General features: G+C 36.3%; 3 protein-coding genes across 4 annotated transcripts in view; 1 reads left to right on the forward strand and 2 right to left on the reverse strand.

Annotated features, from left to right (window-relative positions):
• Positions 1 to 4,842: 4,842 nt before the first annotated feature.
• med24 (mediator complex subunit 24) lies at positions 4,843 to 39,908 on the reverse strand. Its single transcript, XM_084433541.1, has 26 exons — positions 39,803 to 39,908; positions 39,458 to 39,607; positions 38,689 to 38,771; positions 37,020 to 37,058; positions 36,853 to 36,926; positions 36,522 to 36,745; positions 33,705 to 33,816; positions 29,983 to 30,133; positions 29,783 to 29,896; positions 27,521 to 27,574; positions 27,263 to 27,345; positions 26,802 to 26,888; positions 26,572 to 26,683; positions 24,628 to 24,770; positions 24,449 to 24,486; positions 24,074 to 24,156; positions 23,707 to 23,885; positions 19,114 to 19,213; positions 18,796 to 18,971; positions 18,049 to 18,313; positions 17,778 to 17,959; positions 9,343 to 9,436; positions 7,880 to 7,979; positions 6,945 to 7,025; positions 6,645 to 6,793; positions 4,843 to 5,388 (listed from the first exon to the last, which is right to left on the reverse strand). Exons 2-26 carry the CDS (start codon positions 39,588 to 39,590, stop codon positions 5,272 to 5,274), a joined length of 2,973 nt encoding a protein of 990 aa, XP_084289667.1. The 5' UTR covers positions 39,591 to 39,607; positions 39,803 to 39,908; the 3' UTR covers positions 4,843 to 5,271.
• A 2,568-nt stretch (positions 39,909 to 42,476) lies between these two features.
• samd14 (sterile alpha motif domain containing 14) lies at positions 42,477 to 60,492 on the reverse strand. 2 transcript variants are annotated; one of them, XM_084434171.1, is made up of 10 exons: positions 60,351 to 60,492; positions 60,227 to 60,269; positions 57,841 to 57,890; positions 51,593 to 51,750; positions 50,679 to 51,036; positions 48,260 to 48,347; positions 47,772 to 47,840; positions 47,527 to 47,662; positions 46,854 to 46,967; positions 42,477 to 42,976 (listed from the first exon to the last, which is right to left on the reverse strand). In XM_084434171.1, exons 3-10 carry the CDS (start codon positions 57,881 to 57,883, stop codon positions 42,815 to 42,817), a joined length of 1,128 nt encoding a protein of 375 aa, XP_084290297.1. In that variant the 5' UTR covers positions 57,884 to 57,890; positions 60,227 to 60,269; positions 60,351 to 60,492; the 3' UTR covers positions 42,477 to 42,814. The 2 variants fall into 2 exon arrangements, with proteins under 2 accessions (XP_084290297.1, XP_084290296.1); XM_084434170.1 differs by lacking the exon at positions 60,227 to 60,269 and having other exon boundaries at positions 60,351 to 60,462.
• A 1,217-nt stretch (positions 60,493 to 61,709) lies between these two features.
• The window catches only part of top2a (DNA topoisomerase II alpha), a 45,285-nt gene continuing 34,905 nt past the window's right edge, over positions 61,710 to 72,089 (forward strand). The window contains exons 1-7 of the mRNA XM_084435081.1: positions 61,710 to 61,919; positions 63,833 to 63,979; positions 68,159 to 68,249; positions 68,743 to 68,806; positions 68,885 to 69,030; positions 69,111 to 69,208; positions 71,821 to 72,033. Coding sequence (XP_084291207.1) covers positions 61,893 to 61,919; positions 63,833 to 63,979; positions 68,159 to 68,249; positions 68,743 to 68,806; positions 68,885 to 69,030; positions 69,111 to 69,208; positions 71,821 to 72,033 — 786 coding nt within the window. The 5' untranslated portion in view covers positions 61,710 to 61,892. The remainder of the gene's footprint in view (positions 61,920 to 63,832; positions 63,980 to 68,158; positions 68,250 to 68,742; positions 68,807 to 68,884; positions 69,031 to 69,110; positions 69,209 to 71,820; positions 72,034 to 72,089) is intronic.

Below are 72,089 nucleotides of genomic sequence, written 5' to 3' on the forward strand. Positions count from 1 at the left end.
TGGCCCATATTGATAGGATAGCATCTTGCAGTTGATGGAGATTTGTGGGATGCACATCCAGGGCACGAAGCTCCCGTTCCACCACATCCCAAAGATGCTCTATTGGGTTGAGATCTGGTGACTGTGGGGGCCATTTTAGTACAGTGAACTCATTGTCATGTTCAAGAAACCAATTTGAAATGATTCGAGCTTTGTGACATGGTGCATTATCCTGCTGGAAGTAGACATCAGAGGATGGGTACATGGTGGTCATAAAGGGATTGACATGGTCAGAAACAATGCTCAGGTAGGCCGTGGCATTTAAACGATGCCCATTTGGCACTAAGGGGCCTAAAGTGTGCCAAGAAAACATCCCCCACACCATTACACCACCACCACCAGCCTGCACAGTGGTAACAAGGCATGATGGATCCATGTTCTCATTCTGTTTACGCCAAATTCTGACTCTACCATCTGAATGTCTCAACAGAAATCGAGACTCATCAGACCAGGCAACATTTTTCCAGTCTTCAACTGTTCAATTTTGGTGAGCTTGTGCAAATTGTAGCCTCTTTTTCCTATTTGTAGTGGAGATGAGTGGTACCCGGTGGGGTCTTCTGCTGTTGTAGCCTATCCGCCTCAAGGTTGTGCGTGTTGTGGCTTCACAAATGCTTTGCTGCATACCTCGGTTGTAACCAGTGGTTATTTCAGTCAAAGTTGCTCTTCTATCAGCTTGAATCAGTCGGCCCATTCTCCTCTGACCTCTAGCATCAACAAGGCATTTTCGTCCACAGGACTGCCTTATACTGGATGTTTTTCCCTTTTCACACCATTCTTTGTAAACCCTAGAAATGGTTGTGCGTGAAAATCCCAGTAACTGAGCAGATTGTGAAATACTCAGACCGGCCCGTCTGGCACCAATAACCATGCCACGCTCAAAATTGCTTAAATCACCTTTCTTTCCCATTCTGACATTCAGTTTGGAGTTCAGGAGATTGTCTTGACCAGGACCACACCCCTAAATGCATTGAAGCAACTGCCATGTGATTGGTTGATTAGATAATTGCATTAATGAGAAATTGAACAGGTGTTCCTAATAATCCTTTAGGTGAGTGTATATATTCACTATATTGAATAACACACTACAGTTACAATTATAATCAAGTTAACACTTCAATGTCAGTGTGCTTCTTTAAAGCGACGTTGAGAAAATCATCAACCGTGTGGTGCTGGAGCAATTTATCGCTCATCTACCTAAGAAGACGGCAGAGTGGGTCCAGTGTCACCGACCTCTCCTCCTTTTTCCCCGCTCTCTCTACGCCAATTCCTTGGCCCACGTCTGGGCCGGCCTGCTGGCGTGACCCGGATCATTTTTATTGATAATGATGGACATAGGGACAATGATCCAGGTCCCAGACGTCCAGCAGGCAGCCCACGATCAGGCTGGCCGGTACCAAATACCTGTGAATACCTATCAGGCTCTATTGGATTCAGGCTGTAACCAAACCTTGGGTTTTGGGTAAGGTGTGTGCACAGGGATGTGGTGAATTATCCGTTAATGTAAGCCATGATTCAATTTAGGGGTCAAAAGCATAGTATAGAGGTGGCAGTTAACCAGCACCTCCGACATCAGCTGATTCTGGGATCAAATTGGCCAGCTTTTAATGAATTATTGAGAGGGTTATGTGCGGATGTCTCTTGTATTAAGAAAGAGCATGGTAAGGGGGCAGACGTACGGATGGGAGAGGCTGAGCTGGGACCTCAGAGACTGGATTTAGGGGAACCGAGCGATATCCGAGGCAGTGGCACTCCGCAACATTTTGGCTAAGAGTGTCACGGACACACTGTTTCGCTTAATCTCCCAGGTGGGGATCTCGAAAGAGATTCTCACTGATCAGGGCACGGCATTCATGTCACGTACATTACGCAAACTTTACGAGTTATTGGGCAGCGTCTATCACCCACAAACGGACGGACTGGTCAAACGGTTTAATCGCACGTTAAAGACCATGATTCGCTATTCGTTCACGAGGACGCCAAAAATTGGGTTGGAACCCCTGTTGTTTGCTGTGTGTGAGCTCCCGCAAGCCTCCACGGGGTTTTCCCCCTTCAAGCTCCTTTATGGACATCAGCCCCGCAGCGCGCTAGAAAGTTACATCTGAAAAGGTATTCAAGCTTTTTTAAATATGCATAATAGGTATTTTTTCTCAAAAGAAGGCATATCATTCAGCTGAAATAGGTTTCCAAACTATTTGACCAGGGACCACTAAATATGATGATCTCCTTATAAAGGAGTCCAAAGGCCTACTGTGTGAGATTTCTTTTTTTTTTTTACAAATCTAAAATAAGAGTCCAATCAAATAAACAGAATAACTGATTTTACTGAGAAAAATAAATAAAGGGTATCCTCTGACAGACACTGTTCTGACGCTGTGGGCACTGGGCATTCCTTGACGTCGAAAGGGCATTATTGACATACAGGATATTATGTAACAAGTTCTGTTTTTATCCAGTTCTTTTTTGAGTATTCTTTTCCATTTGATTATACACTGGTATTTCCAAGTCATACAAGTCCTCTGGTTTCGGTCTTTTTTTTTTTTTTGCTGACTAGCAACAAATTGAGTTTACTCACTTTAACCACTATGAGTCATGCCCACTACAGTTAATTTTCTTCTTAATTAGTGGATTATTATTTAAGATCCATTAGTGGTTATATCACACATCACTGTTCTCTAATTAAAAATTTGGTTTAACTTTATTTTGATGGTGCCTTTAACACCTTCTGTTGACATTAAGGTATTTTTTAAGACAAAAGCCATGACATAATATTCATCAGCCCTAATTTTCACAAACCTCAAGAGTGTCTCTTAAATACATTAATCTTTCTTTGTTTTAAGGGATCTTTTGGTTTGTCTGAACTGCCTGGGTCAGTTTGCATCAGCTGGATTTGGTACTGTTGGGTTGGTCTTTGTGCTTTGCCTTGCTCTCAAATGTTGAGCAACAACATTTTATGATGGCAAGTGTCAAGATTAAAACATTTTTTAAAAAGCCTGACATGAAATAATAATAAAAAAAAAATCCTGAAAAAAAATAAATAGTTTATTTAACCTTTAGACAATAATTGATGTTTGCATATGTGTTTTTGTTTAAAAAACAAACAAAAAAAAAAACATTTATTTAGTTTCATACTAACAAACTGAAAATAGAATAAACAAGGCATATACATGTACAAAAAATACATTATACACACCCTCATTCCCTCACTCGCTCAACCCAAAAACGACATACGCACACCCACCCACATACACACACAAACAATACAAACCAAACTAACACAATTCTACATTTATCGAATCCCCCCTACTGAGTGATCTACCATTGTCTCCCTCCCCCTCCCCCTCCCGGCAAGAGATTTAGTAACTTGAAGAGTTTCCGACCAAGATCTTATGGTCTTTTCCTTAGCACCGTGAGTCCGTGCCACCAAGAGCTCTAAAGTAAGAATATCTAACAGCAAGTTCCACCAATGATGTAGTGAAAGAGTATGTGGTGGTTTCCACCGTATAACCAGGATTTTCTTTGCAGTAGTTAGGCCAGAAAGCCAAATTCTTTTTTCATGCACAGACATCGGAACCCAAGAGTTATAATATTTTTATTTTTTTAGGCTATTATGGTTCATAAAGTATGATATAGGAAATATGGAGTTCATACGTTAGGAAGAACAGAGTAAAACTAAATAATTTGGTGCTGTTAAAAAGTAAAATTCTGATTTTAAAATGCTTAAATCAGTGTAAATTAAATGTAAATCAGTTAGATCTTTATAACAATATAGCAGACTAGTTGCATAAAATGCATTTTAATATCAGTTGTCACATCTCCCAATGGTATCTCTCAGTAAGATGATATATAATCAAATCGCTGTAGTTTTTATTGTGGGGGTGGGGGTCACATAATGCAATGTTGTACAATGATGATCGAGAGATAAACATTCCTTAAAAGTCTGATGTATCATATTTGATACATTTTAACTTAATGATTTTTTTTTTAGAACAAAAACAAGTAAATCTAAGTTGATTAGTGCGGTAAATGTTCTTTTTGCAATATTACTAAAAATATAAAAAGTTATTCTAACGTTTACTTTATAAAAATTTGTAAACATTTCACAGCAAAAAGACACGTACTATGTACAGTTTTAGAATATGATATATGGAATTAAAAGGTTAAAAAAAGGGTAAAATATCAGTCAGATGACAGAAGGCATGTAGTAGATTGTGTACAAGATCTTGACCAGAAATTGATGCATATATCGATGGAAATAACGTCACTCCATTTATTTCCATCAAGAGGAGCATTCATTTTTGGTCAAGATCTTGTTTTGCCAAGCACTCTGTAAAGTCTACTCCAGCACATCCCAAAGACGTTCAATGAATTTAAGGTCTGGACTCAGAAGTGCCAATTCATGTATGAAAATGATTTTATACACCCTCAACCGTTCTTTCACAATTTGAAATTTCAGACTCGTTTGTCTGTTTAAATCCAAACAGCGACTTTCTTTTTGGCTGGGCAGTGTAACGTTATATTTATAGATGTAAAGAAAATTTGAAACAATGAAAAATACATTTTGTAAATCTTATTTTAATCAAAGAATTAAATTCGGGCAGATTGAGAAAAGGTGGCCAACGGTACATATTATCCACAGACAGATATTTCTTAGTGTGAAACCAGAGATGATTCTGAAAGTTCAGTGGAAATCGAGTAAGTAACCGCTGCTGAACAAACACTTTTGCTCATGTTTGTTGACAGGCCTAGTGTGCAACATAAAGACACATTTTTAAAAAGACACTTCAAAGAGAAGCAACATCTCTAACAATTTTACCATTTTATTGGAATTTTTGTAAAAATATACAATTTTAGAGTTCCAAATCACAGTCATTGTTTATAAAAACACAAAAAAGTTGTCAACAGGCAACAATGCATGAACTGTTAAACCATATATAAAAACAAACATTATACCACAAAGTTACTTTATGTTTCCACTTCTGAGTGATGGAAATAAATGTCAAATTAATGTGAACAGTCAGCTGCCAGCTACTCTCTGTGTGTCAAATCAGAACTAACACTGAGCTGTCCTCAAGACGACAGACGTAAAGGCAACATCCCACCTGGTGGGTTACTGGAAGCCTATGTAGATGATGAGAAATTACTCTTTTGGGAAGGGAGGTCATAGCAGTTTCCTCACTCTTGCACACCCATCAAAACCACATATTCCTATAGGCGTGCTGGAGTGAATGTCCTCTATAGAGCAGCGATGGCTTTAGCTGCCATCCTCCGGCCCAGGGGAAGGCTCAAGTCTGTGATGGACAGCACAGTTTTGGGTTTTGCAAGTGCCTGAAGCTTCACCAGTTCTGAAATCTGTGAAGACATATTCAAAAAGTAAAGGTTTTCCATACTAAAATTTAGAGCTGAACGATAATTTTAAATGATAATAATAAATTATGCCAAAAAATGTTTTTCAGTGTCCTTAGTACTACTTACTGTAGTAATAATAACAGTTAATTATGCACAATTACATGCAACTAACTCTATAGTAAGTACATGTTGTTAATTAATATTACTCAGTACTTAAATGAATAATTACACTGTAACAATGACACCTTAAAACAAAGTGTAACCGATTTTGATTATTGATCAAAACTTCTCATTTGAGAATTTTCTTTGGTTACACTTTATTTTACGTTGTCCTTGTTACAGTGTAATTATTCATTTAAGTACTAAGTAATATCAATTAACAACATGTACTTAATATTGGGTTTCGCTTTAGTTTAGAGGTAATTGCATGCAAAAATGCACAATTTAATGTAAATAAAGTGTTACCATTTCTTTTTACATTTCATTAGAATTTTTGCACATTCATATAAGCACAAATCAAGAGAACGCCAACTCATACGCAGAGTTTATTTTATCTCATCTAGTTTCCTGAATTATTATGTATTATTTACATCAACACACTCTCAACATTATGAAAAATGGTAAAACCTTAATTCTTAATATTATTCCAGATATTCCAAATTGTAAATTTTTTCCTATTAAAACAACAAAACTTTGTATTGTAGCACAGAGGTTGCACAAGTGCATCCACAATCGCAAACAGTCAAGTTTTTGTTTGGATTTATTACAGTCAGTCACTGAGAATGTTTGATCCCAGATTTAGTCATAGCAAATAGCACAAGCGGCCCCATGAATGAACACAGTTTGGCTGTATTAAGCTTTCTTTTGAGCAGAATAATCGCAATGAAGATCGCTAAACTCCAACAAACATGTTTGTCAGCGTTTTCAGATCATCAGCGCTTTATGCAGTGCAGAAAGAGCATGTGCACATGGTTGCCAGGTTGGGAAGATTAAGTAGAACACTAGGCAGAAATGAATCCACAGAAAAGCTCTGATTGGGGGGGGGGGGTTAAACTCTTGACATCTGGTGACCAAAGCAATGCAAGATATCAGAAATGTCAAATTATAAATATCAAGCAGACGATTATACCAATTTAAGTGAGAGAAGCAGAAATTTTAATCATGATTCAAATACGATTAATTGTGCAGCTTTACCAGAATGCTGAATGTATATCAGTGTGTGTGTTGTGCATGTATAGTACTGTAGATGATTCCCTCACCATGGTAAAGGGCAAAAATTGCAAGATACTGCCCCGGCTGCCCTGTTCTGAGCACTCCACACACTCCTCGATAAAGCTCTGAACAAACTGTGTGTGAGGGCCTGCTGTCTTAGACCCCAAAAGAGAGGAAATCAACAGGAACAGATTTGCTAGAAAGAAAAAAAAGAGAGACAAGAATCTGCTTGTAAGCACGGCTTGTAAGAGGTAGTGCAGTGGTGGTACTACAGTACAGAGATGGTAATACCATGTTATTTAATCTATATAGTGGGACTAAATGTTTATCAGATATGCAGCACAAACCTAGCACTCTGTTGAGAGGGTCTCTCATATTGACGGTGTGAAGCTGAGAAGCAGACAGTGAAGTGCTCATGGAACGGTCACCTAGAAAGATAACATCAGTTTATTTAGTGTCAGTTTTAACAGACCAAAATGTTGTAACATATATAGAAACCGTAAAAAAATTGTACTATGTCACAGTGGCCATCAAAGCGGATTTCACTATACTTCCCTTTCTCGGTTTACTGCATGAATAAAATCAACACTTTCATTTTCATCTCTTCCTCCTTTTTTAGTGAAAGTGACAAAACAGTCAATGCTTCCAGAAACTTCTTATAACAATACAGTTTTCTCGATATTCTCACTTTCTATTTTCTATCTATCCATTTACGTTTATTCATTGAGCAGATGCTTTTATCCAAAGTGGCTTACAAATGAGGAATGCAACAAGCTGTTCACCCTAAAAAGACAATAATGTGAGAAGTGCTACCAATTCAAAGTTTCAATCGTTGTCCAGATTAGTACAAGATTAGAACAGGGAGGAAAAAAAAAAAAATTCTATATTTTTAATGAAGTAACAGTTATCTTAAAGGCATTTAAAAATATTTGTATGAATTAAGCAAATAATCTTAATCTAAATGAAGGAAATGAACAAAAATGTTTTTTTGGTTTGTCTTTGAAAAATTATTTTTGGAAAATTAGTTTCATCCATTGTGTCATGGACATATTGAGTGATACTGCCACAGGAAGCTCAAAACTATCGCAAGCTATGTTGCATTTTTGTGGGGATTTTTCTGCACAATTCACATCTTACTATTATTGCAGCATAGGCAGATTTGGTTAACACGTTTCTAGATTGACTGACAGATAAAAATCGCACATTAATCCTCAGATGGACGTGATTATAATGCAGTTGTTTTTTGTGCAGCTTGTGTTAAGTGGGGCAGGCAGGAAATGACCTGGACTGGATAGCATGACAGTCTCGTCCTCATTGGAGCTAAGCAGACGCATCAGTTTAGATGGCTGTGTGTCATCCAAAGGGAACAGGCTGGTGTAGTCCTACAAACAAAGAGAGAACAATGAGTGAGACTTAAATCTTAGTTTAAGTTTTAAGAAGTATGTGCTAAAGGGGTAAGACATACATGTGTTAATTATGCAAATGTCTGTAGAATAGAATAGAATGAGGCATTTATATAGCGCTTTCATATGTACTACTGTACACCCAAAGCGCTTTACAATCATATCAGGGAATCTCTCCTCAACCCCCACCAGTGTGTAGCATCCACTTGGATGATGCGACGGCAGCCACAGTACAACGGCGCCAGTGCGCTCACCACACACCAGCTATAGGTGGAGAGGAGAGAGAGTGATATAGCCAATTCAATGGAAGAGGATTATTAGGAGGCCATGATTGGTAAGGGCCAATGGGTGGAATATGGCCAGGACACCGGGGTTACACCCCTACTCTTTACGAGAAGTGCCATGGGATTTTTAATGACCACAGAGAGTCAGGACCTCGGTTTAACGTCTCATCCGAAGGACGGATCTTACGGTCTGTAAGCATACACAGCATGACTGAGTTCAGTTAAAGTGACCCAATATGCTTTTTCAGACATTACCTTTCATGTAGTGTGTAATACAGATGTTTGTGAATGTAAAGGTCTGAAAAGTTCTAAAGATCAAAGTAAACAATAAATGGAGTTATTATCGGTCTCCCAAAGAAAAAAAAAGATTGATTTTGAACTGCCTGAAACGAGTCATCAGTAATTCCAGTCTTACTTCCTGCCCAGACCTACGTAGGTTTGTAACAAATTTGTATAATGCCAGCCTACGGTCTTCATAGGCTGCCCGCGAACAACGTCTACTTTGACCCGTCCTCAAACACCAGTTGTAGCCGAGGACTGGAAGAGATTAGTTTCTTGTTGTCGACATGTCGAGAAGACGCAGTTTTCTGCGCTGTGAAAGCAAATCCACTTAGCAAGCAATTATCAAGGATGAGCACCCAGGCTCAAATTGATACGGTAAAATTGTAACTGTTCATATCACTGAGGCTCAACTGCTAAAGAAGCCTCTGGAGCAGAAATTTAGATACAGTCATTCAAATAGGCATTTCCTTACTGACACACGCTGTAAGCGGTAGACCAATCACAACAGACTGGGCATTCTGACCAATCAGAGCAGAGTAGGCTCTCTGAAAGGAGAGGTTTAGAGAGACCAAATTCTTTATCGAACCTTTTCAGACACTGTGAAAAAAGGAGGTGATGCTGCAATATATATATATATATATATATCTCATGCAAAAGTGTAGGTGTTTTTTGACCTTGTATGCATTTAAACCTATTAGGAGACATCCAAAACAAAATTAGGAATCTTTACAAAAGCATAATAGAGGCAATATAAAATATAAATGTAAGAAACCAACCTCTATATCCTCACGTTGTCTCTTGCGCTGTCGTGCCGATGCTTGACCCTTATGATGAGACGAGTAAGAACTGAGAGCACACCACACTGACAACCTATAACACACAGCCGCACACATTATCATTTTTTCATAAAGACTTTATGAAATCAAAATAGGATTTCTGTGGCTTTTAGTTAGTTTTGAAGTTAACATCTGGGTCAATGACGTGGCGTGTCAGTTCTGGTGTCCAAAGCACATGCGTAATATTTTTAAAATACTATAAAAAAATTATACATTTTTAAATGCACTTCATTAAATGACTCAACTTACCCCTCTTTAATTACTCATGTGAGAATTCATTATAAATAATTAATCCTTAAGGAACCATTGAACTTAAAAGTCCCAAAATGTCATTCCGAGTAACTGTCCCGGCTTAAAATCTGAATACAAAAATATGACAAAAATGTAAAAAATATAAATAAAAGCATTTAAAATCTACTTGGGCATAATTCCATTGATGTTTTCAATGATACCTACAAATACAGTGATAATACTAAGCTTACTTACATTTTTATGACAGAAAAACTAATGAAAGGTCATTATGACATCAATGACCATTTTGGACCATAATGCATTTTGGTATGTCATGTGACATAATATTGTATCAAAAAGAAGACCATGAAGGAGCTCCAGAACATGTGCAAAGGTCAGTAAGCGTCACTAAAGTGACATAAAATGTTGATATTTTGACCTTTTCGGTCACTGGTGCACTTTGTAGCAATATCATGTGTCCTTTTGGATAACACTAATAAAACATTTATAATGTTTTTCTATTAAAAAAACTAGGTTACATAATTAAATAGGTTATATAATTATACATTTAAGTACTGAGTAATATTAATTAACTACATGTACTTTAGGGTTAGGGTAGGATTAGGATTTGGTTGAGGGTTAGTTGCATGTAATTGTGCATAATTTACTGTTATTACTACGGTAAGTACATGTAACATACATAACAAGGACACTGTAAAATAAAGTGTTACCAAAAACTATCTATTTGATCTAAAAGATTACCTTAAAGTGATGATAGCTAAGATGTAGTTTTCCATAGGTGGTTAAGTTAGTGCCTGATTATAAAGAAAAATATTTGTTTTGTCATTCCTGGATAACATATCATTCTAGGATAACAAAAAATCTCTGTTAGCCAGGACATGCCATCCGTTATCCAGAATGACATATGCATAACAATCTAGTTTTTAATTAACACTTGTAAACTTTTAGGCATAGTTATTATAGTTCTATTATTAACATGATTTACATAATTGTATGTTTTTTGCCATATTTTTCCTGTCGTTCATCTTGATTTCATATGATTCAATGAGTCACATGGGTCATTATCATTGAATTGAATTTTGTTATGTTAATGGTCAAATCGTTAATAATGTAATCATATTTATTAATACATCAACATTTTATTAAAGCTTTAGTATAGCTTCTGGTGTTTTAAGGTAAATTCTGTCCTTCCAGATGCCTCTGTCTAATAAAGAGAGGCAGAGACGGTTCAGAGGCAGGATAAACGCAGATGCAGAAGCTAGGGCTGAGTATCTTGGAAGGAAGAGAGCAAGGTATTATAGTGATGACTCAGTGGAATGATAATGTGTCAGTAACAAGCAAACTTAAAGCTGCAGTCCGTAGCTTTTTTGGGTTAAAAATGATCCAAAATAAATTGAGCAAGTACATAACCAGCCAGTGTTCAAAACTATCTGCTTGCCTTAGCTCGATTCAAAACGGTAAGCTTGTAATAATGTTTTTAATTCCAGTGGTACTGGTGGATTTCCGCGGGAAATTCGAGCACGCGTTATTACGTGTGAGGATGTTGCAGGTGGAGATTTATAGCCTTTTCTTGCAGCACTTGATATAATTAAACTTATCAATTTGATGGCGGATCCAGAAAGGTTCAAACGACAATCACCAGTGACAACTAGAGATTCACCCGAACAAACGCAAAAGACTTCGGACTTCAGAAAAAAAAAAAAAAAAAAAAAAAAAGAGACTGCAACCGGGCCCATGCGAAAACAAGGATACATATCGGAAGGGCATTAAATGTAGTCACGCAATGCTGATGTTGTAAACATTAACAATTTGAGGACAAAGTATAATTTGCACAGTTTGACGTGATATAAGCAATCGTTAGATTTAATCGGCGCGATTTACTGCAATGCTTTTTTCCCTTAGTTGGTCAGACTCAGAACAAAAGTGGATGTAACTTACTGGTTCAGACGACATTTCCCGGTGAAAATTCTAATGTTGGTCATACTTCCAAAAAGTAGAATCTCTCATTTGCAATAAGCCTAAATGTTTTAGCTGTATAATGTGTTGGACTATACCCTTGGCCATTGTTTATGAAGCATTATAGTTTTACAGATTTACTGTAATATTTTGAAAATATGATTGTAATGAAATTGATGTAATTACAACCTGCATCTAATACTCTAATAATTATTATTGTGTGTAGCTACTACAAATCAAGGTAAATTCCCAAAAAGCCTGTACAGCAGATGATCCCTTCTGCTGCAAGAACAAAAGGGAGCAGTGGAGGGTAAAACAGAGGAATTGGAGGGAAAGATTAAAGCAGATCAATGAATTAAGGAATGACACTCCAGTCTCAATGAATGAGTCTAATCTTGAAGAACCCCAACCCAGAGAGCCAGATAACCCCTCAAGAGAATGTCCAGCCACTTGCTTCGTCTACTCCAGAAAGAAATGATGGCAACGTGCGAACAAAAAACGCAAACAAAAATAAACTAAAGAATGAAATAGTCAAACTTCAAAGACAACTTGCTCTGTCAAAAAAAAAAAAAAAAGAAAAAAAAAGAGAAACTAAGAAAATGTTTAACAAAACAATAGTACAGCACGTCAATGAAAAACGCAAGTCACAGGGAGCCAAGAGGCTTGCTGCAGTAAAGAAGGCAGAGGTTACTCACTTCCTGTGTAGGGATGAAAATAGTAGACTTCTACCAGAAAAAAAAAAAAAGAGACAGTTCAAAGAAGAGTCCTACAAAAGTCAATGAAAGAGTTACATTTACAATACAATAAAGAAACACAAAAAGGAACTCACACTTGTCATACAGACAGTTTGTGTGCTTGCGCCCCTTTTACATAACGGAACCTAAAACAAGTGATCGCAACACATGCGCCTGCATTGACCACGAAAACGTTCAGATGCTTGTGGAGAAACTATTTCAAAGTGGCTTTGTAAAAGTGGCAAGGATTTCAGAGTTGTTGGCATCCATTGTGTGTGATCCTCTAAGAAAGGATTGTATGTATCGTGTCTGTGTTAAGTGCTGTTGCAAAAAAGTGTAAATAGCCCCTCAAGAACAGAACACCACCACCACATGGCTACAGTGGGAAAGGGTCAAGACCGTTCAAAGGTCAAGAATTCACAAACTTTGTGGGGAAAAAAAACGAATGTGGAACGTGGCAGGACCTACAATATGAATGAAATGAATATTACTGAATGAAAAACTTGATCTGCTTGCCAAACACCACTACAACTGGATACACCAGGTTGAGCAGTGCAGACAAGTGAAGGAAACCATCAGTGACACAGAGGTAGTGGTCCACATGGATTTCTCTGAGAACTATGCTTGCAAGCTCCACACCGAGAAGTCGTAAACAGGCCACAATTCACACCAGTGTGGTCTACACATCAGATAGGAGTCAATCATATGCCACAATTTCAGACAGCCCACGTCATAATGAAAGAGCTGTGTGGGCACACATTGAGCCAATTTTAAAGAAGTTGAAGGAGCAGAATCCCACTCTTACAACCATCCATTTCATGAGTGACGGGCCTGTTACCCAATATAGAAATAAGCGCAACTTTTGACCACACTGCCGTTTATTTTGGGCTTCAAGGAGGAGACCTGGAATTTCTCGGAGAAAGCCCATGGTAAGGGAGCACCAGATGGCGTGGGTGGTGCTGTAAAGCGCACGGCTGATCAGAGGGTGAAAATGGGAGAAGATATTCAGACACCAAAAGAGCTCTATGAAGCTTTACAGAGCACAGCCTCTTCAATCAAGTACTTTTGGGTGTCAGAAGAGGACATCCTAAGACAAGATGAAGCTGTACCGGAGAAGCTGCCTGTTGTGAAGGGCACAATGAAAATTCACCAGATTGTGTCTCTTACCCCTGGACGGTTTAGGCACAGAGAGCTGTCCTGCTTCTGCAGCCGAGGGAAGGGTAACTACTGTGACTGCTTTAGTCCCAATGAAGTGGACATGAATTGCATAGATGTGTGTGAATTACCCACCAATGCTCCAGCAACAACACCACATCTTACTATGACACCAGATATTGTTGGAAGGTTTGTGATTGTTAAATATGATGCCCAGCCATTTGTAGGCCAAGTCCTGAATCTGGTGGGTGATGATGAACTTGAAGTGAGCTGCATGCGACAGACAATGGGCAGAAACGCCTTTGTGTGGCCAACCACCCCAGATGTAAAATTTTATTACATATCTGACATGCAAGCCATCCTATCGGAGCCTGAGCCATTAACAAACCGCTCGTCACAACTATGTATCCCAGACTGGGAGAAATTCCAAAACATGTGGTAGTCACATCACATGCCCACACTCATTGGGTGTCAAAGGTTCCAATCTTCAGTGTCACAGAACAGAAATGTCTGAAATTCATTTGGAAATGTTCAAAAGTTCCAATCTTCCCTTCATTAACAGTGCTGTGAATTTGATGATTAAATACGTTTGTTACACAAATGGTTACGTGAATGTATGAAATATATGAAATGCTGTTGCATTTAAGTGTTGGCTGAACGAATTTACATAAAAAACATGTTGATTAAACTTTTTTATATCATTAAAAACGTGTCAGTGTCTCTTACTTTGTTTCAAAGTAAGTGTTCATTTTGGAAAGAAAAATGATACCTAGGATGGTTTTTATGGTAATCCTGAAAAATATTGCAGAATGTCCTTCCGTCTAACGGTATGTCATTCTGACTAACAATGACAGGAAATTAATGTAACCCATATTTGTGTGTTAGATTACACAATGCTGTTTTTCGTTGAGTTAAGGATAAAACAATTATTATTTACTTTATTGGAAAACATTTTGAATTTTGAGTTATCAGCAGCCAAAAATTAGCCCATGTCTATATAAAATTGATTATATTAATTGTGATTAAAATGTAGTTTTTCCGAGCACTAATTGTTTGTTGAGCTCCAATTATGGATATCAGTACATTTGTATATGCCAACAATGGTAGAAATGTAATGTAATTTAAAAATTCATTACGTTACCCAGGAATTACCTTTTCATGGGGAAAAAGATCTGATTCACCAAAATGGTTAATTACATTCTTGAAATGTGTACATGCCATTGCATTACATACACAACACTATACCGTATAGAAAGTCCTAAAATGTGAAATTTTTGCCTGTTTTTTTTTGTTTGTTTTTTCACATTTTATATTCTTATCTGTCATTCACCCATCTACATGCTAGTTTACTTTGAAAGGTTGACAGAAAAGACATTTAAAATGTAGTCTCTCCTCTGCGTTAAAGCAGGTGTTCCCCCACGCAAATTCTGTCAGATGAAAGGTTTACATCTAGTAAGGGTGATTGACCTCATATAAATGTTCATTTAACTAACTGTAAATTAAAAAAAGAGAAACCAAGGAAAAAGCCTGACAACTTCATATTCATCACAACGGATGTCCGTTTTGAATCTCAGACTGACAAAAAGAGGAAGCAGATGAAAGAAAGCAAGTCAAAAGAGGAAAGAGTTCATTCATACATAAATTCGTAATTCATTTATGAATAGGGTTGGGAATCTTAAGAAATCTTTCGGTTCCGCTTCCCGATAAAAAATAAAATAAAATAGTAGTGAGAGGAAAATGCACAATCCTTTGTCTGTTATGTCTTATTATACTTGTCAAATGAGTTTAACAGACTGATAATGTCAACAAATTCAACATATTTAGCAATTTTTCCAAAAATGTATTTTTCTGAAGGAAAATAAACATTTCTGCATTCTCTAGGATAATTTGGGGCCTCTCCTATAGGGGAATTATCACCCTACATCACACGGCGTCACGCAGGTTCTACTGCGCATGTCGGGACCAAAAGACAACATCCGGAAAAATTTCGTGTTGTGCAGTCGGTTGCCAGAATCGCAAATCTGTATAAAAAATGTTTGTTAATCGAACTATTAGTATTATTCTTATCCGTATCCGTGTAATGATCAGCTGTTAAACAGGTCTTTCTGCAACCACGATGCGCGCGCATCCCGGATGTTTACAAACCTATAATTGGTCTATAGCTTATTGTATCTCCAGCAGTGGAGAATACCCTCTCAGAAGGGGTAGAATATACTTGAACACACATGTAAGATCCAGACAGGTGAAACATAATATTCATAAAGACTTCACTTGTTTCATTACTGGATGAATCAGCGCTCTAGCAGTTAATAAAAAGAACTGCATGTGTCTTCCGGGAGAACATTGTAGACGGAGCTACTTCTCAATGTTTGTGTCTATGACGTGGGTGAGTGACGCGAGTGAGTCACGCAGGCACTGGGCTACTCCACAGCGGTGCGGTGCCGACCCGACCGGTGTAAAGTAGTCCGAGTCTAAACGCTTATTACAGGCTTACCGTAGTGATTCAGGTTAAGACAAAAACACGGTTTGAAAAAAGGCATTCATGATGTACTCGCTCATTATATACATTTTATAAATTCTGAACATAAAAAAAAAAAAAGAGTTACAGACTGCAGCTTTAACAGTCATTCAGATGTAATCGATACACTTATTATTTGAAGCGACTTTCAAAAGGTGATTTACTCTGTTCTGGTTGCTACCGTAGACATTGGTGTTTATACTCGAACTATAAACTTTTATCTCAGTATTTCTATAATCATTTGAATATTTGTAACACAGAAATATCGATACTGTGTGGTTGAAAAGACTGAAAGTGAAGCTGTATCATATATATTGACAACTGCTATCTCTGGGTCAGCGACAGTGCAAACAGATTTGAATGTGCTGGTGTGAAGTTTTTGTCATTTAGGAATAAGATCGCATGGGTGTCTGAATCGAGATCTAGATCGTTTAAAGATTAATCGTGCAGCTATACTGTCTTTATACTCTCTCTGCGTTGATATCTGACACAATACATATATGAGTAGCACGAGGGCCAGTACATTCATTACTATTTTAATATTCATGAGGTGAGACGGCGCTATTAAAGGATAAGTTTCCAGCACTTCGCCCACACGTCGCACCAGAACCGTTTTCGGAACCGAAACTTAGGAATTTTTCACGGATCCGGCATTTTTCAAAAACACTAATGGTTCTGGATAATAACCGATTTTCGGTTCCCAACCCTATTTATGAATCATGTTCAAATCAACAACAACAACAAAAAAAGCACAAAAATAAATAAATAAAATTAAGTTAGATAATCTTAATATAATACATTTAAAATCAATATAAATTGTATTTATAATAAGATATTAAATAAAATAATTTTAAGCCACCATGTGTCTCTTTTGGAATTGTTCATTTAAAAAAAAAAAAAAAAATTGTTAATGGGGGGAAAAAATATATAGATTTTTTTTTTTTTTTTAAGTTTACATTTTAATTGTATGGTTTTTTTTGTATTTCAATTAAGTTAATGTTAATATATTAATAGTAATATTTATATAAATTGTATTCAGAATAATAAATTAATTTAAATAATTTGGATCCTGCTGCCCCCTTGGAAGGGTGTTCTGAGTGCCTGTTTTGATTAGTCCACCAGTTATATTTATGCTTTCAGTATAAAAAGTAGTATCATATTAATACTGTATATTAAAAAAAAGGGCTGTACACAAATAATAAAACAAAATTATACCCAACTTAGGATTTCGTTTATAATTTAGTTACATTCAATCTGCCTGCGCAAATATTTACACTCGAATACAACATATAAAAATAACAATATTGCAAATTGTGATTCTGTTCCATTTTTTAGCATTATAGGGATCCCTTTCTTTCTCCTGCTGAACACAAATGAAGATAGTATTTTTTTTTTTCTCCATACTATGGAAGTCAATGGAGCCCATCAACTGTTTGGTTACCCATATTCTTCAAAATATTTTCATTTGTGTTCAGCAGGAGAAAGAAATTCATACAGGTTTGTAACAACTTGAGGGCGAGTAAATGATCACAGAATTTTAATTTAAGGGTATCCCTTTAAGGCCTAGGATGAATCCTATATAATTTAAATATCCTTAGTCATACAGATTTGGAATGACAAGAGGGTGAGTAAACCTTATTGCTTTAAGTGTACCTTAAGTGTAAGTGTAGCCTACTTTAAGTGCTTTAAAGTGTGCAATGTATTCACCACAATTTTAACACAAAATGCTATTTAAAAAAGAAGAGAAAAAAAGGCCATACTTTGCCAGGGCTCTTCCAGGCGGATCTACCAGGCTGTGCCAATGGGCAGGGTCAGTGAGGAGACGTGGCAGAATGTGTCCCAGCAGGGTGAGGGTGATCTGCTGTGTGTCCAGGCAGAAAATACTGTACAGCAACTCCACCACACGAGACGCCCACTCTTTACGGGTCTCCTTCAGGAGCTCCTACAACACAAACACATGCACAAAAGTCAGATTACAGGTACAATTCATTCACCCTCAATCTTTAATAGTGCAATCCCAAACACATTTACCTTAACCAGGTTGTTAGTAAACCAGAAAACCCCTCCCATATGTAGTAGGTTCTCAAAGAGATGAAATGCATGGGAGTCCACCCAGCCCTTCTCCAGAACCTCCCTAAATTGGGTTTGCAGAGCCTGGTGGATGGGCTGGCGTGCTGGGAGAAGGTTACGGTAGGGAATAACCTCCTGACCTTCGACCGCTGGCCGCAGGGACAGTCCAGTCTGCTGAAATACATCAGCACACATGTGCTCCAAGATAGAACTCATGATCACCACACTGGAGAAGGTGTGAGAGAAAGAGGGAGACAAATACCAGTCTTTCAGGGCTATTCAATTCTGTACCTGGAGGACCACGATCAGCAGTGTTTAGTTCCAACCCTAATCAAACACACCTGTCAGAAATCTTGAAGACCTGGAACTAAACACGGCAGTACATGGCACACAACTTTCATAAATTATTTTATGTGCTGTCAAAATTAGTGCGTTAACGTATGCGATTCATTTTTTCAGTTCAAACCGTTAAAAATATTTAACGCAATTAACTCAGCATCCGTTTTTTTTCTGTACGATTTTTTTTAATCAAATGACAGCACTAATATATATATAAATATATATATATATAATTTCAGTTTGCATCTTAATTGCATGTTTTTTTTAGCATTTCAATTCATTTAGATAATCTTAATATAAACATATTTCAGATCTCATGACCTGTAGTTTACTTCATAAGATTTAGTGTGGTTATGTAGTGTTCCCTACCGCTCATGGTAGAACTGCAAAGTGTTTTCTCCTGACATAGGAGTCATGAGCTGACGAATCATAGTCTGAGGTTTATCTCTCTCATCCAATCCTAGCATCCGAACATGAGCCACCAGCCACGCCACTGCACAGATGGCCATACTGCACACCTTCCCTTTGATGTTATCAGTGATCTTCTACACTCACAGAAAGAGAAAGAGATTTCTTCAGTTACAGCCATAAAGATGAAACAAATGTATTCTGACAATATGGCACAACTCATGACTCTTATTGCTTTAGAATCTTTGAGCCTGGTTAGGGCCCCATTAATGTCCTCACCTGAACAGCCTCTACTGATAAAACTCCATTCTCCCAGGCATTGAGAACCTCCAGTATAGCTGCTGGAGTACTGAGGCATATTTCATGCCATTTCATCGAACTGGAGAGAGATAGAAAATGTTTTACTAATAGATCCTTAAGACAGAAAAAAAGCAGCACAAAACCAAACAACCACAACCAAAAACTTCCTCCATTTATTGAAACCAAACTGCTAAATATTAATTTAGAAGCCATAGCTCATTAACATATGAACCTTGATTCAACAATTCAAAAATAGTTTCCTGAAGTTTTTATAAACAAGATTGTCCTGTTCCACGAATAAGCAAATTCTTAATCAAATGCAGTATATACACTGAAAATATGTGATTTTGGATGCAAAAATATACTAATTCCAGCTTTGTTAACATTTTATTCAAAGAAACTCTTTCATTTTACCATACTATTTGGTATTTAGTAAATTATGTTTTAACAAAGGTCATTTTAAAGGTGCACTATGCAGGACTTTCTAAAAAAAAGAAATAGACTCGTGCAAAAATAATGCCTCTAAATTATTAAGTTGGCTTGAGAAAGCCAACTTACTGAAATCCTATTTAAACTTATTATTATTCTTCTGACCCTAAATTTTAAACTCTAACTCCTCCTAGAGCTTTAACTCTACATACTCCAAACTCAGATCAGACCTTCAGACTGTTCTGACTTAGTGTGCTATATCTTTCTATCTAACTATCTTTCTTTCTAACTAACTTATCTATCTTTCTTTCTAATCTATCTATCTTTCTAACTAACTTACCTATCTTTCTTTCTAATCTATCTATCTTTCTAACTAACTTATCTATCTTTCTTTCTAATCTATCTATCTTTCTAACTAACTTATCTATCTTTCTTTCTTTCTAACTAAACTATCTATCTTTCTAACTAGCTTATCTATCTTTCTTTCTAACTAACTTATCTATCTTTCTTTCTTTCTAACTAATCTATCCATCTTTCTTACTAACTTATCCATCTTTCTATCTAACTTATCTTTCTAACTAATCTATCTTTCTAACTAACTTATTTGTCTTTCTTTCTTACTAATCTATCTATCTTTCTAACTAACTAATCTATCTTTAGTTAGATTCTTTCTTTCTTACTTATCTATCTATCTATCTTTCTAACTAATCTATCTATCTTTCTAACTAACTTATCTATCTTTATTTCTAACTAACTCATCTATCTTTCTTTCTAACTAATCTATCTTTCTTTCTGTCTAACTAATCTCTTTTTAACTAAGTTTTCTATCTATCTATCTATCTTTCTTTCTAACTAATCTTTCTATCTTTCTAACTAATCTATCTTTCTAACTAACTTTATCTATCTTTCTAACTAACTTATCTATCTTTCTAACTAACTTATCTATCTTTCTCTCTTTCTTTCTAACTAATCTATCTTTCTTTCTAACTAACTTATCTATCTTTCTTTATAACTAACTTATCTATCTTTCTTTCTTTCTAACTAATCTATCTCTTTCTAACTAACTTATCTATCTTTCTAACTAACTTATCTATCTATCTTTCTTTCTAACTAACTTATCTATCTTTCTCTTTCTTTCTAACTAATCTATCTATCTTTCTAACTAACTTATCTATCTTCCTTTCTTTCCTTCTAATCTATCTATCTATCTATCTTTCTAACTAACAAATCTATCTTTCTTTCTGTCTAACTAATCTATCTATCTTTTTAACTAACTTTTCTATCTATCTTTCTTTCCAATTAATCTTTCTATCTTTCTAACTAATCTATCTTTCTAACTAACTTTATCTATCTTTCTAACTAACTTATCTATCTTTCTAACTAACTAATCTATCTATCTTTCTAACTAATCTATATTTCTTTCTAACTAACTTATATATCTTTCTTTCTAATCTATGTATCTTTCTAACTAACTTATCTATCTTTCTTACTAATCTATCTATCTTTCTAACTAACTTATCTATCTTTCTTTCTTTCTTTCTTTCTCTCTCTTTCTTTCTAACTAATCTATCTCTCTTTATAACTAACTTATCTATCTTTCTTTATAACTAATCTATCTATCTTTATAACTAATCTATCTTTCTTTCTAATCTATGTATCTTTCTAACTAACTTATCTATCTTTCTTACTAACTTATCTATCTTATCTATCTTTCTTTCTAAATAATCTATCTATCTTTCTAACTAACTTATCTATCTTTCTTTCTTTCTTTCTTTTTCTTTCTAACTAATCTATCTCTCTTTATAACTAACTTATCTATCTTTCTTTATAACTAATCTATCTATCTTTATAACTAATCTATCTTTCTAATTAACTTATATATCTTTCTAACTAATCTATATTTCTTTCTAACTAACTTATCTATCTTTCTTTCTAATCTATGTATCTTTCTAACTAACTTATCTATCTTTCTTACTAACTTATCTACCTTATCTATCTTTCTTTCTAACTAATCTATCTATCTTTCTAACTAACTTATCTATCTTTCTTTCTTTCTTTTTCTTTCTAACTAATCTATCTCTCTTTATAACTAACTTATCTATCTTTCTTTATAACTAATCTATCTATCTTTATAACTAATCTATCTATCTTTCTAATTAACTTATATATATCTTTCTAACTAATCTATATTTCTTTCTAACTAACTTATCTATCTTTCTTTCTAATCTATGTATCTTTCTAACTAACTTATCTATCTTTCTTACTAATCTATCTATCTTTCTAACTAACTTATCTATCTTATCTATCTTTCTTTCTAACTAATCTATCTATCTTTCTAACTAACTTATCTTTCTTTCTTTCTTTCTCTTTCTTTCTAACTAATCTATCTCTCTTTATAACTAACTTATCTATCTCTCTTTATAACTAACTTATCTATCTTTCTTTCTAACTAATCTATCTTTATAACTAACTTATCTATCTTTCTTTCTTTCTAACTAATCTATCTATCTTTCTAACTAACTAATCTATCTTTCTTTCTTTCTAACTAATCTTTATTTCTTTCATTCTTTCTTTTTAATTAATCTTTCTTTCTAACTAATCTATCTTTCTTTCTAACTAATCCATTTTTTTCTTTCTTTATTAGTATTCTTTCTTTCTAACTAATCTATCAAACTTTAAACTACGTTAAATTCTACAAACTCTCTGGTCCGGCTTTCTCAAGCCAACTTAAAGTTTGTCTCAACAAACTTTTTTTTCTAGTTATGTATGGTCCGCTAGAAGTGTGTGGTGGTGTTTGTGTCTACAGAGACACTGCACTGTGCCTGATTAAAAACGTAAATACATGTAATATGTGCCATTTATACTAAGCAAGTCATAAAAAATTAAATACACATTCTTCAACATAAAATTGCATATGTGCTTATATTAGAATTTCTTTTCATTGAAGTGGCATGAAAAACCTGTGGCTTGAACTGCTCAATGGCTTTTGATTTTTGAGAGGTTGAAGAACTATAAATGCCCACAACCATCTTTTCTAGAAACAGCAGCAGTCAGCACACAGAAATTCATCAACATTTTCATAATAACAAAATTAGCTGGAACCGTGAGAATCTGCCTCTCTCATCACAGATGCATCACACAAAATGAGTCAGCCTTAACTGATATTACACTAGAATTACTTACCTCATGTAAATGGAGATATAAAACATTGGTAACACTTCATAATAAGGTTTCATTAATTAACATTATTTAACTACTTTAGTTAACATGAATTAAGAAAGAATGAATAATACTTCTACAGCATTTATTAATCTAAATTAATGTTCATTTCAACATTTACTAATAAACTATTAAAATCAAAAGTTGTGTTAGTTAACAATAATTAATGCACTGTGAACTAACATGAACAACTGTATTTCTATTAAATACTGTAACAACTGTTTTGTTCATTGTTAGTTCATGTCGTCATAATAGAATAACGTCATTAAAGAACAGAATAATTTTTTTTTTATATCCAATCAGAGGAACCATCATTTTAAACAGCCGGTGTAGACATGAATATTCAAAATGTTAAAATGTAAGAAGTAAAATACAGTAAAAACAAACAAACAAACAAACAAACAAACAAACAAACAAACATTAAATGAAGACGTTTTCCACATATTATCGACCAGCTCTATACATAACGTTGGATTTATAACTATATTCAACTTTATTTGCATACATACAGTACCCTCATGTAAAGCGATATATACTATAGCACATCTCAAATGATTGATTGTCTATATTGTCAAAAAATGTAAACAATATTATCGCACAGCTCTATATAAAGTTGGATATATAAGTACATGATGAATATTATCTATACAGTAAAGATAAGCATTTCATCATTTTCATTTATAAGCACTAAATAATATATATATATATATATATATATATATATATATAGTCAAAAATGGCATGCAGGGAATTTTTTGAGGCGAAAATGTTTGAGAAATGACAAATAAATTGTTGAAGCAATTCACAAACAGTTTGAACCGATTCATAGAAATAAATTAAACTGAACTCTAACACAGCTACTGAAGTGGACGTTTTATGAAGATGTTAATGTGACAAGAGTGATTGATGTGAAGAAGCACTTACACAAGCTTCATCTCAGAGGAAGAATTGAGCAGGGCCACCAGACTCTCCACCTTCCCAGACTCAGGTCTGAAGCAGGGGTGGTCTGGATTCAGGGTTTTCCCTTCCTCTGGCATGCAAGTCTGCAACCAAGTCTCAAAAAAGGGTGTCTCGCTCGATGGGCTGGGGTCCGAAAGAATCACCTGGACAGACAAGAAAAAGGATTTCAATGACTCAGGTATAGGAGAACGCCTAAAAAAGAAGTGTTCTGTGATGACAGGATGTGGTTACGAATTATGTAATGATGTTACACAACTTCATCAGACTGTAACACCCTTTTGCTCTATAGCTCAAACACTTAATCTGTAGAATAAATATGTGTGAAACTGACCTCTGACCCATAGGTCTGCACGACATGACACAACATAAGGAAGGAAATGTCAAACAGCAGAGCTCGTACTGACGCAGACTTCGCTGGAAAGTATATTCACAGGTGTCATGTTAAAAGTGTGAATATAAACCACACACTAAAGCTAAAAATTATCAAAGCAAGTTCACACGGCATATGCGGCCCGTATTACTCTAGTAACACTCAAGGACAGAGTGTCCTTCACTTTCCGTTATAATTTAGAAAAATACATGAAGATGACAATTTTAAAAGTGTCCCGAGATTTTATCTTGCATGAACATATTAGCCTAATGCCCATCTGAATAATAACTGATTAACAGGTTATTAATTGTAGCAAAATAAAGCACATGGACTTACATCCTTCTCCACTGATGTGTTTTGGAAACTCATTAAGCCTGAAAGATAACAGCAAATATAAATATAAATATATATATATATATATATATATAAATATAGACACTTTGTTCATGTATTTATCTGAGGAAATATAAGATGATCCTGATGCAATGTATCCAGTTTATGTCATATTGTCATACTTGATAAATTTGCGAGCGAAAGATTTGAGCTTTCCAGTCGCTGCGGCAGCGGCCAGTAGCAAATCAAGACTTTTCCCTGAGAGCATGTGACCCAAAACTCCCAGCAGCCCCTCAGGAGACTTAGAATGATCTGCATCCACAGTCTAGACAACCAGAAAGAGAAGAAAATTGGTCAGCTAACAGGTTACAATAAGGTTCCATTTGTTAATATTAGTTAACATATAATTCAAAAGCATGTATTAATCTTAATTTCAACATTTACTAATACATTATTACAATAAAAAGTTGTACCTGTTAATATTATTTAATGAACCTGAGCTATGAACTAACAATGAGCAGTTGTATTTTTATTAAATAAGGGGTAACTCTTTATTTTACAGTGTCCTTGTTATTATGTAACGTACTTACCACAGTAATAACCGTAAATTATGCATAATAACATGCAACTAACCCTCAACCAAACTCTAATCCTACCCTAACCCTATAGTAAGTAATTGTAATTAATTCATATTACTCCGTATTAAACATATAATTGTTGTAACTATGACACCTTAAAAATAAAGTGTAACCAAATAAGAGTTAAAGAGTAATAAATACTGTATTGTGCATTGTTAGTTAATCTGTATTAACTAACATTAACTAATGAGACTTATTGAGATTTTGTTTTACTCAAGTAAATATCATTGAGAGCATGAAACCATTAACCAACTCATTTGGAAGAGACAGACAACATATTCAAAATCATATTTCACTCTAATAGAAAAAAGATATATATACATTTTACATAATGAAAATAAAGCCTATTTCCAGGACCATTACTTTTTTTATTTTGACATTATTTTTTTTAAATAACAATTAAGCACATTTTCCCTCCAAATTCTGATGACAAATTTTTTTTTTGCTCTAAAACACTGTACATATAATACTATAAAGTATAAAATACTGTAAGGTAAACTGTCATGAAAATGAATTAATGTTTCATCAAAACACCATAACTGGATCAGCCGGTGCAGTCTTGAGTTCATCTGTCTCCACTTTTGAGTGCCACGCTCACATCTCAAAAACTGATGCACAGAAATACAGTGAGGAAAATAAGTATTTGAACACCCTGCTATTTTGCAAGTTCTCCCACTTGGAAATCATGGAGGGGTCTGAAATTGTCATCGTAGGTGCATGTCCACTGTGAGAGACATAATCTAAAAAAAAAAATCCAGAAATCACAATGTATGATTTTTTAACTATTTATTTGTATGATACAGCTGCAAATAAGTATTTGAACACCTGTCTATCAGCTAGAATTCTGACCCTCAAAGACCTGTTAGTCTGCCTTTAAAATGTCCACCTCCACTCCATTTATTATCCTAAATTAGATGCACCTGTTTGAGGTCGTTAGCTGCATAAAGACACCTGTCCACCCCATACAATCAGTAAGAATCCAACTACTAACATTTTAACAATTTGACATTTTAAAGGCAGACTAACAGGTCTTTGAGGGTCAGAATTCTAGCTGATAGACAGGTGTTCAAATACTTATTTGCAGCTGTATCATACAAATAAATAGTTAAAAATTCATATATTGTGATTTCTGGATTTATTTATTTTTTAGATTATGTCTCTCACAGTGGACATGCACCTACGATGACAATTTCAGACCCCTCCATGATTTCTAAGTGGGAGAACTTGCAAAATAGCAGGGTGTTCAAATACTTATTTTCCTCACTGTAAATCGCCTACATTTTTTTTTTCCGATAATTCGTAACACACGGATGAACATCACAATGCAGAATAGAAAATCTGTCACTACTTCGGTTTCATCGCGACTATAAACAGGCTAATTTCTTTCTTTTTTGATATTGGGGTAAAATATAACTTGCACAAGTTTTTAACAGACTTTGTGAGATTCCAAGACAATCAATATAAAATGATATAAAATCAGCTGATGACCTTAAGGATGTTGGTGACTGTTGGTTCGGCTCTCAGAATGAGGCCTGGGTTGGGCTGAATATTGGCATTCTCTGCTGTCTTCAGTCTGGGCGCATGTTCTCTGTCCTCAGTCCTGAGGAAAAAAAACATGGCACAGAGATAGAAATCAACAAGGAACATAAATAAAGAATGGGCATGTTGCCACATTTTAATGATATAATACAAATAAGAATAAAATGTTCTGACCATACCGTTTTGCAGTAAGATTGGCAGTGTTGGGATCAGACAACAGACCCAGTTTATTACACTCCTGCAGTAACAGACTCAAGCAGTCACAGCTACACACACACACACACACACACACACACACACACACACACACACACGCACGCACACCACAGTGAACAACAGCCTTATAACTGAACAAAAACAATATTGTGAAGTCTACAGCACACGTGGAGATTCAATGGTATTCTTGAAGACCCATATTCACATCATGGTACATGATTATGGTAACAGATCAGTGTGTATATATTTACGTAAGTTCCAAGCTCTACCAGTTGATCTAACACCATGGTATTAATAAATACCTTGAATGTACTGCCAGTCATTTTGAATAAAAGCAACATAAGGTTCCGGCCATACAAATCATCATTCCAGCTTCCTATGTTTCAGCACATAACTAACACAGGTGTTGGTAGTGGCGACATACTTGCATCTCTGGTCGGCTTTATCCAGCAGTGGAGTGAGATTCAGAAGATATTCAAATGCCACGTTCACATCCTCCGTAAAATCCTGACAAACACACACACGGACAGGTCAGATAAAGTGATTAACATTATGTGGACTGACATATTTTGCTGACAAACATATGAGGTTTCAGGTGTCATGAGAGATACAAATTAGAACTAGAAACAAAATAGTTAAAATCCTACATGTACAGGTGAAGTAAACAGTCAAATAATTGTACCTGTGTCTTCTCTCCTTGTGGGTACTTCTTCAGCCTTAGTAAAACCTGAGGAATCTGGAAATGTCATGTGAAAAAGCTCAATTTTACTCTATAAACAACAGCTTGACTGAACTCCAAATAGATAATAATTGTCTGAAACAAAGTCAAGTAACAGATAAAGAGTTTTGTTCTTCAAATAAGTTTACCAAAAATGTAAATTTTCTGTCTTAATTTAATCACGATATTCATTTATCTAACATTAATGGGGAAGGAAATGCTTTCCACATATATGTCAGACCTTAAAGGGATGGTTCGGACTCTGAGTAAAATCAACCTAGGGTCCTTTGCACCATGACATCGAGCCAAACACCCCCCAGAAGCCTTTTTTCCCTTGGTCTAACATTATTAAAGTTAGAGCTTATTTAGAGAAATCAGCCGGATGGCTTAGTGCAGGCGCTAATGGCTCCAAATTTGTATCTTGTAAATTACCTCACTAATAATGCCCAGAATGGTACCAAACTTCTACAGTACTACAAATAGTAGGGATGTCCCGATCCGATCCACGGCATCGGTATCGTGCCGATACTGGCCCAAAACGCTAGATCGGATATCGGAGGGGAGAAAAAAAATTATCCGATACCTATGATCCGATACCCATTAGGGGTGGAACGTACGTATTCGTACTGAACGTACGTTCGGTGCATGGATTTACACAGAGAATACACGGTATAAAAATAAATAAATCTCGCGTGCACATTAATTAATGTAATATGGAACTAACGTTACTGTTAGATACGCGCATATGCGGGTTCTTTAGGGACACCTAATCTGTAGCCCACCTTAGCTCTGAACGCGCGTCTTTATCGCTTCAAACGCTCACTTTATCATTATACGCGCGCGCGCGTCCTATTCGCTTTGGACGCGCGAATGGATTCAAACTTTTCAAGCATCGAACTAGACGCGATAGACGCAAATTTGCCGCTCTATTCGCGTTTGGCGTGAACGCAGCAAAATGAACAGGCTGCGATGTCAAGATTGCAATGCTGGAGTGTGTGTGTGTGTGTCAGAGAGAGAGAGGCACGGGCGCGATCGAACAGTGGAAACATAAAAACATACTCCGTCATTTTCATACAGGACATCATTAAAACTGCAAAAACTGTTTAGCCTAGGCTACTTATATTTGTGTAAAACACAACATTGTGCTTTTGTCAAACTGTAAACTCTTGTCAAACTGTAACTGTCACACACACACACACACACACACACACACACACACACACACACACACACACACACACACACACACACACACACACACACACACACACACACACACACACACACACACACACACACACACACACACTGTTTAAAAGCAAAAATGATCTCATCTTTTGGACATTCATCATTGCATTGGTTTTCATTTCTTGTCCTAAAACAGAGCACTAATCTGTTTATTTTTAAGTTACACATTCTACATTGAATAAAAAAGAAAATCAAATGTGTTTTTAAAAGTAGTATTATTTTATACAGAAATAAATTATTTATAATTCAGATGAGAATAAAGTTAAAGTTAATTAAAATTTTAAGGAAACAAATATATTGATCTGAAATATAGCAAATTAATTTTAAATTCATTCAGGTTACCAAACATATCTCAAGGTCTTTTGAATAAAGGCTGGCAGTCTTTCATTATCAACTGTTGTTGTGGACTATATACTGGAGAAGTATTTGTTCTCCATTTGAGTGAGATGTTTTTATGTGGCTAATTGAGCAAAGTGCTTCCATTATATTTTATTATTATTAGTATTAGTTCAAGAATAAAATAAAAATATCGGATTGATATCGGTATCGGCAAATAGCCAAAGCTTCGGTATCGGTATCGGTATCGGAAGTGAAAAAGTGGTATCGGGACATCCCTAACAAATAGGTTCTGTAATCATAAAACGAGGCATTGTAAAGTTTGTAAGTACATCAGGAGTACTTAAACATAGTTTTTGGAAATACAATTTTTCTTTAAATAGAAAATGTTATTATTTTTAAGTTACAAAATAAGAAGCAAATAGCAGTTTCATAAAATAGAATAAAATAAAAAAATAGAAAAAAAATATATATATTCTTAAGAATGTTTTGTGAATCCGGTAACCAGGTTTGGAACAATATGTGGGTGAATAAATGATGATTTACATTTTCTATTTCTATCTCTTTAACTGGCCTTTTTAGCACAGCCAATATTACAACTGAAAGTTCAAGAGAGACCAGTGATTGGTGACTCAAGCAAACCTTTAGGAAGGTAAAGGCTGTCCATTTGAGCTCCTCATTCCCCTCTGGAGACTCGATGAGTCCAGTGAAACAGGCCTTCCAGATCTCCAGTACAAACAGTGGAGCTGGGATACGCTACAGACACAGATCACAAAAACACATCAGAAAACCCACACATACACCACTTCATCTCAAGTACAAACACTGGTGTCTGAAGCCACCTGCATCCTCTTGATCATCATGAGCTGCTCAACTAACGGCTGTGTCTCTCCAGTGAGATTCATGGTTCCCTCCAGCATGACGAAGGCATGGACTGAAGGAAATGTGGTGTGGACCGGTGGATCACACTGAAGACACAACATCTGAGGAATACTATGAAAACACAAATTAATCATTTAAAAGAATAAAGGCAGCTTCAAGTGAAATATGAAAATGAATCAAAATTACCAACTTTTTTAAAGATTCATCTTTGTCATAATGCTTCTGGATATTAAGTGTCTTTAACCTGTTAAATACTTCTATGTACAAACATTTAAATGAATCATTTGATACAATGCACTTACTGTTTACATATATGTAGGGTTTTTTTTCTTTAATAAAAATATATAATAAAAACATGTAATAACATCTATATTTAAACTGTTGATCCTATGCTTACCCCTTAACCCTCTGGGGACCAAAAACGCGCCCGCGCGTTTTGCTCGTTTTTTTTTTTTAGCAATGAAAATAAACACTAAATGCTCTGTTAATTTTGATCTTTCATTTTCGTTTTAATACATCAATCGATCCTGTTCAGTTTCTATTTTTTTTCTGTATACTCACAATAAAAATAAAGTGTTTTGCTTTTTGACAAATAAAGAAAAATGAACATGATGCGATTTCTGCCTTCTCTCTGTCAGTAAACTCTCATTTGAAACGCGGTCGAAAATGATCTATAACTCCGCGAAAATTCAGTCAAACAGGCAAACAGACCCACGGGCATAAAGCTTGAGATCGCATCTTTTAAATGAAGTAATTTATATAAAAAACAAATATTCTCAGCTTCTGTAATCTGTATAAAAAGAGAGCGACTCCAGTCGAGCTCATTACGAGCCATTCAAAAGTAATTTGACCACTCCCCGGAGAGCGCGTGCTATTCAAATGCAAATTCTGAGAACCATTTCAGTCTGTGAAACGCCCCCACATCAGCTGTAAACAAAGCGCGTCGCAATCGAGTGAGGCATAATATAGCCTACCTTATGGAGAAAAGTTTCCTCAGAACAGTGCTGATATGAGGAGCAATATCTCCTGATATGAGGAGCAGATCCCGCTGAGGAGTGAGGTAGGCTGTTTTCTTTTCTCAAGTGTTGATGTGGAATAACGTTATGGAATAACGTTAGTGTAGGCCTATGTAAACCGCAAAAAGATGAATCGCATTTCTATAATATGACTCGCCTTACTGTGAGATGAATGAAGGGTACATATTTGTAAAGACTGTTTAGCCTAAATATGAATCGCGCGTCTGTGTGTGAAAGAATAAACTGCTTTGCTATAGCCTACTGAGATGAGTAAAAATCGACTGGAATGTTGAAATAAAATGTATTTGTATAAGCAACGTATTAAACTGCAAATTAGCATTTATATGCCCTAATATTTCATAAAAACAACGTTACAGTCAGTCACTTGTTGACTAGATTTGGGTACAGTTTTTAGGCTACTGTAGAATATACTGCCACATCAAATAAGCTTTTGTTTAGCAATTTCTGCTCATATCTAACGTTATATATATATATATATTAGTGCTGTCAACGTTAACGCGTTAACGCATGCGATTAATTTTTGTCTGGTTTAACGTGTTAAAATATTTAACGCAATTAACGCAGCATCCGTCTTTTCTGCCATCCGTTGGCTAGCTTTACATTATATGATCACGCTCTTTATGAAACATTTCAAGCGCGGCAAGACAAAAGAGAAAGCGCTGTCTGTGAATGTCTTTATGTGACACACACACACACACACACACACAATGCATAGACAGGGCGCCAGAATCCAGTTCTCTTTCGCGCTTGAACTAACAATAACAATCCCAAAATGTCAGTTTTGTCGATTATCCTCATAAGAGCAGTCTTAAATGATTTATATAAAGTCTAAAATGAACGAAGATTTGCGAGAGAATGAGGCGCGCGTGTGAGATCCATAGACAGTACGGTATAAACGGTGAGATCCGCGTGTCTGTCTGCTCTTAAAGGGACAGCAGCCAATAAAGCTTCCTGTCAGTAAAGTTAAAGAACAAAGGGAACAGAGAAAATGACTCACTGCTGTTGACTAAATAACTTTTGTAGCTTTAATAAGGATTAACTATTTAATTTATAGTTTATGCAGTGCAGACTGCATATAACTTTGATAACTTTATTACAGTATATTTCCTAACTGTTAAGACAGGAAGGGCACGAATAAATATGACATTTATTATGGGTTTATGTTAGCATTGTTTTAAGTTCACTTAAATTAAAAAGTGTTATATTTTTGAAGCCTAATAAATGTGAAAAAGAAAAAAAAAATCAGTAGCTGTATTAATATCAGTAATACTGGCCTTCATTCATAAAAATATGCCATTAAAAAATTATTTAAAATATACTGTCTTTATGTTGTTTCTACATTAATTTGATTAACTGTGAAATTATTACATTATAAAATATATTAAAAACGTACAAAAACATTTCTTTTTGTATTGCGATTAATTGCGATTAATCACAGAAAAAATGTGTGATTAATCTAGTTAAAGTTTTTAATCGATTGACAGCACTAATATATATATATAACTATATTATTTATATATATTATATATATATATATATATATATATATATATATATATATATTTGCTATATTCAAACTAATGAATACATATGATAAAATGTAGGCCTATAATCTTTTTTCTTTTTCTTTTTTACAAAGAAAGAGTACACTTGAAATATTGTTGAAATTGTAATTATTGTTGTAATTGTAACATTTTTAATAAAATAGCAAAACATATTTACAAGATAGATGTAAGCGAAATCTTAAATGGTCAATATAAGTCTTCTTCTAAATATATCTTTTGTCCTTGCATTGTGGCTCAGTCAGTGTCACACCTGAATGAATGGCTAATTATGCAGAGTCATTATGCAGAGTGGGTGGGACATTGTAATCTAAGGTGTAAACTACTCCTCCCCCTCGCATATTGGCTTTCCAAGCAAAACCTGTTTTACACCATTTAAATCAATGTATTTTTTTTTTGTGAACGATAAAGCAAGACTATTTTCACATAATTTTGAAGCTAGAACTGAAAGGGACAACATCCATTAGTCAAAAGTCTTGTGGACACATATTTAATATGTGTTTTGTGGTCTTAATTCAGCAACTTTCATTAAATTTTTTTCCAATAACCACGCATAAACATTATTCTCTTAAAAATACAAACATCTACATACACGTTGCTCGCATATTATGGTAGCCCTGTTTGTGCTATATAGAGTGAATTTACACCTTTGCCATTAACATGTTTATAAATAACTGAAAAAAGCACAAATGTCAGAGCATGTCAGAACATCTCAAGGACCCCAAAACAGCTCGGTCCCCAGAGGGTTAACCCACCCTTAAACCTAACCATATACCATGAATTCTGACCCTAACCTTACCCATATCCTCCCTCAATAGCAGCAAAAGTGTTTTGCAATACAACATAATTGCATTATACCAAACAATTACCTTGAGGACATAATATATATAAGACCTAATATAATATATAAGACCTAATATAAAGTGGGACCGTGTCTCCTTGTTATTGTTAAACTAGCCTAATGACTAAATGGCCATATTGCACGCAACTTCTTTGCAAATGCATTGTGAGTAATCAGTTTCTTTCCAGCTCTTTCATTGCTGCACTTCAAACAGTGAGTCTGAGGTCTTTTTGGATTCTCACCTATTGACCAATGAAACACACTCCTCAAGATTTTCCTTCAGCGTTTGATTGGTCACAGCATTAAGATTTTCTGACAGCTTGAGCAAAGCTTGCTCTACATTGGTCCAGGATGCTTATGAGACAAGAAAAGACATGGCAAATTAAATGGGACTCAATATAACGATCATCATGATTTAAGATTTTATAAACATTAAAAAGTCATTCAATAAAATGTATCCACATATATATATATTTTTTTTTAGATATATATAATCATTTAGAATAATAAAATCATTTTATTTAAAAAATAAATACATTTGGAAACCATTTCTGATTGGAGAAGCAAACAAATTAGTAATCTGATTCTCTGAAAGGCAGAGTTTAAAAGAAATTATTTGTAAAAATGAAATCACACTGAGTCATTCTGATTAATCGGCCACAGAAAAGGGTTATATTGGTAATGGAATACTAGATGACTACTTACTAAATCCTGTGTGGTATACACAATTTTTTTCTGCTGGCATTATGCAATAAACAGCAGTATGCTATAGTGTCACATGGTCTCATCATGTTGCAAGTAGGCAAGATTGACTCAGAAAATGGATGAGAATATAGCAGTACAAAAATAAAACAAAGCAAATAGCAAAATATGTGGTTTTTTTTTTTTAAATACATTTTTATAAAAGTGACACCAGTTTTACATTAACGGAAATTAAAGGTACACCACGACATCTGTAGTGCAGGGGCGTTTCCTCTAAGGAGGCAGTGTCTCCTCAAATATAACTATATGAGAAAATAATCAATATCACAAAAATAAAGCTACGTAAACATTACAAAATGTGACATTAAAATGTGTAAAAGTCACTCGTTATATCGTACCCTAACTTGATGAAATTTATACTTGGGTAAATAAATAAAACATTACATAGTTAGTGTAAAAATACAAAACAGAAATGTGTAGGACAGACAGACAGAGTTACGGCATGCACGAAGATGAAAAGGGTATGTATGGACTTATCTAACTCTGGGGGATACGGTGAATAAGCTAAAAACCCAAAAAGTCAGCGTGTTCCTTTAAAAAAATAGCTGAACTTCAGTTCACAACTAAAATTTACATTAGTTTCTTAACTTTTGAATAAATGTAAAAATGCAACAAATATATATATATATATATATATATATATATATTTAAGAAATATATGATTCATGTAAAGTAAACATACAAAATAGTATTGTTTTGGCGGGTTTTGATGGAGTAAATGTTTGTTGTTATACGTTTTACCTGGAAAAGGGTCAGAATGAAGGTTGAAAATCGTTTTTCTACAGAGAATTAGCAGGACCTGGAGAATATTTCTGAAGAACAGTGCTCAATTTAACTGCTCAGGACAAACAAGGGACTCAAATCGATTGCACTACATTACTGCCATTCTCCACAATGTATTTGTAAAAGTGGGGATTTAGCACTTACTAGCATGAAGATCAAATATAGACACAGACTGCATAGAGATCGATTTAAGACTCAAACTCTTCACAATACAGAAAGACAGTGTGAGTTATTGTTTTCAAATGCTGACAATATATTATACCAGCAATAATGCAAATTTTCCCAAATATCCACACCATTACAAAAGTGACATTGATTTTATACAACAATTTAACAAACAAAAAGGTAATATTAAGTGACGTACATTTGAAACGGTATTGTCGATATTGTTTACTCTATTTTGCAATGAAATAATAGTTTCAACGAAAGCCACAGCAGAACTTTTGTGCAGCTCCAAACAACACACAAGAGTGTTTTGTTAGTGAACAAATCTGCTGCTTTAGAGTGCTTTTATCTGCTGGAGAGTCAATAATTCAATAACCTGTTCATACAGCTGTGTTACTAAATGAATGAATGACATTAAGACAGTGACTTGCCGCCACCTACTGGTGGTTTTAATTTTATATTTAAAAGTACCACTTCATTTTACCAATATTTTACCAATATTTCTCTATTGAATTTTTTATTTTATTTAAAACATTATCTCATAATATTATTTATGCCATTGTAATCGCATTTATGCCACATCTGAGCAGCATTAAACAGTGTATAAATACTATCTATATACTAAATATATTTAGATGCTGCTTGTGCCACTTCATTTGATTGAATTTATTCATTTAGTTGAATTTATTGCTGTATTTAGTATAATAATAATTAAATTACTGGAATTTTAAGAATTTTACATAAACCGTGAGACATACATTTAATAGGGTTAGAAAAACATTGCCTTCATAAAGGTAACACATGTACCTGAAAATCACTTTAAGTATATTGAAAAAGGTGTAATATTGGAAATGGTGTGACTGCAGTCTAAGTGGAAGAGAGGGGGTACGCAGAAGGATGTTAAATGCCTCAGGGGGTACACCACTGTAAAAAGTTTGGGAACCACCAGTGTAAGGGAAGGGTCAACAAGAAATTATTTACAGCTGTAACTACATGCAGCTATATTTTGGTATATGTAAAAAACACTATGTAACCACTATGTACAACGAGTCGTTTGAGAATCATTGAACAATTTGGCGATGTGCAATGTATATTATCAGAAAATGAAAGTGTTTTTTGACTTTTGATGCATGTAAACCTGTTGTAGGAGATCTCCAAAACAAAATTAGGAGCCTTTAAAATAGCATAATAGGGGCACTTAAAAAAAAAAAAAAACAGATTTGTTCATGAACGACTGAGCACCAAATAGACTGAATTGACACTATTTACACTGTTGCTTATTTATATAAAGTCTATGTAAGTATATCATAAACAGGTTATTATTATTCTTAGTAAATACACACACACACCTTGTTCCTCCAGGCGTGCAATGTGCACCAGGGCTCTGTTCTTGGTGCTGTGTAACAGATTGTTCATGCGTTCCAGGCAGGCTTTCAGACTGTTCTCTACTGCAGGAAGACCGCTGGACTCCCGCAGTCTCTCACAGTACCACGCACAGCCCTGCAGGAGCCAAACCACGGTACACAGCATTGCGCGGCACAGCCCGATACACTCCTCTGTCTTTCCATGGCAGCTGCAGGAAAGAAACGCAAGAGAGAAAAACATATTACTTCTGTCCTAGGAAAACTGCATCTCACTGACTGTTAGACGGACTGATGCGACTAACTGATGGATGGGTACCTGAGTCGATTGGAGAACATTCCCATGATCTCAAGCAATGATTTGATACATAGCTCCCGTGAAAAATCATCAAACTGTGGATAGACAAATGGAAATTTAGTAAATTAAATTAAGTCAAAAAAGTCTCAAAATAATATATTTAAAATAAAAAAATAAAAACCACAAACCTTGCTGATTGCTGTCAGCACACTAGAGTATGACACCATCTAGAGGTGGGAGAGAGAATATCATGTCAAAAAGCTGCTAGGCCTATTGCAGTCATCTTGAACTTATACTGACACCTAATGGTGTAGAAGCAGCATCACACAAAAGTAAAGCTTACAATTCCTGTTGTTGTTGTTTTACACATGCACTATTAGCAGACAGTAGGCTTGGGCGGTATTCGAATTTTGATACCGTCAAACCTCCTCCCTATTTTACCGGGGTATACGGTATTACCGTGACTAATTAAAAATTATGACATAATGGGCTCAGACGGCGTCACCAAACTGTTGGCTTGTGCCTACACCGTTCAGAAACTGAATGCCAGATCGGGCAAAAAACAAACAAAAAACCAAAAAAAAAAACAAGCCCAACCCCTGCACGTTGTGTCTGAGTCCGGCCGACGGCATTAACTGTTATTATGAGCCCGAGCCCGCATTATTCAACATAATATCTGTGTGCGTGCAACAAGCAAGAAGTGCCTTTGTAATCCGGTGACGCGTGTCCATTGATTTTTATTAATAAAACTTTTCTGCAAAGATGGAAGTTGACGATCGCCATCTCTGTAGTGAGAAATGCACATCATTAGCCTACACAATCCGAGAGTGGCCTTTTTCTTATCGTTTTGAATTGTTTCGTTTAAAGAAATTGACGATCGCCATTTCTGTAGTGAACGCTATAGAGAAATGCACACCATTGATTAATCAGACTATATTTCTTTTCGTTTTGAATTGTTTCGTTTAATGAAATTGACGATCGCATCTCCGTATGAACGCGCCTAGAGATAAATGCACATCATGGATTACTTAGCCTAATCAGTGAGTAGCCTATTTCTTTCGTTTTTAATTGTTTCGTTTAAAGAAATTTCAAGCTTTCTTTATATATAGTTGTCATGTCTGTGAGGCATAGCGTACACTGAGTTTCGGTTAATTTATGAGATTTCAATGCAAGTGACCGCGGCATGCCCATCATGTCATGATTATCCAGGAAATTGATTGATGAAAAATGTATTAAAATTAAGAAACAATATATACAAAACGAAATTCGTTTTAAAGAGGCCTTTTACAAAACGAAATTTATTAAAGTGGTCAAATCGTCTGACTCCCGACGCATCCCATCTTATTTGTGCCGTTCACTTTTCATAATCAACAAAGATGGAAAAAATAACATTATAATATTTTAACAAATACGAAACTTAATGCGCTTATTTAATGAACTCGAGAACAAAATGCATCCTGGCAGCAGTGAGTGGGGGTTGTTTCGGAGATGCGACATTAGGTTAGAGGTGTTTACATCTCTCGCGGTCACCTTTTTATTGCACAATTTACAAATTGCCTCGTCAGTATTTACCGCCTCTCCCTTCTCATTCGGTTGGAACCAGAAATATTGCCAAACTGCAACCACACATAAGCATTTTTTAGGCAATAAATAAATTATATATATTATAGGCTATATAAGTGCCGGTAATGACGGTATTGAAACTGATACCGGTGCTATTTTAAGATCCCGCGGTATCCGATATTACCGTAATACCGCCCAACCCTAGCAGACAGTCATCATGATTAATTTATTCTGTGAGAAAAGTTGCAAATAAAAGGCTATGATAAATCAAGCACTGCAAGCAGTACGTTTTACCTGTGAACTGATAGCATACTTCAGGTAGGACAAGATGAGAGGGTTGGGTGATGGGCCAATCATAGCCTGCTCCAGAAGAGCCTCTGTATCAGGAGAAACAATAATCACAACTTAACAACTACGACAGGTTACATGCATCACAGAGTGTTATTTAACACAGCGGCTGTCAACTGGAGGGTTACAGGTCTGTTCTGACAGGGTTGTGGACAAAAAAGAATAAATAAATAAAATATAAAACACAAATAATAAAATAATAAAATGTGCCATATTGTACGATATGGTGCACATAAAATTGTCAGCTCTAGTTTTTTTTTTTTTATATAGAACAAAATTACCATGTAATACTATTGGATATTACTGAGCCCCTTGCAGTGTCTATATGTGCGTGTGTGTATGTATATATGTATAAAATTGAAAAAAAAAAATTAAATAATATAAAAGTATTATATAGTTAAGCCTTTTATCATGTAGCATATTTGAATGATTTCTGAAGGATCATATGAAACTCAAGACGGGAGTAATGGCTGCTGAAAACAGAAAATAAAATAAAACTGAAAAAAGTTCTTCTAAATTGTAACAATATTTCACAATATTACTATTTTACTATATTTCTGAACAAATAAAGGCCGCCTTAGAGAGCATAAGAGATGTGTAACTTACATGATTGCTCAACAGTGGGCAAAATGAATCTAATGTCTAAAACTGGGTTGTGTATAGTGTGACACAGTAATTTCTCTACTTAATATGAGATGATATATTTAGATATGACCTGCTAGATTGAGGTAGTCCCATGTGGATCCTTTAGGACAGTTCTTCTTGATGTTAATGGCCCATTGATAATCACTCCAGCGCTCCTTCCACGCCTGCAGGATAGCCTGCTTCAGACTCAGATTCACCTTCATTCTGTCTGTTTTATAAACTATACATCAAAACATTAGTTAATCAACCATATATGGAAATCATTTGTGTACGGCAGAAGAACGACAGACATCATCTCTACTCATAACGTCTTACAGAAAAATAACACATAGTTCTCGCATAAGGTGTATAAATCAAATGTACATATGGGCTGAAAGGCAAATTTAGGATTTATTGTTTTTAAAATCCTGCTTACCACAAAATATTCCAGTTCATGCAGTAAATGAATCAGGTTTCGTTAATTTCCAATTCTCAACACCCCAGCGCTGCCATTTTGTTCTGTAAGATCACGTCCTCTGATTGGCCGAGGATGTCTGTTTGCTACAGTATAGCTCAATCCGATTGGATAGTGTGATATCGGGTCCTCTTATTGGTCGGGAGATTGTATTAAACTTTTGATTTAGGAGGAGAGAGAAACATTGACATGTAAGTTTAAACGTTTTCACCATAACAATAAACGAAGTAATATTAAAAGCAATATAATGTCTTTACATTATACCATGCCATATTAATGGGTTTCTTTCATGTAAATACGTGATACGTGTAGGCTAATCATTCAGTACCATGAAAACCTAATAGCCAAGCTAACATGAAATGGTAACGTTACCACCATCATTGCATCTTTGTACCACCCTATTTTTTACAGTCTATGGTACCACCATGTAACCACCGTCATGCTATTATGTAAATATGACTATACCGTTATAAATATATTACAACTCTAAATCATTTTTAAAATTATAATCACTAAATGGAAATATGGAAATATATAAATTCTGCTGGTTCCGATTTTGGATCATATGAATTCCAGTTCCTTAAAGATTCCATAAATACTCTTACGAAAATTAACCATGGTTTTACTACAAAACAACAACAACACCACCACAGTTCTTGTAGTTAAATCATGGTAACACAGCCAACTAAACACACTCTTAACTTAGCCAAACAATTCAACTTTACTGCATAATGAAGTGCTGTATTTTTTTCTGGTAATGTATTTATTAGAAGTAAATGCTACCGGTGTGTTCTCTAATGATTTTATAACGTAATCAGCTTTAGACACACAAATACACTAATGAAATTCATGTTTATCGTAAAGTTCAGTTTTTCCCCTACCCCCCCAAAAAAAATTCAGACACAACACAAACATGCAGCAAATGTTTACTGTTGTACAGTTCTGCAATCAAAGTTTATTGATCACCCCTATAATTTACATCTGGCCAGAGAATTTCATCTTCATAGAATATATTCTTATCATACATGATTATGGTGGGGAATGTGAATGTTCTTCTGCCTCAACATCACGTTTGGTGGTATTTTGGGTGGTAAACAGTTTTTATTCCATTCAACTTCAATTCTGAAAAATGTTTGGGCATTTACAGAAATTACCACTCTCAGAACTACAAATGTACTCCATGCACCAATAATAGTACAATACAAATATAGAAGCGGAATGTCTTAGCTTCTTCTCTCAAGAAGACACCATGATTTACTACATTGTCTATTAGGGTGACTCCCATTTCATTTGAAAGTCTGTACGTCTCTTCACAGCTCTTCCATCCTGCTGTCCCCTTCTTTTCTGTTCATGTAACAGTTGGAATAACAGTTGATTGGGAGTTAGGACGATTCTAAGAGCCCACACACTTTTGGGGCCCCCAGAAATCGATTTCATTAGTAGTAACAAGCATGTAATAGAAATTATAAATGTATAATCTACCAAAGAGTTACAATTACAAATAAAACTAAATTATATGTTATAAATATACGTTTGGTGCGAAATGGGTGCGGTAGGCGGCCCAACCTCATATTCTTTCATAGGGCCCAAAATTGCTATCGGCGCCCCAAAAGGCTATAATAATGTTTGTTACTTTTGATTGTGGTAGCTGTGTAAACAATTAGAAAAATCACATTTCCTGTGATGTGTGTATTAACCCACCAATTTGGGGCCAACTCATTCCAAGTGCAATTGAGAATATGATATTTTTGTAAAAAATCAATAAAAAGAGCTGCAACTGTTTGTTTTTTTCTCCCTGAAATATAAACATTTTGGTTGGCTGTGTGACCTGTTGTGAACCCATTTGAGACTTTTGTACTAATGCTTTGAGAAAATGATGCATATTTTTTGTAATTTGTATGAAATTAACAAAAAATGACAATTGGTTTAGGACAGTTACAAAGTATTCAGATCACCGTTTTAATTGTTTTGAAAGCAGCGATCTGAGTTTGGAGAAATGTGTCAAATTGATTGAGAAATCTGTAATTGCTGTAACCAGGTCATTTAGTGCGATTTGTGAACCGGTTCAACCGAATCGGATTAGAGTCAGAATAACTGTTCGTTCACGAATTAGACATTGGTATCGGGTTTTGTTAGATCAGGTCTCGATGTCAGATGCGAGGTGTCTCCATCGGGCCAGGTGGTAGCCTACATTAGATCGCTGTCGAAAGCCGAATATTATTTTTGGGCTTCATTGGTCGCATTAAATGTTTATGATTTACTAAAAAGGACCAGCTCATAAGAGTCATTTGTTCTATCAGGTTTCGTTGTATCGGACAGTAGATTTAGAAGTTGAGGCCCGTTGGGTAGTAGTCTAGTTCCTCTTGCTCATCCAGGTTTTGCCCAAAGCTGCAAAATACATTAATGGCATTGTTTTTTTTCTTTCTACAAGACAGTTCCACACTTCCACATAAGCCCATGTCATCATCGCAGCTTACATGATCCCAGAACACCCTTAACTCAAATATTTCTCTGTAATGACACAGGTGACATATTTATCATTTATTTTGTCAAGTGTAAGACAGTCATCAAGCTGTCTGCTATTCAAGCACTACTTAAACTAACTTTTTTTTGTCAAATTATTTATTTATTTTTTGTGGATGCTTTCATGTCCACAAATATGTTGGGAATGTCTTATTATTGTACAATAAGTTACAAATGTACAACAATGTACATTAAACAACTATTTCTGTGCCTCATATGTCATCAAAATGAGTTAAAATAATGATGATTAATAAAGATTACACACTTAACCTTTAGACATCTTGCACTGATGTTCCAGAATCACTTTTTCAATAAAATATCTAAATGAACAATTTTGCAAGTTATCTTTATTACTATATCAATCGGTAATACATTGTGAAAGCCAAAGCAACGTTTGACATTAATAATGGCACCTGCAGCATAATTGTATTCAGTCTTTCAGAAATGCCATCAAGTGGTCAGTAATTTTTGTCCATCTTCACTGTGTCCATTTTTCCCGCCGTCCCGTTTTCCATTAACGGCGTTCTGTCGCTCTGTCCGATCTTTACCAGCGGCAGAAAGCATCTTCTTTTTAAAACTGAAATCTGTGCCTCGACTGTTGTCACAGTCGTTCTGAAAAAAGGAGCAAACTATACCTTTAATATGCTGAAAAAAATTGGTTACAGGTGTAATGATTGAAGAATGACTGCTTAAAGGGATAGTTCAACCAAAAATGAAAATTCTGTCATTAATTACTCACCCTCATGTCGTTCCAAACCCGTAAGACTCTCGTTCATCTTCTGAACACATTGATGAAATCTGAGAGCTTTCTGTCCCTCCATTGACAGCTACACAACTGACCTTTTGACGCTTCAAAACGTTCATAAGAGATCGTAAAACGAATCTATATGAATTGAACGGTTTATCTGATGAATATATTGAATTTAGGCTTTTATTCACATATATTTGCTTTTATTCAGTTGCGGAGCTGTCTATGGAGGGACAGAAAGCTCTCAGATTTCATCAAAAGGATTTTCATTTGTGTTCCGAAGATAATGAACGAAAGTCTTAAGGGTTTGGGATGACATGAGGGTGAGTAATGATAGCACAAGTACATCTTGGAGATGTCTATGATGTCTGCATTTACATCTGTGCAAGATGTATTTTTGCAGAGTGCTCATCTGCAAGGAAGGACATTTCCTGTTAGATGTCATATAGACATTTAGAAGATGTCTTTAAGATGTTTAAGTTTTAAAATGTATGTAAAACTGCCTTCTCTAAGATACCAGATGTTTTTACACAGCATATGCTTTCCAGATTAACAGATCTTTAGCATCTTACAGATGTACCTGTGCTATCTGGACAGATTAACTATTCCTTTAAGCAAAAATAACAGGCAAATGTTTTAATGTTTAACAGCAGTTTATTTACTGAGCACAAATTGAATATGCAGCACAAACCACCTTTGATATAATTAAGCTAGTGTGAATCTGTTCCACTTTGATATAATATGATTGTCCTTCATATTGAAAGATGGTTGTATACTGCATAGCAGTGTGCCCAGCGCCATCGATCTCCAAATGTTCCTCTTTGCATTTGAGAAGACTGAAATGAAAAATCTATGTGAATGTTCTACCTGTATATTAAAACGTTCCTGCAAGCAGTTCTGCAACCTTTCTGTCCCTTTTTGCATTTAGCATTTAAAGAACTGTAAGACTGATGGCAGACATTCAGTTTGATGGCAGTTTGGATATTAACATTTGAACTATCTCTTGCAAAATTAGCATCCCCATCCGAGAGTCATTCACCTCAGTATTGTCTTGTAAGAGTATCTTTTACTCTTTATTCCAGATCATATTATGTTTTGTATTGATTTTCTTTGAATTATGGAATTGGCATGATACATTTACCTGACTAATAATAAATTGTTACATTTGAATTTATTCTGACTTGCTCTGAAATTATTTTCTCAAGAAGATTAAGTGAAGGCAAATGTTACCGCAAATCTGCGTCAGGTTAGTAATGGACTAAAGTCCAGTTTTGAGTGGAGCATAGGGCGCACCAACTGCGATTTTAGAGCACCGGCTAACACTTGGCACTAGTGTACTTAGACTGTAAAGGCTAAAAAGGGAATTTCCGTTTAGGACAACAAAACGTTGATCCACCAACCTAAATTTGGGTAAGCCTTACCTCTGTTTAATGTAATGTTACTCTAGCTAAGTGTTTGTGGGAAACCATGGCATGACCAAATCAATGCTAATATAAGAGAAGTAATGTTGGCCGGCTTATATCTGTAGTAGTGGTCATGACATCTGACTAGAGATAGTGTTACTTTAATTCAAGTGTATACAGATCTATGGGGACTAAACAAATACTTTTAGATAGAGAAAGCGGCCATCTAAACAGTATAGTCAATTACCTCGAGTTTGTGATTGTGAAACCCACATTAAACAGCCAGTCTCTCTTTGTGACATAGATTTCTAATGAATGAGTAAAATATAAAGTAAAGAGTTAAATAGAATAATCTAGACATTTGATTATTCTATTTAACTCTTTACTTTATATTTTACTCGTTCATTAGGAATCTATGAATTGGCATTCCAACCTAAATTCGAGGTCGCAATAAAATGGAGTCAGATAAAAGTAAATTGGAATTAAAATACTTTGCCACACTGAAAAGACAGAATGCGCAGGAAACCTTCACCCGGTTATCGGAAACTGTCGTTAGGCCAATTGGGCAGGCCTTACAATAGCTACACTCTTAGGCATACTTTTTATACACTACCATTCAAAAGTATGGAATAATTAAAGGGTTAGTTCACCCAAAAATGAAAATTGTGTCATTAATGTTGTTCCAAACCCGTAAGACCTTCGATATTTTTGATGAAATCTGAGAGCTTTCTGATCCCTCCATAGACAGCAAGCAAGGTCATTGCAACTTTCAGGGCCCAGAAAGGTAGTAAAGACATAGTTAAAATGTAATGTTATGAAGCGACAAGAATACTTTTTGTGTGAAAAAAAAAAAAAAAAAAAAAAGACTTTATTCAACAATTTCCTCTCTTCTGTGTCAGTCTCCTATATGCTGTTCGCGTTGTTTTGTTTTTGTTTTTTGCGCACAAAAAGTATTCTCAAAATTCCTGTCACTTCATAACATTACATTTAAAATAGTCACATTGACTATTTCAACGATGTCTTTACTGCCTTTCTGGGCCTTGAAAGTTGCAATGACGTTGCAGTGTATGGAGAGATCAGAAAGCTCTAATTTGTGTTCCGAAGATGAATGAAGGTCTCACGGGTCTGGAACGACATGGTTTTAGTAATTAATGATACAATTTACATTTTGTCTATATTTTTAAATAGAAATATTTTGTAACATTATCAATCTCTTTACTGTCACTTTTGATACATTTAATGTGTCTTTGCAGCATGAATAAAGTTTTAATTTTATTTATTTTTTTAAACCTTACTAACCTCAAACTTTTGAATGGAAGTTTATCACGGTTTCCGCAAAAATCTTAAGCAGTACAACTTTTTTCAACATTGATAATGATAAAAAATGTTTCGTGAGCACCAAACTGGCATATTAGAATGATTTCTTAAGGATCATGTGACACTGAAGACTGGAGTAATGATTCTGAAAATTTAGCCTTTCCAACATGTTTGTCATTAGCCCGATGTCGTCATACTCAGATTCTAGTCAGAATATGAGTCTGATACTGCTCCATTGGGCTGTGATTATGGGGCGTGTTTCAACCGAACCAGGAAAGAAAATTCCTCTGCACTCAATTGGATAGACCTACAACCAATCAGAGCAACGGAGTAAGTAACGTATGTTCTTCATTCATCTTTCTGATCGACCTTGATCGCGGTTTTCTGTTCCTCTTTTAAATTTAATGCACTGTTGATATCTTCTATAACACACACGATGGCGGAATCTACGCATCTCAATTCTCCAGCTGCAGTCGTTTTTTTTGTAAACGAATTCAACCCAAACGCTCTTTGGTGACGTGGATGATTACGTTACTGTTGATCATCTGTCCATCATCGTATAAAGCCCGCCCTGACAATTTGATTGGTCCGAACAGCTCTGGTTCGAGCATAGTTGCTCCACAACGGATCAAATCCAGACCGAACTTCCCGACCTCAAATGTTGTGGGCGGGGCTAAGTTCGGCTGGCATCCAGCCTAGTTTGTCACAGCTGCGTCCCAATTCAGAGGCTGCATTCTTTCAAGGCCGCATTCGAAGGCTGATTGCATCACCGTGGCGCGAAGAAGTCTGTCCCAATTCGAAGGCTCCTTCAAATGCGTCCTTCGTTTTGCGGGTAATGAAGGATACAACAGATGGATCCTTTGCATCCCACACTACCCCAGAATTCATTGCACTGAGGTGATGACAGGAGAATTTGCTGAATTTGGACTGGTATATTTGGATGAACTATTCTATGAAAGGCACAAACCAGTTGGACTGACCAAATTTAGACACGTGAGTGGGTGATTTGTAGTTATCTCACCCCATCTGAATGCTCGGGGAGGGTCTGATATGGTTGTGATGACTCAGTCTTGCAGGGTCTGGCGTCTTCCAGTAAACCCACTGAAGAATCAAAGTCCTCATCAGTACTGGAGCCCTTTTAAGAAAGAGGAATGAGTGCTATAGTGCTGTATCATGCCATAATTGGCTGTTTAAAATAAATAATTTTTCATTTTCATACAGGCATTGTAGGCCAAACCTGGAAGCAATTTAGCAATTTAGCATTTTAGCCCTTCCGGTTCAATGGGTTTTTTAAATGGGTTTTTGAATATTTTAACTTTTTTAAATGTTTTTTTTTTTTTTTTTAAACAAAGCCTGAAAGAGTTGTCAGAACCTTAATGGTGGAGCATTTTTTTTATAGCTTACATTTAGCTTTTTACTTTTGATGATTGCTTCAAAATTTATAAAAGTTGTGGTCATTTGTGAAGATTATGATAAACAAAACCTGTAAGAATCATACACTTTTGTTGGTCACAAAGCTTATTTTCTGAAATAATCTAAAAGCCGATGGAAAAATCCTATTGGGGTTTTGACGAGAGAACCAGTATAATGCTGACTTCCAGGTTGGCCTACAAAAATATGTCATCACTGCAACACTTTATTGTTCTTCATACAACAATAATAGGAAATGTGGAATCTAGTTAAGGTTAGGTAACCTGGGTGAAAGGTTTGGATTGGGACTGAATGTTCTTGGGGGAGCCAGAGCCTCTTAATCTTTCACTGAACCAGGAGAAAGGCACAAACGGTGGACCAGAGGAACGTGAGGATCGGTTCTCTGTTCTCTCTGAATCCCTGCATACAAACACACAAAATACCTCACACACTTGCATCTATACAGGTATGCAAGGAAACATAGGTGCTCATATGACTGAGTAAACACAGGACAGACTCACACACATACCGATTTCCTGCTGATAGTCTGTTGGATCTGTCTTTCCTGACCTTTCCATATGTGCGACGCAAAGTGACCCTGCCCCGCAGAAAAACAAGCAGATAAAATTTAGATCCCAACTCTGGCCACTACTATGTCATCTGTATGATGTTAGTGGTTGACAGAGAGCTTAAAAAATATTTGCTCTCATATACAAATTCCTGGAGTTTACAGTTGTCAGGAAGTAAAGCAACAAAATGCCTAATTATATAGTTTCTATAGTGTCTGCATGTTTAACATTAAATAAGCTTTTAACCTATGCCAATATTTTTACAAATGAAATGTAGCAAACAAACTCCTGATACGATAAAAACTGTAGTTAGATTGTACATTGTACATTGTGTTATAACTTAAACATGTTAACTTCTATTTTAACTGATTTTATTCAATTTCAAAATATTATTTAACTGAATCAACTTAAATACAGTTATTTACAGTAGGATTTGTAGGAAACTAACCCCAGATCAAGAAACCGTCTCCTGGTTTTCTTGTCCAGCAGCACTGTTGGACTCTCTGGTTCATCAGGGCCTGTGTCATGACTGTCATCTGAAAACAAATAATCAAATTGAGCATCAGAATCCAGATCAGAATCTGGGCCCAGGTGGTCAGATATTTTAATCTGGAACAGAAGGATTTGGAAATATCATGTTTTGCTATCCAGGATCAGGTAATCCATCTCACTTTTATGGCGATTTTTCAAAAGCAAGATTGGATTGGATCACCCTAAAACATCTACACTTAGATACAACTTTTCCCGATTATCAAATCCGGATTACACGTGCTCTGAATGGGCATACATGTAACAGTGTAGGCTACTAGCTACTGTCAATAAAAAACAACACTAGAATAGTCAGTGTTGGGACACTTTATGTGTTTTTATTTGAATTGTTAGAAACTACTTTTGACTGGTTCATCTCAGATAATTGACTGATCATATTTAATATAACGTGATAAATGGCATTTAAATTAAATAATTTTGTTTAATATTGATAGCTGTTTGGGCTGGGAGTAATTTTTTTTACTGTACTGAAAGGCGTATTAGGCAACCTAATGTCTACTCTATCTGCTTTTTTTTTATTTTTTTTACTGTAACGGTAAACAAATCAAGTGAAAAATGTGAATACATTTGAATGAATATATACTGTATGATGCAACAAAATTATTATTCGACCAATTTTATAATTTTATTACATTTTGTTGCTGAATTCCCCCCTTAATCCATCCTTCTGATGAGATCACGGTAATCCTGATTTATTTATTTTTTTAGATCAAAGGTATCCCAATCTTACTAAAAAAAAGTTATGAACAAAAACCCAGACTAGGTTACGTGTTCTAATTCGATTTAAGAAATCATTTTTCTTTTGAACAACCTATTTTCAAGATTTGATCAAACCCGAGTTAATTATTTCAGAAAACCTGGGCCCAGGATAAGAATCATAATCAATCAATAAGAATTCAGAATCATAATTTGTCCAGATCAGAATAGAGTATCTACAAAATCTACAGTAATCCAGGTCAGAACTCAGAACCAGAGCGGGAGTCAGATTCAGAATCAGAATCAGTTCAGATTTGCTATCAGAATCAAAATAAATTCAGGATTAGAATTCACATTTATTGTCCAAGTTACTCTTTTAAGTAATCTTGCTGATTTCTTGCTACTTTATTAGGTATACTTTGCTAGTACAGGGTTGGACCCCCTTTTGCCTTCAGGATTGCCTGAACTCTTTATTGCATAGTTTCAACAAGGTCCTGGAAAAATTCCTCAGATATTTTTTGTCCATATTAACATGATAGCATCATGCAATTGCTGTTGATTTGTCGGCTGCACATTCATGATGCAAATCTCTTGTTCCACCACATCCTAAGGTGCACTTCAGGACTGAGATCTGGTGACTGTAGAGGCCATTTGAGTGGTGAACTCATTGTTATGTTAAAGAAACCAGTTTGAGATGATTTGAGCTCTGTGACATGCCGCATTTTCCTGCTGGAATTAGCCATCAGAAGATGGGTATACTGTGGTCATAAACGGATGGACATGGTCAGCAACAATACTCAGGCAGGCTGTGGCGTTTAAATAATGCTCAGTTGGTACTAAGGGGCCCAAAGATCACCATGAAAACATTCCCCACACCATTACACCATCAGTGACCTGAACCGTTGATACAAGGCAGAAGGGATCCAAGGTTTCATGTTGTTTACACCAAATTCTGACCCTATAATCTAAATGTTGCAGCAGAAAACAAAATTCATCAGAGCAGGCAACGTTTTTCCAATCTTCTATTGTCCAATTTTGGTGAGCCTGTGTGAATTGTAGCCTCAGTTTCCTGTTCTTATCTGACAGGAGTGGCACCGGTGTGGTCTTCTGCTGCTGTAGTCCATCTGCTTCAAGATGATGTGTTCAGAGATGCTCTTCTGACCTTGGATGTATCGAGTGGTTATTTGAGTTACTGTTGTCTTACTATCAGCTCAAACCAGTCTAGTAATTTTCCTCTGACCTATGGCATCAATAAGGCATTTTCGGCCACATAACCGCTGCTCATTTCATATTTTCTCTTTTTGAACCATTCTCTGTTAACCCTAGAGATGGTTGTGTGTGAAAATCTCAGTAGATCAGCAGTTTCCGAAATACTCAGACCAGCCGTCTGGCACCAACAACCATGCCACGTTCAAAGCCACTTAAATCACATTTCTTCCTCAGTTTCAATGTAAGCAGATCATCTTGACCATGTCTACATGCCTAAATGCAATGAGAAGCTGCCATGTGATTTCCTGATTAGATATTTGCATTAACGTGCAGTTGAACAGGTGTACCTTATAAAGTGGCCGGTGACAGTGAGTGCATATATTTGGTGATGAGATGTACTTTCAAGTACAAACCTTCACTTTGTGAGTATTCTCCATAGTGTAGGAGGGGTTGGCTGCCCTCTCGTGACTGGAGGTTGTCCGTCTCGCAGCGATGGGCTGGGGAAGATGTCTCTGAATGGACGCAGGGTCTGCAGGGGGATTTAGAACGGGTGAGGTGCAAAGTCTCCTGAGAGGAGGTGTTCAGGAGGTGTCTGTAGCTCCGTCTCTCATCTTGTAACTCCCTTTCTCCAACCACAGTGTAGGGGTCAAAGGTGAAGGACTGGTCTCTCCGTGAGGAAGGGGAGGAGAGAAGGAGATCAGAGGAGGGGGAGGAGCAGCGAAAGGGAGGGTGGAGTGGAGAAGATGAGGTCTGCACGGAGCCGCCGTAACTCTAAACCGCAGACACACACAAAGACACACATAGCATTTTTGAACTGGCATGAAAACACTGTTTTCAACATTGATAAGAAGAAGAAGAAGAAAAAGAAGAAATGTTTCTTGAGCATCAAATCAGCATATTAGAATGATTTCTGAAGGATTGTGACACTGAAGAGTGGAGTAATAGCTGCTGAAGTTATTTAAAATTGTAATAATATTTCACAATATTGCTATTTTTACTGTGTTTTTGATTAAACAAATGCAGCCTTGATGAGCATCTTGATGAGCAACTTCTTTCAAAAACATAAAAAATCCACTGCACTTTGTCATTCTTTAGTTATTTACCTATAGTAGTTAATTAATCGGATGTCTCACAAATTCACAGAAAATAGCTTATTTCCAGTTGCATGATAATGTGGATGGAGCATTAATTGAGTCAGGACTGGTGTTGCCTCAAAAAATAGTTGTATTATGATGGCCCTTATAACAGCGAACAAGTTTGGAATGACATGAGGGTGAGTAACAACATGATACATAAGAGATTGTCATTTGTGTGTGTGTATACACACCATTCTATCAGTGCTGTCATCCCCATCTATCGAGCTCACACTATCTCTCAGGCGGGTTCGGGAGGGCCGATGCCTCTTGGTTTTGATTGACAGTTGTGCTTTAGCTTTTTGTAGGCTGCTGTCAAGTCGTTCTGTCTCAGGAACCACCTCTGTCAGATCTGATATGGTATAAAACACATACAGTAGACATATGTAACACTTTTTTGATATTGAGTATTTGGAGGCAAACATGTCGACAAAGACACAAACTGCAAACATGATGAAAATCTTGATAAAAGACTGCTGCGCTGGTCTCAACACACACTCATGCACATATTAGTGTTCTCGTTACAATCCATAAAACGCAGTGACACCGTAAAAGCAGGCCTGAAGCGCTATTAAGCTGTCAGCAGCCTAGATTACTTATATGAATGATGGGCGGTCATTCCTCATGTGCACCCTGGGGGTGTGTGAGGGTCAGAAACAGGAAATACACAAACACACACTGACATATACATGAAAGTGAGAGAATGACAATGGGCAATGTGTAGATATGTGCAAAATACAAAGTTACAGATTCAATTTTATTCACATTTCAGTATTTTGTGTTTAGAAAATGAACGTGTTAGTAAAAACCAAACTGCACAACTTCACACAATTACATTCATAGACATAAATTTGCTGTGATTTAATGATTTGATGCATAAATAAATAAATAAATATACTGTGGTTAAATGCAGCAGTTTTTTTTTTTGCACATTTATTTGAATTCTTTATATTGTATACTGCTTACTATTTTTAAAAAAGTATTATGTTTAACACATTTTGTAAAAAAAAAAGACAGAAAAAAGGACAGTAATATGATACTTTGTTGTCACATGACATCGTTATGTTTGTGAAATGACCTAATCACAATGATTTTTTTATTATGAGTTGCGACGAGTTACAACCATCATGTTGGAAATTAAACCAAGGTCAAGTGAAGAGCATTGCATTGTGGGATATACAGCATTGTGTGTCTCTGAAAAAATTGGTACAAAAACATCAGTGTACAAAAACTGTCACTGGGGTGGTACACTTTAAATGTTATTGTAATTTGTGATATTGTGATGTGATTTATAATTATTTTCTTCTGTTTTCTGGATTATAATGGAGTGCTGTAATTTTATGTAACAACATCCTGCCCAGGGACTACAGATGCAAATTAGCTCTAGCTAACTCTGGCACAACATTTGTGTTGTGCATGATCCCTGTTAAATAAATTAACTAAACGGAAAAAAAAATACTAATATACACTATTTAGTCTACTGTACACTATAGGTAATAGTCATAGACTGTAAAAAAAGATAGACAGCGCATCTCCACTTCCTTCCACTGTAGAAATATTAAGCAAAAACACCCCAGCAACGGTCGTTGCCGATTACATAGTTCAGAGTCCGAGTCTGCGCAGGAGTGATCCTGAGGTGGAGCTGCAGCATCAAGTTCCCGCCCACACTCCTGCTCCCACAGACTCAATCATAAGCACAGCTGTCAATCATAACGTTACACCCCATTTTATAGCATCAAAAAATGAACTAAAACCAAACTTACTGGGGAAACGAACACTTGAACATATGTCTACGTGATAAGAACTACCTAAAATAACAGAAACTTAAAAAAATATATATTTGAAGTGTAATTGGATTTTATTTGATTGGCTCACGTCCCATTTGATTACATGGAGAGGGCGGGGTTTAAGACCTATACTGCAGCCAGCCACCAGGTGGCGGTCAAAATGCTTTGGCTTCATTTTCCAGGATGTGTGCGGCACACCTAGTAATAATATGGGCCTTTTAGTTACTAATATACACCCTTTAGGAGTAAATAAGGTACTGCGCTACTGTAAATAAGGTTCTGCACTACTCCACTTTCCTGCAGAGTTTAGCTTCAACCTTGATCAAACTCACCCGCCTGTAGCTTTCTAGTAATCCTGAAGACTTTGATTAGCTTGTTTTTAGTCTTTTATATTAAGGTTGGAGCAAAACTGCAGGAAACTGGACCTCGAGGGCTAGAGGTGAGCACCCCTTATGTTTCGGAATTTTAGTAAGTAAGTAAGTAAGTAAAATTTATTTATACAGCGCCTTTCACAGACACAGTGGGTCACAAGGCGCTTTACAATAGACAATAAAACATAATAAAACACTTTGAAATCAATTGAAACAGATAAAATTAACAACATCTACAACATAGATCACCCAAAGGCTAACTTAAACAAGTGAGTCTTCACTTGTCTCTTAAAATTGTCCACATTCTCAGCAAACCTAATACTGATCGGTAAAGCATTCCATAGACGAGGTGCGATAGCGGCAAAAGCTCTATCCCCACCTGTCTTTAGGCGAGTACGTGGCGTAGCTAGCAGATTTTGATTATTAGATCTGAGGGACCGGAGAGGTGTATGAAAATGAATTAAATCCGCAAGATAAGAAGGGGCCTGGCCATATAAGGCTCGATATGTTATGGTGAGAATTTTGAATTGGATCCTGTAAGTTACAGGAAGCCAATGAAGGGAGCAGAGTATTGGGGTGATGTGGGTGCGCCTATTTGATCGGGTAAGTAACCTAGCAGCTGAATTTTGAATGGATTGTAGTCGATGAAGAACAGATTTGTTGAGTGAAGAAAAAAGTGAGTGTAATCAATACGGGATGAAATAAAAGCATGAATGAGCATCTCCAGTTCCGACTGAGAAACCACAGACCTCAATTTACTAATATTACGTAAATGAAAAAAACAAGATTTGGTCAAAGATTTAGGTCTGAGAAGGGTGTTCGGTAACAATGCCGTTATCTCAGGGAACTAGGGTTACGTGAGTAACCATAAACGTTCCATTTTGATGTGGTTCACTCGCATTGCGTTAGTTTTAGCTGACGTTTATGGGGAACCTATTCCAATAGCGCCGTGTTACAAGAACAGAACGGAAGCTGCCGCACAGATATGCTGACAGTGCTATCACCTGCGTTCTGAATGGGGTGGAAAGCACTTTCGGCACATAACCTTTTCTCGGCCTGGGAAACTTTACATCGTTAGGACAGGACTCAAGGCATGAAGGTTCCACAGACAGAGCCTAGAAATCTACAACTCGCTTGACTGATGCTAAAGAACTTAATGACTAGGTTGTGGTTCCCGATCGATTGGCTGGCCATCAGGGCGTGATTTGCCGCGATGGCCACCACATAAACTTTCAGCGTGAACAGTATCACATTCAGCGGGGTCTATTTTCAGAGTTCTGCTTAAAGGAGAACTCCGGTCAATTTTAACATTGAGCTCATTTTTTTGTACATTTGGAGTGCTGTCAGTACAGAGAACAACGACAAAAATCTGTGTTTCCTACACCGTGTTATCCTCTTTTTAAAATTTGCACCCTTTTGACTTCAATGGGGCAAGTTTTAAACCTACTTTTAGCCTCTTAACATCCTTGATGTGTCATTACAAGTGCACAGGTCATGTGAGTGATTCCTTCGGGGTGAACGCGGGTTAATCTGACTGCAGTAGATGTGAAAGAAATATATAAAAAATGATGTTTATTCAGCCAGCGCTCATACCTGTGTTTACATCCTGTTTTCGGTCGAAGTCCAAAGTAGTCGATTGTCGAGTTCACGCGCATAGGTTTAGTACCTATGATCACGCGCGTGAACTCGACAATCGACTACTGTGGACTTCGACCGAAAACAGGATGTAAATACAGGTATTTGCGCTGGCTGAATAAACATCATTTTTATTCATATCTTTCACATCTACTGCAGTCAGATTAACCCGCGTTCACTCCGAAGGAATCACTCACATGACCTGTGCACTTGTAATGACACATCAAGGATGTTAAGAGGCTAAAAGCAGGTTTAAAACTTGCCCCACTGAAGTCAACAGGGTGCAAATTTTAAAAAGAGGATAACACGGTGTAGGCAACACCGATTTGTGTCGTTGTTCTCTGTACTGACAGCACTCCAAATGTACAAAAAAATTAGCTCAATGTTAAAATTGACCGGAGTTCTCCTTTAAGAAAGGTAGGAAGCCCTTGCCTCCGAGATCGTTCTCATGACTTCCCAGTGAAGGCCTAGTGGTTCCCATCGAGGGGCCAAACATGCAGGTCCCACAACTCCAGGTGCAGGGGCCAGATCGTTCCCCTCGCCAGGGAGAGAATGTCTCTCCTCAGCGTTATGGGCCATGGACCTGCTGACAGTAGCTGGACTAATTCTGGAAACCAGGGCTGGTTCTGCCAGCGTGGTGCCACCAGAAGAACAGCACATACTTCTTCCCAAATTCGACTGATGACCTGTTGAAGCAGGACTACAGGGGGGAAGGCATAGAGGCACAGAAGGCAGGCAGTGGGAGTTCTCTTCTGTCGCAAAGAGGTCTACATCCGCCTGACCGAAGGTGCACCGTATTGAAATGACCACCTGGGGATGGAGTCTCCACTCCCCAGGGAAGGTCCTCCACGTGACAACATGTCTGCTCCTTCATTTGAGGAGCCCGGCACGTGAACCGCCCTCACTGAGCAGAGGTTCCTCTGTGCCCATGGGAGAAGACGGCTTGCCAATCTGTGCAGAGGGTGAGACCTGAGACCTCCTTGGTTGTTAATGTAAGCAACCACTGTCCTGTTGTCCCAGCAGACCAGGACATGATGACCTTTGAGTTCTGGAACTCCTTAAATGGCAAAATTATCGCCATAATTTCCATGTGCCAATTCGACATGGGCGACCCACCCCAGCCTGTTTTGGAGGCATCTGTCATGACCACTTTCCTCCTGGGATCTGAGCCCAGAGTTACCCCATTCCGGTGATTTCCAAGGGACCAAGGATCTGACGCAGCCGTGGGTCACCCTGAGAGGGACAGTGTGTCGGCCTGTGTGCCACGCATGGGGTGGGGCGAGACCCTTTAACCAGAGCTTGATTGTGGAGCAGGCCCAGCGGAATGACAAAGGTAGCTGCCGCTATGAGGCCCAGTAGCTGTTGCCACCTTTTTAAAATAATCCATTCAAGGTTGTCTTACAGTGATTGTCTCATTGTACTCTAATCTAATGTTTTTAGCTTTTGACCAGCAGAGTGTTTATGACTGACCCAAATTTTGAGAAGTTCAAATAAAAGCTGTAGGAGGAGTTCCAAAAATGGAAATTGAAAACACCAGGTGCACTAAACTTTATTAAAGTAATCAATAGAGAAAATAAATAACTTCTAGGCTATTAAGTTCATACGCTCCCCAATCAATTTTTACTATACGGCAGGACCTCATTAAGAGAGACAACCAGGAACATTGTACCATGCGAGGAGGGGTCTTCTATAGACTGTAGGAGTAAAAACATTAATTTACTTCAAAGGTAAATTGATTTTTAATGATAACTTAAACCTTTAATGACAGACATACTGTGAGTTATGAGGTTGTTAATCAAGGTTATGTACGCATTCGCATAATTTCAACTTATTTTTTTAAATAATCATGTTTAACAGCTGAATTCATGGTGAAAAATTACATTACCCATGATTTTGCACAGAAAATGTCATTAATCAGTGAGTCCCAGCGAGAAAATTGCACCAAAAGTGCTTGCATGAAGCAACACAAATGTTTTTGTTTTTTTTATGTAATTGTATGTAAATGTAAATGTAAATGTAATTGTGTTGGTCTTGCTATGTTGTTTTTATAATAATATATATATGTATATATATATACTTAAACAAATCCCTATGGGAAAAATGAATGAAAAAATAATTCCAGAACCAGCGCTGCTGAAAAAAAGTGGCCAGCACTAATGCATGTTATGGGGAGGCTGCTTATTGGGTCTGGTGGAGTAAGGGCATGCAGATAAATATTTAATATTTTTAGGAGCCACCCTGCCACATGGTTCTACTCCATTCCATTCTCCAAAATTGTTTTCAGATCTCAGCACTAATTCCTGCGGTGACGTAGACACTGACTCAGCAAGGCTGCACCTTCAAAGCCTGTACTAAAATCCTATGATGCCAGCCTCTTGAATATGCCCATTAAATCTACCATTAATTCCTTAATTCCCATTGCCATGATAGATGGCATCTAAAAATTCACAAAAATGTTTGATAAAATATTTACAACTCTAAAACAAACCAATGCACATCCACTGAGAGAATTGTAGCCCCTGGTGCTTTTAGAGGCCAGACTGTAGCTGCTCTCTCCTGTAATGCGCTCAGTGTATTGGGAGTGTGGAAATGAAGATCTGGACATTAATGGAGGGGGGAAGGGTTGGGCAGACAGGAGAGGTCACTCACCAAACACATCCTCTTCTGCCTCGGCCAGTGGAGTGGAGGACATCTTAAATCTGAAAAAGAGAAACTTTCAAATTTAACTCCATGGACAAGAGAACATTTCTATACTGACCACATACAGGGCAGTGGCGGCCGGTGCATTCAAGTGGGGAAGCACAGATCAATTGCAAAGTACTGGGATCTGTTCTTTTTGTTTCTGTAATGTTGATTCTAAAATCTGCTTCTCAAACTACCACTAAGCAGTGAAATGAACTGAAAATAATTGGCAAAGCTCAGAACTCAGAAGACAATCTCTGGACATTTACAGAGATTGTTTTAATTTAATTTAAAAAAATATATATTATTATTATTTTATTTATTTTAGAGTAAGAAAGTCTTCCCTGTGCTGTTTAAGAGTTTACCAAAAAATGAAATGAATCATGTCGTTCCAAACATGTATGACATTTTTTCTTCTTCTTTGGACCACAAAATAATATATTTTGAAGAATGTTGGCAACCAAATAATTTTATATGGACCAAAATAAAATATATATAATTTTATATGGACGAAAAAAGAGAGAAAGAAAAGAAAAAACAGATATAGTTCTAAAAAAAAAAAATGTTTAACTGTAAAAACTTAATGGTTTGAAACGATATAAGGGTGAGTGAATGATGACAGAATTTCCATTTTTGGCATAATATCCCTTGTTTCATTCTTGTTTGTATATTCTACATGTTTTATGTATTAAATTCACATAAGCAAAAAGTCTCTTAGTAGGGGAACAAAAAAATACACATACAGCACTGTTGGCCATGTTAGATTTGGCTGCCATGTAGTGTCCAGGCAACAGGCCACTGTGCCATCTGCTGCCCAGCACCTTCAGAACGGTCAGTGCCCCTGCCATTACATTCATAATATCTATCTATCTATCTATCTATCTATCTATCTATCTATCTATCTATCTATCTATCTATCTATCTATCTATCCATCCATCCATCCATCCATCCATCCATCCATCCATCCATCCATCCATCCATCCATCCATCCATCCATCCATCCATCCATCCATCCATCCATCCATCCATCCATCCATCCATCCATCCATCCATCCATCCATCCATCCATCCATCCATCCATCCATCCATCCATCCATCCATCCATCCATCCATCCATCCATCCATATGCCCACAGTCTATCTCTATATTTGTTTGTAACTTAAATTCACAGTAAAAATAATAATAATAAAAATCAGGTTTCAATGTAGACCAAATTTCTAACATCTGTTTTACTTATATTGACAACCACTTAAAAAAGTGCCACATTTTTTATTATGTTCATAAAAATTAGCTTTTCAAGTTACCACAAAATACTCCACAAAATACTTATATAAAGAGTGCACAATGTCATACACACAAATACACAACACTATTATGCTAACATGACACTAAAATAATGCAATAACCATTAATTTGACAACATAAGATGTAACATAAAACCCTAATGTACATGAATGATAAGAAGAAGAAAAAATAAGAACAAACCGTCATATCAGTGAAAAACCGTCAAGAGTGAGCTGTCTCACAGAGATTTCTGGGAATGTCAATTTACAGGTTTTCACTGTAAATTATAAGATGGCATGTTCTTTTTCACTTCCAAAAACAATATTTTATTGCAGTAGACTATTTTACTGTAAAATTACATGAAATGTCTCATTAGATTTTCCCTCTGGATCTATTACAGTTTTTAACCGTAAAGAGTAAGGTATACAGGTAACAGATATTAACCGTAGGATTTTTACAGACTTTTATCGTCATGGAACAGCGAGTAGAGATGGATTGTGATTAGGAGAGGTGGTGGAAAGATTCACCTCCCCTGGTTAAGTTCAAACGCCTGATCCATTAACCATGGCTTCTTCTAGGGATAAACAGTTACTAAATACAAAATAAACAAGACAGGACTACAATTTGATCTCAGACATCTAACTTTTGGTTCTTGTTAAGAAATCATTATAGGCTGTTTGTCTGTATGACTATAAAGGCCTCACTTTCACAAGTCATCTCCCTGTGATGGAGATATAAAGCTAATGGCCATAAAACTGCCCCCTCAAACATTATCCCATCTATAAGAATTAGGGGGGGGGGGTAGGGCTGCTAAGTAGCTGACAGGCAGGGAATGGCAATAGCAAACAAATCAATATGGAGATGGGAAGGGACGAATCTGACCTGTGTGCACATATCAGCAAATAAAAGCTAACTTTCACTGCAGGGCTAAAAAAAAGGGTACATGCTCATCAACATTTCCTTGCTACGTAGAGATGTATAACCTTGTATGCAGTACAAAGCCTGATCAATACATTACGTGTGAAAGAAGTACTTACAATCTCTATAGAAAGCATTAATATAGCTCACCTCTGCTATAAGAGCTGCAGATGACAATCAGGAAAAACAGAGGCTGTAAATCATGAATATTTCATTATGACACATGGATGGAAGGGGGACAGGATGGAAGAGAAAGATGGATAAACAGACTCACCTCTATGTAGTTGCGTATCCCACAGCACAGCTCAGCTGCTGGGATGGGCTGTCATACTGCTTTTCTGCCCTCCTCACGGGATGCTGCTGGAGGACTTCTGTTCCTGGATGAGCACAAATTTACAACGTCATTGGGCTACTCTGCATGTGTACACACACACACACAGAGAGAGAGAGAGAGAGAGAGAGAGAGACTTCAGAGCCCTCAGCAACAGAATGTCAGACACTGCTATACACACCCAAGGACAGTGTTGAAATGAAGGAGGCTGAGAGAGATGGAGAGAGAGAAGGGAGGGAGGGAGAGACACATGTGCATCATGAATCAATGTTATTACCACTCCAACAACCAATCAGCTTTTATACCCGTCACAGAGGAAATCTATCTGTGTGTCTGCTTCCATTTCACTTACAAATACATTTAAATTAAAAAAAGGTACTTATGTGTCGCTATGTATGGTAAATCTGCCTATATGTGCATTATTATCTTTAAAAATGCAATCACACAACTTCAAAAACATATAAAGCATAATTTTAATATGTAGAATAATAAAAAAGTTTTTACAATATGTTAAATGTATAGGTGAAATCATGATTTTACATTCATTGACATAGGACAACAGTGTGCGAACATATTTGCGTTGTGCATAAAGCACAAAATATTTTTATGTAATATTGCAGTATTATAAACGATTCATCATTTATCACATCATCATCGTCATTATTATTAATTAATGTGCCCAAGTAATCGTTAATCAAAATAACTCCCCCTCCCTCCTCGCATCGAGATCTTAGGCTTGTCCCATAGATATATACGGGCTTGTTCGACTTGAACCGGCGCTGCACAGACCGATCGGTTTATGACATCAAAGTACCACCCATCGGTTTGTTCACCACACCGGTTCAAGTCGAACAAGCCCCTTCTCTTTTTTGATGACGTGTTAACTGGAGCGAGGGCGGGACAACCTGTCACTCACATGAGATCAACAATCCAATGATCCAATCAGTTGCCGATATACAGAGTCGCGCCCAACAATTATTATTATTTTTTTCTTGTTCTAAAAGCCGGAAGAAAATACACTTTTAATATAATTATTATTTACATTTTTATTTATTTCATAGACTAAACGTTATAATATGATTTAATATATTTCATCCTCAAATTCAAATTTTTCGAATTTGTTATGCCATTTTGATCGTTTGTTTGACCGTGAGAGAGACCGGAACAAAAATCTCATTGGATAAACGGATGATATCTCTTTTGCTATTGGACCTATGAAAGCAGGCGGGTCCATGTTTAAAATCTGTAACGCTATTGGTTAAGGATAAAAAAATAAAAAAACACACCTTACAGTGATTGGCCAGTGACTTTGGCGGGAGGAGGATACGTGTGTGATTTGAAATTTGAAAGGCGGTTAGTGACTGAGACTCGTTGTTATATTCGCGCGTGTGTTGGTGCATTAGTTCAGGCGCTCAGTCATAACTTTAATTCATAGTTTGAGGGATCGCGATTTGATAGCAGTAGAAGACAAATCTGCATGTGACAATGGCAGGAACAGAAGGACCCCTGAAGGTAAATTAATTTGAAATTAAAGCTACCATTATCATAAGTACCGGACTCTTTAAGATGTATATGACGTACTCATGCTTTTTATTAACAGTATAAAATGAAAAATAACATTCAATTTGTTGTCTCCTACCCACGAGCAAATGAGTAACTTAAATCCTCGTCGTGATTGACTGATCTTTTTGTTCATAGTGTCCAAGGAAGTTACTCATAAAAGTAACGTTAGCTACTTTAGCGTTGAGATGTTAAGTTTTTACTTCAGTATATTAACGTTACCCTACTGTCAATATTTGGGTCATACTTTTGCTAGAGTTTAACGTTAACTGATGTTTTTCGCTGGCACACGTTCCGCTAACTTACTTTTTGCGTTTTGTATGGGGTTGGGTAGCATAACGTTATAACGTTAGCTGCTAGCGTTGTTCTGTAGGCAATGTAACGTTAACTAACTTAGACACATTTTTGCATTGCGTTGTATATTGAGTATTTTGATGTTAGGAACTAGTTCAATAATATTGATGCCTTTGTTATAAGTTACGTTAGACCCTTACAGGAACGTTATCATAGTAATCACAGTTCCCGCTACATTAGCATACTATTGCTACAATAAACTGGTAACGTGGTGTTCGCTGCCTTGGTCACCAAAAAGGGGAAAAAATAATAATTTACACCGATTCAAAAAGCTTCCTTTACCATTTCCCCATTAACGTTACCTCTCCTTGTGGTCTCCTATGTCTGTTAGCGTTGAGGCTAACAGTGTGCTGCTATGTTGACCAAAAACTTTTTTTTGTGTTTGAGATGCGTGTTAAATTTTGCATTCATTCTCACTTGAGTAACGTTAATTGATCCACAATAGTGATGACACTGTTTGCACTCTATCCAAATTTGTCCAAAATACTTTCTAGAATAAGACTGTCCCTTAACTTTTGTATTATTATCAGATTTTGTTAATTTTATGGTGTGGATTTAGTAACATTCAAAGGGATAGTTCACCCATGAATGAAAATGTTGTTATCATTCATTCACCCTCAAGTTGTTCCAAAAAGCTGTATGAGTTTCTTTCTTCTGTTGAACACAAAATATATTTTAAAGAATGTTGGTAACCAGACAGTTTTGACTTCCATTTTTTTTTCTTCTTCTTACTATGGAAGTCAATGGCTGCCGTCAATTGTCTGGTTACCAGCATTCTTTAAAATATCTTTTGTGTTCAGCAGAAGAAAGAAACTCATACAGGTTTGGAACTACTTGAGGGTGAGTAGGCTAAGTAATGACAATTTTAATTTGAGTAAACTAACCCTTTAAACCTTTTCTCAAGTTCCCCCCCAAAAAATTAAGATTGTATTTAACTTTAATAAACTGTGAATGTTATACACCATATTATATCTCTTTTTGAACAGAAGTGTGGAAAAGCATTTTTGTTTGCTTTCCTGATGCTCAAACAGTAGAGCAAGGTGCTAACAATGCTAAGATCATGGGTTATTCAGCTAACTGAACCTAAATGAAATGATAAAAATGTATGCCTGCAATGTAAATTTCTTCAGATAAAAATCATCAGCGTAGTTGAGAAACTGGCATAAATGAAATCAAAAATGTTATATTTCAACTCTGTGCAGCTGCCTTTAACAATGAAATGTATGATGCTCATAATCTCAACACTTTGCAGGTATTTTTGTGATCCTAAATGAGAAGGTCACAGAATTTCAAGAATACTATGTTAAGAAGTATTTCCTTCAACTCAAATTGAAATGGGTCAAACTTTCCAGCAACATAATGTAAAGCAAAAAATCGTTGGACTGATTGCTGTGATGTTACCTATTGTCCTTTGCCCCACATCTTCTATATCTCAATTTCAAAAAAAATAAAAAAATAAATCTATCAATCTTACCATGAATAATAATTGCTGTAACATTTGTGTCTTTCAGAGTTTGTTTGAGAATAAGGCTCTCAGTAAGCATAAGAAAGATGAGAAGCGGCTGTCTGTGGAGCGGATCTATCAGAAGAAGACCCAGCTGGAGCATATCCTGCTCCGGCCTGACACCTACATCGGCTCTGTGGAGCCCGTCACTCAGGTAGAGATCATCCATTTGTGCTGAGAGAGGTCATAATGTTTATCAGGGCCACCCGGACTGGTACCCTCTGTTTAATGGCTCGTTTCCACTGAGTGGTACGGTACATACAGTAGATCTTGTTCTTGCTTCTCGGCATGTTTGTTACAAGAAGCCAAGCGCCGACATTAGGCGTTTCTCAATAGCAAGTACGCAAAGTTCGGACTTGCCAAGTCCGACTCAGGAGAAAGACTCCCGAGGACGCGAGTCCGGTAATTCTGCAAATGGAACAGCGCGTTCTTGAAAGCGTCACTCAACTCTCTCTGCTACTCCAGTTATCTCTGTATGTATATTTTGGGCAACAATAAAACGAAATATGTTATAAAACACCACACTGCCTCTTTTCGTTTTCATTTAAAGAAATCTTAAACATTATAGCCACACAAATGTGGTTCAGGCAACGCGTATTGATTATATTCACTGCATGTAACGTTAGCCTATTTATAAAAAAAAAAACCGAAATACTTAATACAACCCTGCCTCTTTTCGTTTAAATTTTAAAAATATTAAACTTATTAATATGGTTCAGGCAATATGTGCATTTGTACTCTGATCATCTTCACTGTAATAAAATTAAAAATGAATGACAAAACTAAACCCTGTCTCTTTTTGTTAAATTTCAGTTTTATCAATAATAGCCATTATAAAAGTATAAGTAAAAAGTACAAGAAGCCATACAATAAGAAATAAAGCAAACAATTCAGTCAAACATACAAAGTGAGTGCTCTAGTCTAACGTTACAACGGTAAAGTTAAATAGCCTAAATATAAAGTTATGAAATTTCACTTAGCCCTCAGGCAAAACGATTGGCCAGGGAACAGATTATAGATTCACAAGACCAAAGATCGCCCCGTTAGGCAGGGCTGATAGCGCTCCGGCGTACAGACGTGTCTACAAAAAAAAAAAAATCAGGTTCGCGTGAGAGGCGCTTTGCTTTCACTAAACCACACCAGTAAACTTCAGCCAATCGGTAATAGGGTAGGCAGGGGCTGGTCTTGGGTTTTGGCCAATCAGATAGATTCAGCAGTCACTCCACGTGCAAATTTGTTTTGTGTTTCCCATACACTACGAATGTTTCCCACACTGGCAGCGCGAAACATAGCCAAAGTCATGGAGTGCAACTTTATGAAGCCAGGGGAAGACAGTAGACACCAAACTTGTCGATAAAGGTGGATCAAACTTGACGAAAAAATTATCGCTAGCGAGCCTGATTTGAGGTAGCTCGCCAACAGGCCGTTCATATATCGCGTCTTTTGCGCGCTCAAGTTCATTCAAATGTAGGCGCGCGGTAAGCGGTAATAGCGCGCTCATAATTGAAGCGACGCGTTCGTTTTTTTCCATGGAAATCCATTAGCCAATAAAACTTTTTTGTCGTTGTGGAGAGCGCAGAGCATGGTTGCATAGCAATGACAGACGCCACGGGAAAATCGGACCTAATTTTACTATTAATAATAAAAGATAAGCTAAAGTGCATTGTAAATGTCAGTATAATGTATCTTTTTTTGACTCTTTCTTTTTATAAATAATCATTTAAAGGGATACTCCACTTTTTTCAGAAATAAGCTCATTTTACATCTCCCCCAGAGTTAAACAGTTGAGTTTTACCGTTTTAGAATCCATTCAGCCGAACTCCGGGTCTGACGGTACCACTTTTAGCATAGCTTAGCACAGATCATTGATTCTGATGAGTCCAGTAGCATTTCTTTCAAAATGACCAAAGAGTTTCAATATTTTTCCTATTTAAAACTTGACTCTTCTGTAGTTAAACCGTGTACTAAGATCGACGGAAAATGAAAAGTTGCGATTTTCTAAGCCTATATGACTAGGAACTACTCTCATTCCGGCGTAATAATCAAGGAACTGTGCGGCTGTACCATGAGTGCAGCAGGCGTAATGATATGACGCAGCGCCTGAAAATAGGTCTAATAGGTTAGACAAACTTAGTCCCGGTCACGTTGGAAGAAGTTACCGAGCTGGGGACTATTTTCAGGCGCTGCGTCATATCATTACGCCTGCTGCACTCATGGTACAGCCACATAGTTCCTTGATTATTACGCCGGAATGAGAGTAGTTCCTAGCCATATAGGCTTAGAAAATCGCAACTTTTCATTTTCCGTCGATCTTAGTACACGGTTTAACTACAGAAGAGTCAAGTTTTAAATAGGAAAAATATTGAAACTCTTTGGTCATTTTGAAAGAAATGCTACTGGACTCATCAGAATCAATGATCTGTGCTAAGCTATGCTAAAAGTGGTACCGTCAGACCCGGAGTTCGGCTGAATGGATTCTAAAACGGTAAAACTCAACTGTTTAACTCTGGGGGAGATGTAAAATGAGCTTATTTCCGAAAAAAGTGGAGTATCCCTTTAAAGTCTGAAATATGTGAGGTTTATCTTTTTATAAAAAACTTTTTTGTCAAAACTTTTTGAACTTGTAACTTACATGTTAGTAGGCTATAACATGTTGCAAGACACTTTTAAAATCTGGCTATCATTTTTAATGGTATTATTTTAATGTTTATGTAAACAAAAAGTGCATATTGATGCTTATTTTATTTGTTATTTGCTGGTTTTCGACATAAAACTTGGTGAATTGATTTCATTGTGTAGTATTAGTACTTTTTGAACAGGATTCTGTGATAACCGTGATAATTTGTCACTATAATCATTAAATGAAATGTTCATGCCATTTCATCTCTAGTTATGATCAACTGAAATCAACTAATTATGTGTTTTTTACAGTATAATATGCAAAGTACAATTTTCAACAACAAAAAAAATTATATCTGATTCTGTTCTTTTCTCTGACACGCGTTGTTGGGTGTGGAAGGTTACTAATGTGATTGCTTTATCTGTATATTAAATAAATGCTTTTTCAATGACTGAATTCATTGAAATAAAATGAATTCTTCGATTTGAATATTTTTTTTGGCAATGCGTCGTAGGTCTTAAATTTCAATCTTTATGGTCTTAAAATGTCTTAAAAAGGTCTTAAATTTGACTTACTGAAACCTGCTACTGTAATATAGGCTTGTATTGGGTTTGTTCATCTCATGTCTGAATGATGTCCATTTAAATCCACAAAAGTCACAAGACTCTATCATTTAATGGACTATTTATCAAAATGTTCTCATAGGGGAGCACACCCCTGGATCCCACTTGACAATTATGTTAATCAGGGCATATATCTTGGCTTAGATATATAGGGCCCGCTTACCTCCCAGGGAAAAAAAGTTCAGGCTCAGGATTTTTTTCTACTATCACCCCTGGTTAGGTCTACACAAGATGAATTATATCTAATTTTTAACCACTACAGAGACAGTGGCAAACTTCAGAAGGACTAGCTGAGGAAAGGCTGTTCCAGGCGGGGTACATGAGCGCCGAGCGCCCAGTGATCGCCTGGATTTCACAACCTGGATCAAATTTTCATTAATCTTTAAATAAACCACAGATTTGAGCTTTAAACAACTACATTCTCGCCTGAAAAACTCGTCAAATTACATTTCGTGACAGTAACAGTAGTATTATATTTAAACTGTATATTAAATGGCGCTTCTTATGTTGTCATTCCCCTTGTAGCACGCGCAAGTGATGATTCTCTGTCAACCAATCAACGTCCTGCAGTGAGTCTAGCTCCACCCTTTAGTACCGTACCTCTGTGCTAGGTACCCCAATGGAAGGGTACCCAAAAAAGTTGTACGGTTCAGTATTTTGGTACCATTCACAACTTTTGACAGTGGAAACGGAAATAATTGCGTACTGTACCGCTCAGTGAAAACGAGCAATAAGAATAACGCATACTGACCAATGACGCATTTCATTAATACTAAAGAATAATCGTTCTACTATTGTGATCATTCACTTTACTTAAGCAAGAAATTTTTCTAAGCTGTTCTGTAAAAGTCATGTGTACAAGTAATCAAATTAAAATGCTGAATCTCCTTAATCTGTGGAGAAGACTAGCTCATATTTTCTAAAGACTTTCAACAAAAGTTTATTCCACGTAAAGGTTTTTCACTGAGTTAATCATAAAATAATCCTGCAATGTTAAGGTGCTTTGATTTGTAAACGTTTTAGATTGAAATGCCCATAGAAATGACATAGAATGACCCAACGTTTCTTCACTTTCTTTTTTCCTGTTTAGCAAATGTGGGTGTTTGATGAGGATGTGGGGATGAACTGCAGAGACATCACATTTGTTCCAGGACTCTACAAGATCTATGATGAGATTCTGGGTAAGTTTTGTCATGTGGTAAAGTGAATCTCATGTAGTCTGCAGCTAACAGTTTTTACTAATGGACTAGTCTTACCATTATTAGAACGATTATTCTAGAGATCATTTATTCTAAATTCTGTCATTTACTCGTCCTCATGTCGTTTCAAACTCATAAGACTTTTGTCATAAACAAACATGGACATTTTTATTGGAACCTGACAGAAATCGGTCCCTCCATGTAAAGTCCATGCAAACAAAACTCATATCCTCAATCATAAAACAAGCGGTTCAATCAAAGTGTCCTGAAGCGAGATAATTGCTTTATATAATAAACTGATTTGATTTGATGCATTTATTCGCATAAACATTAATCAACGCACATACATGGAGCACATCAAATGTGGTAAAAGGAAGCAAGCAGGTTTGAACGTTGACTCAGTTTTGACCTTATAAAAAGATGACATGCTGAGGTGATTGCTGCTTGAGTGTAATATTCACTCTCTGATTCATAGTGAATGCTGCTGATAACAAACAGAGGGACAAGGCTATGAACTGCATCAAGGTCAATATTGACCCGTAAGTAATTCACATGCTCTGGCTGGTCAGTGTTGTAGATCGAGAGGATGTCTAAGTGGTGTGTGTTTGTGTGTGCAGCGAAAATAACACCATTAGTGTGTGGAACAACGGGAAGGGTATTCCTGTGGTTGAGCACAAAGTGGAAAAGGTGTATGTTCCTGCCCTGATCTTCGGCCAGCTCCTGACCTCCAGTAACTATGATGATGATGAGAAGAAGGTCACAGGTGAGGTTGCGCTGGAAGTGAATGGATTTATTTCAAAACACTAGACTTAATGGGGATTTGTAATCGTGTGTTGTCATCAGGTGGCCGTAACGGATATGGTGCGAAGCTATGTAATATCTTCAGCACTAAGTTCACTGTCGAGACCGCCTGTCGAGAGTCAAAACATTGTTTCAGACAGGTAAGCCTGATACCTGACTGCCCCAAGCATGTTAAAAGAGAACTGCCTCAATTTTTTATTTTTATATATATATATATATATATATATATATATATATATATATATATATATATATATATATATATATATATATATATGTGTGTGTGTTATATAGTTATATATAGTTGTGTTATATAGTTATATATATATATTATGTTTTAGTTGAATGTAGATCATTTTTTATATATATATATATATATATATATATATATAAATATATAAATAAATACAAATATGCAGTAGTATTGTTTTGAATTATTAATCCAAAACAATGACTTCCATGATGCCAATTTGTATTATGTATATCTATATATCTGTATATCTTGTATTTATTATATCTACAGGGTGGGCCATTTATATGGATACACCGTAATAACATGGGAATGGTTGGTGATATTAAAGTCCTGTTTGTGGCACATTAGTATATGTGATGGTCACCACCCATCTTGAGGAGTTTGCCCCCTCACATATACTAATGTGCCACAAACAGGACTTTAATATCACCAACCATTCCCATGTTATTACGGTGTATCCATATAAATGGCCCACCCTGTATAATAAACAACTGGTTTGCTTATGACCTAATGTGACACCATCGTGCTGCCATATTGGTATTCCCATACATTCTATTGAATTGGAAATCATCTGTTTTAATAGTGAACATTACATAACCTAACAAGTTTATGAACAGGGATGTGATATCCACTGGCTGGCCTTCATATTTTAAAATGGAAATATTTTCAATCTGATACTATGTCAAATGATCTGTGCATTAGGTCTTGGAGTGTAACATTTTATGTAATGTGTAATAGGGCTGGGCGATTATCACTAACATTTTTCATATCAGAAGATATCTAATTATCACGTCATCTTTATTTCTTTCAAGTTTAAAGGAAGATCTTTGCTCTTGAGTGAGAATTGTAGAAACTAGACAGTTAATTGTGGTTTAAGCATCAGAACATGACAAACACTTGTCAAACAGGTGAACATCTATCTATAAATTACAGAAACGTCTGTCTGTGTCTGTTAATTCGCATATCTCTCGAACCGTTAGTCCGATAGATTTCAAACTTGACAGGTGTCTTGCCACGGGCACGAGTAAGTGCAGTGCCAAGTTTGACGTTGTATGGATTAGAAATGCAAAAGATATCGTTAAAAATACCAGTAAAAGAAGCACTTAGAAGGTTCTGTTTTAAAAATAAACATTCTGACATTAGAGGGTTGTATCGGTCAAAGAAGCCCCAAGAAGGTTGTGGTTTAAAAATAAACATTCTGACATAAACACTCAGTCAGCTACACTGTTTACTTCTGAATATTATATTTTATTCACAGCCATCATTTGTAGTAACCTAGCCTGCTCCCTGAATTCAATGCGTTCACAGTCTCTTTCACGGGCACCAAACCAACAATTACTAAAAACACACACAAAAACTGATTTTGCACGGGTATTTTGCACTAGTTTAACGAATTACATTTAGTCTCTTAGAAATGCACATTTGACCGTAGCTTGAGTTGGGATGCCGGTGTAAAATTATTCATTAGTCTGTAAACATTGTACTCTAAGATTTGGTCTTCCATTGTATTTGGGTCATGTTAACTACAGGTAAAGCCACACATTGCTCTTCACTACCATGGTAAAAAAAAAAAAAAAACAGTAGCCTAAAGACATTTAATATAATACCAATGCAAACTGCTATTTGCTTAACAAAAAATACTCTAATTGTATTCCATGATTTTTTTGGTTTGTATGTGAGAACTCTGCACCAAACTCGAACACTTTTCATCGGATCTCATAGTGCTGTTTAGTGGTCCCGTGATTGAAGTGGTCAGCAAGTAAATCATTCACTCTAAGATCACGCTGCAGTGTTTTGAGTCGAATTGATAAATGTTCTGTGTGGCGTGTGGTTCAAACAAGCATCTCCGTGTCGTTCCACTTTTGCCGCGTTTGCCATTTTTCATACACAACAGAAATTGCAGCGCTTATCAGTTATTGCCACCAGTCCTGCTGTCTGCATGCACAGCAATATTTGTGTAGTACATAAACATTAAATCGAAGTTTTGTTATTTTGTAGAGGACAATTATATCGTGATAATTATCGTTATTGTTTTATCGCCCAGCCATAATGTGTAATTGTTAGTTTGTTGTTAATTTTATTACTAACTTTTAAAATCAGTCGCTCTGACTTTTTACTTCTAAATTTACAGATTGCATATAAAATAGCACTTTGTTTTATGATCTGTGCTGACAGTGATATTTAATTTTTATGAATAAATAGGATAAGTTAATATTACAAACTGTTTTTCTGACCATAAACATTAAATGTTCGCAGTAACAATTTATATACCTATATCCTAAAATCTAGTCTTGTTCAAATGCTTCTAACCGGGTCAATCAGCTTTTAGTCATTGTCTGGTTGTTGGGAACATCAATATGGCTGCTCGAACACTTCATGCTTAACTGCCTGCTGGCAGTCCAGTCATATTTGGAGATCAGTGATTATCATGTGACTTAATGGTGTCAACTGTTGATCAGAATGTGATATGCCTTGTCTTTTTTAATCTTTTCCCCAAAGACATGGTTTGATAACATGGACCGAGCAGGCGAGTCTAAGATCAAACCCTTCGATGGTGATGACTACACCTGCATCACATTCAATCCAGACCTGGCAAAGTTTAAAATGCAGGCTTTGGATAAAGATACTGTGGCGTTGCTAACTCGACGAGCATATGACATCGCTGGGGCCACTAAGGGTGTCCGTGTCTATCTCAATGGCAAGAAACTGCCAGTGAGTAGATGATTGGGTTTTGCACTTGGACCTCAGGAATTTTTCTGTCTATATCA

This window comes from Rutilus rutilus (assembly GCF_951802725.1).
Source record: "Rutilus rutilus genome assembly, chromosome: 16".
Classification (NCBI taxonomy): domain Eukaryota; kingdom Metazoa; phylum Chordata; class Actinopteri; order Cypriniformes; family Leuciscidae; genus Rutilus; species Rutilus rutilus.

What these genes read in the sequence shown, in the direction of transcription:
- med24 (XM_084433541.1), bottom strand. Translation starts at nt 39,590, where the DNA reads ATGAAGGTGAATCTGAGTCTGAAGCAGGCTATCCTGCAGGCGTGGAAG. An exon ending in CAGTCACCAACATCCTTAAG is followed by an intron (nt 24,771 to 26,571) that starts GTCATCAGCTGA and finishes CTGGTTGTCTAG; the next exon opens with ACTGTGGATGCAGATCATTC. An exon ending in CCTGGAAGAGCCCTGGCAAA is followed by an intron (nt 9,437 to 17,777) that starts GTATGGCCTTTT and finishes TGTGTGTTATAG; the next exon opens with GTTGTCAGTGTGGTGTGCTC.
- samd14 (XM_084434171.1), bottom strand. Translation starts at nt 57,883, where the DNA reads ATGTCCTCCACTCCACTGGCCGAGGCAGAAGAGGATGTGTTTG. An exon ending in ATGACAGCACTGATAGAATG is followed by an intron (nt 51,037 to 51,592) that starts GTGTGTATACAC and finishes TCTGCGGTTTAG; the next exon opens with AGTTACGGCGGCTCCGTGCA. An exon ending in AGAATACTCACAAAGTGAAG is followed by an intron (nt 48,348 to 50,678) that starts GTTTGTACTTGA and finishes ATTTGTTTTCAG; the next exon opens with ATGACAGTCATGACACAGGC.